Below are 71,380 nucleotides of genomic sequence, written 5' to 3' on the forward strand. Positions count from 1 at the left end.
CAATGATGATTTCATTTCTTAAGATTCCTACTATTGAGACCTCTTTGACTATTCGCACAAAGATGTGCTATTCACTAAGATTATTCTTGGGTTACCATAACCCTAGTGTAGTACTCCTCTCTAGTTAAAAGCTAATATAAGAATAGTTGAGTTATATAAGATGATTGAATGTCAGGAGGTATAATTAGTGTATGAGCCCGTTTGGATTGGCTTATAGCTTAAAGCTGTTTGCAGCTTATAAGCTGAAAAAAATAAGTTGGGGTAGTCCAACTTTTTTTTTTTGGCTTATAAGCTGTTTTCAGCTTATAAGTTGCTTTAGATAAACTAAATTAAATGGGTCCAATTATTTTTTTGAGCTTATTTTAAGCACAAAATGACTTTAAGCTGGCCAGCCAAACACTCAAAAAAAGTCGAAAAAACAACTTATAAGCCAATCCAAACGGGCTCTATATGTTGTTTATAGGCTATTATGTTGCCTTCAAGTTATTATTATATGTATATGCCTGGCCTACGGGTCATGGAGTTGTTGCCCGGCCTACGGGTCATGGAGTTATTGCCTGACCGACGGGTCACGGAGTTGCGCATACCTGACCTACGGGTCATGGAGTTGATTATACCTGACCTACGGGTCATGGAGTTGCTTATACCTGACCTACGGGTCATGGAGTTGATTATACCTGGCCTATGAGTCACGGCGTTTTATTTATGGAGTTATGTTATCTATGCCTGACCTTCGAGTCATGAAGTTATATCTATAGAGTGATGTTATCTTACCTCAGATGAGAGGCAATCTAGGTAGAGCACCTCCAGATGCTTTCATGAAATATCCAGAGTATAGTTTGTTATTTCATTTCAGTTGTTATCTTGCCTTACATATTCAGTACATTATTCGTACTGACGTCCCTTTGTCTGGGGGCGCTGCGTTCATGCCCGCAGGTTCAGGTAGTCGGACAGACGATTCAGCTCAGTAGGCCTTCCACTCAGCCGCAGTCAGTGCACTCCACTTGGTTACCATTGCTTCACGTACCTTGTGAACCAGAATATATTTGTTAAGCCATTACTTTAATGACACAAAAAAAGAATCAAAGTCCATATTACTAGTCAAATGGCTGGAAACATGATATGTAATAATACAGAATGCGTTTATACCTTTTTTTTTCGTGTGATAAATTAGAGCAAGAGTTTGTACCTTTTCATATTTTTCCAACTCATCCCTTTCTTCCTGACTACAATTCCTCCCAATTGGTGATACATTTAGCATTCCACTTCGAAACTCGATGAACGTTCCTCTGGAAAAGAGACAACGACTAAGAAGTTCGGCAGAAACAAGCTCACTATATCTTTCATTATGCTCGGCTCTTTATTGGAATATCCAAGTCAGCAATGTAGTGGAGTGTAAAGTTAATAAATTCCTGCACCATCATTTGCAGTTCATCACCATATGTCTTGGTCTTCCACGTGTACTATCACTAATTTAAGTGGGTAAGACTATGTAAACTTCCCTCCCAGCTTTACGAAATACATGTATATTGACATTTTTAATATTCAATAGTCATGGAGAAATCATTACAGGGAAGAAGCAATCACTTACTTTGAGCTTTGCATCGCCAAGAAACGACTTCAAGCTCTGCATAAAGGGAGTTGCACCACTTTAAGAAGAAAACGCTTCACAATCAAGCAATTAGAAGGAAAAAAATATAGCAATGTGTTCTGAAATGGAGCATAGGAAAATTTCTTGAAGCCATTCCTTATTTCTTGGGATTATTGTCTACATTAAAGGTCGTTTTTAGAGAGTTCCCATTTCGATGGAGAAAGATGTAAATATGAACTGGCAGCTCAGGACCAAGCTATAACTTGTGTGAAAAGTTGCAAACACTGTGCTTGTTTCTCTTAAGAAGTTTCAAACAAAGTGCTTGAGTGACAAATTGCAACTGCTTTTATTTCCTCATCTTAAGAAGTTTTAATAATAAGCTTATGTTTGGAGACAAAGGATTTGGCTAAAGTTTGAGGGAAAACACTCCTAAGAGCAAAGGGTCTGCAATGGGGCCTTCAGTCTAAATCTTTGTTTGAATATCGAACAAAGGCAGCACATGACATGGTGTTAATTCCATATCATTTTCGCTTTCATCATTAAAGCTTTTATGGTGCAGGCATAGAGAAAAAGAAGTAATAGTGCCCAAAGATAGCTTTTGTGATTTTAAACAAAACCACAGTCGAAAGGAAAATTTTAAGATTAATTTCAAACCCATTACCTGTGCTCCAATGAGCTTGCCATCCTTATGTGCTACAAGGCCATTTTCAGAGAAAACATAATCATAGTCTTGTGTAACTGAATATGAATATGGAAGAGAAGTCAACACACGGAAAAATTAGGTAACTAGCACATCAATTTGAGAGCTCTGTCTTTCAATATTTCTTATCCAAGATAATTTTGAGAAGAAGTTAGAATCCACAATATACACCCATTTTTCCGTTTTCATTTTCCAAGATTGATTGGACATGTAGCTTTACGTGTAAATCGCCAAATATATGCATATGTACGAGAGAAGTGGGTACCAAAGTGAATGTAATGGTTAATTTCTTCTTTTTTTTTTTTTTTTTTTTTTTTTTTTACATGTTTGAGATTATTTACTGGATTAAAAGTGGGCACCCTGCACAATACATTTTAAGAAGTATAAAACTGAAACTGCACAAAGTATTGAAAAGCAGATTCCATATAAATGAAATTGGACCGCATAATGTGATGACCTAAATGGGAAAGAAAAGGTTTTTAGGCCAGAATGAGTAAGCAAAAGAGACTCAGGCAATTGGGAAGGAAAGCAGCAGGAGGGGGCAAAGGTTTTATTATTTATGGCACTCCTCTTTCTGTGCGGATTAAACTTTCAGGTGTCCTTTCTGAGAGGACTGAAAGACCTCCTTAAAGAGACAGGCACATTCCTTTCAGCAGCTAACCAATTGTTCACATCATGACTGTTTCTTTTTTCTTGTCAGGGCATTTGGGGTATGGGAGAGTAGCAACTTACTACATTTTTACACTTCGTTGGAACAGTTCTGGTGTGGAGACACAAGGACCTGAACCAAATCTGAGGAGAAAATCATTTGATCAGCTTAGATGGGCATAGAACAAAAAGGATACCTAGTTGAAAAACTTTTCCAAGTCCAAATTCGTAAAATGTTCTTCCATTCGCTTTTAGGCTGATGCAACCATAGTTCTACTCTTGCACTAATGTTACTAAGAACTTTAGGTACAATTACGAAGCTCTAGTTTAATGATGCAGCACATCAAGTAGAATTCAGACCCAAATTTTCAGGTCATCAACCTTTCATCCTAGTAACTCCAATCTTATCATTGCAATATGGCTAAACTAACCTGTCTTGCCAAGCTGTTCTGATATCTTCACAAGGTCCGAGCCCCCAACAACTCCAACGGTGACAGCCTGTAGGCAGAAAAACTTGTAAGGATGTTTTCCAAATAAAAACTAAAGACTTCTCCATAATGAGAAAATAAATAAGGGAAAGAGGAATATATTACAAGATCATCTACCTTTCTGAGTTCCTGCATGAACTCCAACATTTCTGGAGTAGCTAGTGTGAGGGAAATTCCAAAGAAGAAAGTTCAACATCTTTATAAGGACGAACAAACCTGACCAGGAAGCAAATCGGTTTAAAAAGAAAAAAAGGAAGGAGAACATCTGAAACATCATGAGAAAGAGGACATCTGAAACATTATAATGAGATCTAGATAATACTTGTCCAGGCAAGCAAGAAATCTCATCTCCAATCACGAAAAGCAAACACTATAACAATCAACTATGGCCCAATGCAAACTAGTTGTGGCTGGCTATCAAAATCCTTGGAATGCACTTATTCAGGCTTTATCCTGGGGCAAAGCTCAATCATAGCTTCGGGTTAACCAGTCCTCAGCATGAAATTTGATTGGCTACTTTTTAGTGCTACGGGAAGAAGTCAGCAAAGTTGAAACCTTACTTAAACGTCGTACTGCGTCAATCTATGTAAAAGCTTCAATTCCAAAATACCGTTTTACTTACAAAACAACAAGAAGAACAACTACCACCACTACTAGCCTTGGGGTCATTCATATGAATCCTCTGTATTCATTCTACTCTATTTAGGATCATACAATTTACTTGCAATATAGTATTTTGCCATGGTTACCTTACTTTCATCAATTTTTGTCTGACATTTTTCCTTGCTTTATCTTTAGCTGAGGGTCTTTCGGAAAAACCTTCCTATTTGTAGGGATATCGTCACAGATACCCCCCAAACACTCTAGTACACTCCCCAAACCAAAAGAAGAATTTAAAAGAAAATTGACAGTGCTACCTTCCGAGGTGCTGTAAGCGTTCCATCCATATTCAAAGCAATTACAATTTACTTGCAAAAGAAGAATTTAAAAGAAAATTTAAAGTCATTTTGTGCTTAAAATAAGCTCAAAAAAATAATTGGACCCATTTAACTTAGTTTATCTAAAGCAACTATATTTTTTTATAAGCCCAAAAAAATAAGTTGGACTACCCCAACTTATTTTTTTCAGCTTATAAGCTGCAAACAGCTTAAAGCTATAAGCCAATCCAAACGGGCTCTAAGCCAGCCTGCCATTTACTCTACAATTCTCAAAAACTCTCTGCTCTCACTGCACCCAAAGATCACATATTTCTACTTCATTTTCCAAAACAAAAACACCGGGAATACGAAAACATGTGAAGATGAAATAAAACAATACAAATAACTAATCACTCGATTATCAAAACAACAAAAGTACTGCAAATGCAACACCGAGATAAGGAAGATGAAGTGAATTTTCAGAAAGGCAATGCATGCAATAGAACTATGTATATCATAGTTGGCAAATGCCAATTCGGGGGAAAATGACAAAAATGGCCCCTTATTTTTGGTAGTCGGTTCAAAATAGTCCCAGAAGTATCAACTTAGCGGTTTTGATTTTTTAAGTTAGCCAAAAGTGAGCACTTTGGATCTCTGTCAAAAATTTACCACATTCTGATTGTTAAATTTAATTGGAACCGTTATTAAGAAAATATTAAATAGAAAAAACAAAGCATAAAAAACTATATCAAACACAAAAAATAGATTGAAATAGACAAAAAAAAAATATAACATAAACTATAAAATTTGTACTTCCACATGAGTTCCCATTAAATATTTTCTATTTTCACAGTTTCAATTAAATTTAACAATCAAAATTGGGTAAATATTTTATGGAGACCAAAAGTGCTTGCTTTTGGCAAATTTAAAGAACCAGAACTGCTAAATTGATACTTACGGGACAATCTTGAATCTACTACCAATGATAAGGGATCATTTATGTCATTTTCTCCAAAATGGGCAGAATGAATCAATTTTTTGGCTTACCTCAGATCGGAAAATGACAAATTGGGAAGTTGAGCAGAAACAGAAAGTAGTTTATAGGTGAGTTGAACAGAGAGTCACTGGTTTTGTGCTATTTTGCAAAGAGTTTAAGTTTGATACACCGTCACAGTATTATTTTTTTACACAATCAGGTGACATTAACCAGCTACAGCAGGTTACCAACCTTCTCCTAATTACGTTTTCATTTTCCTAAAAGTTAGGCACTGAATTTTTTTTATTCTCTCTTTCCTTCCTTCAAATCCGCTGTCTTCATATTTCCAATTAGTTGATCGGGTTTTTCTCTCTTTGCTTTTTCTACTATGTAAGATTATATTTCTCCTTCAAACCCTGGTTTGTTCTATAATTTGATTCACAATTAACAAACTTTACAAAACACTTATTGAAAAGTGACATATTTATTCAAAGCTTTCTATTATCAAAATATCAAATGTTAATAAACTTTAATATCTAAAATTCCATTCCAACAACCTTTCAGATGCTGGTAGTCGATCGAAGCCGAAATTTGTTAACGAGTTAAACATGGAGGAGTTCCCCAAAGTTCAGAGTGCATTTATGTGTTTAAAAAATTACTTATTACGAAGTTCATAATATTTGAAGGATTAAAAAATTACTTTATGAGTGATCTTTGAGAGAGAGAAAACGTCAAAATAGTTTTTGAAAAAAATAATTGAGAAGGACATAATTTGGTTAGGAGTAAGAGTAAAATTAGGAACTAATTTTGGTTACAAGTAGGATTCAACTTTCCTTAATTTTAATTATTTTTCCGTAAATTACAATTTCATTAAGAAAAAGGTACACATATTTACTTAAGAAAGTTACTATATTTACCGTCAAATTTACCTGAAAGTGTATAAGTTTTGTACACTGACGGTGCGCAAAACTTAAACTCTTTTGCAAATAAGTTACTCCCTCCGGATCAAAAAGAGTATCCACTTAAACTTTTATTTTTTGGGGTCAAAAATAGTATCCGCTTATCAAATCAAAAAAGAATTAACCTTATTTTTTCAGATTTACCCTTATTAAGTGTTATGTGATCAAATCCCAATATTTATGTTACACCTCGGACATTTCATATTGTTGTGCTGTGAATAGACTAATGCAAGCTTGAGGTGGACATGAAGTCCTTATGACTTTAAGTAGGGCATTTGGCAGCTTTAAGGTGTATACGACAAGATTTTAAAGTTATATGAATTGGTGAAACTAAGTTCGTCGAAGGAAGTAAAGTATAAGTCGTGTTTGGGGAGGTTTTTGCAATTATCGAGGTAACGATTGCTTAGTAATGTTTTGGGAAGGAGTTATAGGGCTCCTTAAATGGTTAATGAAGTGTTAAGCCAGTGCCAAGAAGGTTCCGCAAGGATTGGAGGTTGAACGAAGCGGCTAGAGCAAGTTTCGGGAAAATTCAGATTGTACGGCCATTTGTACGGACCGTATAATTTATATGGCCCGTATAATGGTCCGTAGAATACTTCCAGAGGAGAGTGACCCCTGGTAGGATTATACGGTCCAATTGTACGGACCGTATAATTTATATAGCCCGTATAATTGGCCGTATAACCGGGTCGGGTCACTTTTTTCTCTTTCCATATATGCATGACCCTTGTTCCAAATTTTCATTTCTTCACTTCTCTCAAACTCTTGAAGGCTCTAGAACATTCCCCACACCATATCAACACAAACCCAAGAGAAATCAAGGATTAAATACCAAGAACCAAGAGAATTAAGTGCAAAGAGGCTCACTAGGGTTTGTAGAAGTCAAGAAATCCTTTGGTATTGAAGTTGGGGTTTCCCTCAAGTGAAGTATATTCATCCAAAGTTCATCCTTATATGATCAAAGGTGAGTTTTACATCCATCCCATGTTATTAAAAGTATTTGAGTGGTTGAATGACTTGGATGAGAGAAGAAATAGAATATGAGCTCAAATATGGATTTAATGATACTCTTGAATAGTAACTTGACTTGAGTCATATTTCTTGATATGCCATGAGTATAATCTTGTTGTAAATGACACTAATGATGTTGAGGAAGTATTATATGAAAGGGAATATGATGTGTGTTGTAGCTATGATTATGGATAATTTTGAAAGGGAGTCTTGAGAATTAAACAAAGCTTAATTTGAAGTATATGGAGAAGGTTGACGAAACAAAGGAAATGCTGCCCAATATTCGTTAGCTCTTAGTCACTTTAGTTTAGACTTAAGCATGTTTTAAATGATTTAATTTAGTACGAATTCTCTTGAATGTAGAGTTATGAGCTTGGAAGGAGAACGTTTAGTCGCTAAGAAGATGTAAGGTAGATGTAAGGTATTTTAAGGCTTCCTCTTTCTTTCAAAGGCATGACTCCTATATTACGATTTCCTACATACTTTTATGACCTTCTTACATTCCAAAAGTTGAGACTAAAGATTCTTAAGAACTTCTTATGAGAAAAAGAGATGAGATGTTTTCTATGATGATTATGATGATGATGATTTTAATGCTGGAAGTTTCAAAGCTTATGGTTGCAAACATATTATGAGATAAGCTGAGCTTATCCTATGATTTTCTTGATTTCACTCATTGTTATGCTCTCACCTCATGTTACTTGTTCCTTCGAGGTGAGATGTAGTGATGATGATTATGCCATAAGGTAATCGGAGGTCACCGACCTTACGTCACTCTGATAAGATTGTAGCTTTAATTGGGCTCACAGGCATGCTTATTTTTATATATGATTATACCGGGCCTAGTTGGCCGGGCAGACACCACTACGCTAGGCGTAAGTGGGCGGCTTATGGATGATGATAGTTACATTGGGCCTAATTGGCCGGGCAGTCACCACTAGTGGGCGGCGTGAGATGACTATCCCGACTGCACATATATGTGTGTGTGTTATGATGTGGTTTTAAAAGTAAAAGTTAGCATGCATGGTATCCTCCTTAAGAGGCAATCATATGTGCAAGTTATTTCTTTATCTCATGTTCCTTATCTCTTTATTATATCATTATTCATGCCTTACGTACTTAGTACATTATTCGTACTGACGTCCATTCTTTTGGGGACGCTGTGTTTATGCCCGCAGGTAGATAGGGAGACGGTCCAGATTCCTAGGAGCTTATTCAGCAGATGCACAGGAGCACTCCACTACTCCGGAGTCGCCGTTTACTGGTATATACTTTTGTGTTTATATTTGGTGCATGAAGGGGTCCTGTCCGTCCTTATGATTTCAGTACTCCAGTTAGAGGCTCGTACATACATTTGTGGGTAGTAGATATCTTATGATCTCTTTAGTGCATGATTTGTACATCATTTTGTCGCCTCGTGGGCTTATACATTGTACATATATGTATATGAAAAGGAGTGATTGAAGATCATTTCATGGTAAGCTTGTATGAGAATTGTGTTGATCTACGTTGAATATGATGATGAGTGGTGCTCTGTGGGCTAGCTCCGGGTACCCGTCATGGCCCTCTAGCTGGGTCGTGACAATTTATTTAATTAGGGACAATTTAATCAAATTACCTATTTTGTCTATAAATTAGTATTTTCTTAAGGGGTGTGCAAATGGCTAAGTGGACACATTTATTTTTTTTTATCCGGAAGGAGTACTACAATAGATTAACATTTAAGGATAAATAAAAATATATACTGTAAGGATAAGGGGTAAAATAATTGGTGCATACACAAGGATTAACATTCGGAAGGAATTCAAGAAAATTATTTTGGGGGGGGGATTAATAATGTAAATATATTAATGCAGGAATTAATTATTATACATATGGTCATGCAGGAATTAGTAATTGTAATTAAGGATTAGGAATGGATGAGTTGTTATTTTAATCAGAGGCCTAAATATAAAAATATCAACAAAAATATGTATCTTCTATTTTAATTTCATAAAAAAAAATATGTAAATTTGGCTTTTACAAATTATATTTAATATACTAATTAGTTGCAAATATTCCTCATAAGAAGAGTAATTGTAGAATTTTCGTAGTATATAAGGTGTAAGTTTTTAAATTTAAAATACAAAAGGTATATCCGAAATTGAATCATATTATAGGTGGTGTTTAGCGTAATTAACTTAGAAAAATCCCTATTAACATGTACATGAAGTAGTAGAGTATAGACGATTAAGAAGCCATATCCAAGAAAATAAACCAAATAATTAACCCCATAAAATAAGGAAGAAGGAACGCATCTTTCAATTAAGAAAAGTAGCACAACCAAACAAATACATTAGCAGCAAATTCAAAATTTAGACGTTATGGTTTCTGAGTTGATAGAGTGAGTTCTGAATATATCTCTCTATCTTTATTTTAGCACACATATAACTGCTGGAATATTTTCCTTCAATAACGCTCGTCAAAATATTGAATTCTACCGAACTCACGAACCAATAGTTGAATCAGCCAATGTTCAAAAAGAGGTGACCTCCTTTCTGTAAAAGAAGAGGCCAGAAGGGCCATCATTTGGCAACAAAGCAAGCTTCACCAAGCTTTCAGCACCTTCTCCAGCAGTTAAGCTCCCAGTATTGGCGTTTACATCTGTTTTGCAATAGCCAGGGCATACAGAATTTATCCGAAAATTCGGATATTTCATAGCTAAAACTCTTGTGTAGGCAATCAGGGCTGCTTTTGAGACTTTGTAAGCTGAGAAGTAAATTGGCCATCCTTTGGCTTCTATTGATTTCTCTGTAAAATCTTTGAGAAATTCACTCAACACTTCGTCGACCTTTGCTTCTGTTAGGTGGTTAGCATCACTTAGCACTTCTATAGCCCATTCGTTGCACAATAGCTGTAGAATAGAGGAGTAAGAAAAACCACATGGTAATTACACTTAGCAAGCAGATGTATACACAAGAATTTGTCCTAGTTTTCTATAATTGTAGCAATTTTTTTTTACTTTTAGTAATTAAGTATATAGAAATCTAATCCATGAAATATCATAAGGACACTAACAAGAAGAAAATGTCGAAAAATCAATTACCTTATTAAAATTCAGTGATGTAGCTACATAGACTGAAGGATTGACTATCCTTCATCCTTAAATTTTATTATCTACATAGAAAATGATATAGCATATATATATGTAAAAAATTACTTATATAGATACATATTAGATTTTGAACATTCTTGGTGAAATTTCTTGCTTTGCCACCTATTACATCACAAGTTCTAGTGGTTTCACGTACGCTTACCTTACTAATGAATTAGTAGATACGGCTTCTAGTGCTAATACTCGTTATTCACTTTACACACACAATATGTAATTTGTGGAAGAAGAGAGAAAAAGAAATAATACACATGGATGGAAGAACCTTTTGTTTTTCTTAACAAACAAAACAATTTGGAGTGCGAAACAATCCTTTTGAAAACCGCTTAATGCGACTGTCAAATATGACTTCCATCTTTTTCATTCCATCGACTTTCACATCTCATGCCCGATTCTTCCATGTCTTGCCTCCAACAACAGATTGTGTGAAGCTCCGGGGCTCTCCTTTGTCGTCGATAGATTGACGTTGAGCGTCCATTGGCTGAATTCGGTACTACAACTCTCCTCTGTTTTTTCTGTTTTGACCTCTCTAAGTTAACTGTTCTCTTTCTATTCTATTTACTCTTTACATGACCTGAGATTTGCTCGAATTTAAGTTTATTCCAAATGAATTTATTTGATACGTAACTGCTATTACAAGTAAAAGGGCATAGAGCCAGTAACATTTATGTATATGATGATATAGGAAAAGTAAGTAGGTGAAAAGAATTTTGAATTCCAAAAGTTATCATAATGAGATGTGTGTGTTTAACTGTACGCTGTGGTCATATTTTCATCCGTCTCCTTTTGTGATCTGATAGGTTGAAAATGAGGCTAAAGATTGATGACACAAAAAGAGAACCCATGAAGTAAAAAATGTAACATTTAAGGGTAGAAAATTAAATTTGCTGTCATTTTACTTTTGTTTTTAGATCTGCTGTATAGAACGAAATTTTGCTTTATAGTTAAAGTACACCAGTAAAGAAGAGTTGGTGCCAGTGAAGAAGTTATGGCATAAGAGATTAGTCCACCCGGCTTGAACATAAGTTTCAGATAAGTAGCCATCTTTGTAATACTATACACAGGAAGGAGATGAAAGTAGAGATAAAAAAGACAATCACAGAAATATGGTCACCACTCACCTCTCCCTACCATTGTATGATATTTTAGCTCAATGCTTTTCTCCATTCTTTTTACGAGCCTTAGTTGAAGATCTCCCTTGAAATTTAATTCTATGCGTGTGTCATACCTGGAACCTAGCAACATCTTTTGACAACATAGCATTCTAAAGTACCCTGCATTTTATACTACTTACTATTGTGATTTACTTGCAATAGAGAAAATGGAGTTCTTAGCTTTACTATTATTAACTTGGTTACTTACACTTCGGAAAATGAAGTTTTAAGATTTCACCAATTATGTATGTGGTTTTAAAATTGTGAGTTTGTATCTGCTCTCTTCATTGAGAAATATGGAAAAGATACCTGAAATAGCTGCTACGACAATCGCGGTAAGGTATCAAACAGTGACACTTTACTCGAATCACTAGCCAAACCAATTAAGATGCTGACACATTTTCTACTAATCTATTTTTTTTTTCATTTGAAGTTGTCTACAAGTTTGCAATTAACTACGAGAGTCGATCCGTTAAATTTTCTCCTAGGTGAAACATATGCGTCTTTTAATTTATACCTCTCTAATTTCTATTCTGGCACTCCTCTTCTGTAGTTGATGATCGGTCCTTACTTGATTTTTGAAGGTATTTCAATGCCTCCTTATATGTGGTTTCTGGATAGCAAAGGTTGGCTACTAAGCTGGGTGTTGTAGCTCTAGCACATTTGATATGATGAATCAAGCAACACTTTGGATTTTGAAGCTCTCAAATGGAGTTTTGTGTCATTATTGAATGTGGAGAAACTAGAAACTATTGCCTCGCGATGAGATAGAGCATGTAAATGAGCTGCCAAAGTTGGAAAGGGATTGTGAAAGGATGACAAGGCGCAAAAATTGGCTCTTTAATATTTGCTAAAACCTGTAAGCTCTTGAAATCTTTTTTATATCTTTCCTCCTGAGTAGCCGTAGTGTTACACCTTGGATTTTCGCACGTTAAAGTCGCATCATGAGTTAGTCGACGCAAGTTCAAAAGAAATTATCTTGAGGTTAAAAGGGATTGAGCTTATTAATATAAGTGGTTATAAGAGCCTATAAATAAGATTAGTAAGTGGCGGAAGGTTTGGAGGGTGAATGAATCAAAGAAGGATGAGTTTCGTCAAAAGTTGGCAAGTTGGAAATACGATAACTTGTACTTTTGGGTGAGATTATAAGTGCTTCACATGCTAATCAAGTAATGATATGAAGTATTTGAATCGTATAATGGTCTCTTGTTAAGTTTGAAAGTCAAACGAGTTGTAATACGAAAGTCAACAAAGGGTGTTGCAAGTTTGTAAATTTCACTGAAATTTGGGTCAGATGTCGCAGATATTTTCTCTCAATTTACTAGTAGTTACGGGGTGATTCACCTACCAAATCGAAGGTCTATGAGTCTTGTTTCCAGAGCATTTAACCGTTTGTCGATACAACGTCGGAGAGAGAGAAATTTGCATTTCCATCCAGGGACGCAAAATGTTGCGGGACAGAGGACCTTGGTCGGTGGCAAGATAACTTTACTTATACAAAAACACCCCAAATCGGATTGGAACCTCATTTCTCTTCAAAGACCAAACCCTAAACGCCTCTTACACTCTCTCAACCTTTCTCCATGGTTCCAGATCACATCTAAGAGCTAATCAAGTCATCTCAAAGCAAGGAATCTCGTAATAATCATAGAACCTTCGTTTCTTCATCGTTTCGCTTCTCGGAAGAATTCTTCGACTTGAAGTAATCTTTGTTTTGGAGTAATCTTCATCAATTAAGGCATTTTTCCTCATCTTAATGATTCTCTTAAGCTTCTCCAACTTAGAAATTGGGGAGAAAATCCCATGAATACCACTCTTATGAACTCATATAAATTCTTATGGATGAACTTTATTGTTTGGGCTGTTTCTTGTGGTTTAAATGCATTTCTTGGAAGTTGGATGGAATGATAATGAGGAATAAGAGTAAGGGAGAAGAAAATGGTAGTTTTGAATGGTGGAATTGAACTACAAATGACCCTACGAACTTACGCCTGCAAGTTGTTCGACGAAATGCCTCAATGAGTATTTTCATAAGTTATGAACTTGGAATTGATCCCAAATTGGTCGTATGATGTAGGTTATCGTTCGTAAGGTATTTGAGGACTCGTGAAACGTGAAAAACTTCGTCGTTAAGGTATGTAGGGCTTTTCTCTCCTTTTCTTAGCATGACTAGAATTCAAATGCATTTTTTTGAAACGTTATCTTGTTAACTTGTGTCGATCATATCTAAGAATGAACGAGATAATCTCTACTTCCTATATGACTTGTATAAAAGAACTCTCTATGCTTCCATATTCGGTTTGGTTATGACTTGAAAGGTCTTCAATTAAACAGGTATCGAGGGTGTTCCAAAATGATTAACCTTACTTCTTTTCATGAATAGTTCACATTGAAATACTCTCTCACATTCCTTATCCTTCTTGTTTACTGAGAGAAGTATAATGTTCATCATGGTACTTTCCCCGTAAAAGTTGAGTTGATTTCACTCCTAATAGTGAAGGTTGTTTCCTTGATTTATATATGGCTTGTGTTGTAGTACTTTCCCGCACCTCGTATCTTTCTTGTCGATTGGAAAAAGATTGTTCACTATGTTATTCTTCATGTTGAAGTTGAGTTAATGGTATTTTATTCAGTTGAGCCGATCTTTATCACTTATATAATCCTTATTGAAGTATATCTCCTATTCTCCACATGTGTTGTTTCTTGAATTGAAAAGATAAAGAACGTAGCGACAATAACGATAGTCGGGGGATAACGACGATAGGTCACTCCGACTCTTCTTATGATATCTCTTTTGAGGTCAGTCTTGCATTGCACTTATATATATGTATTTATTTTCATTACCGAGCCGCGCTATAGTCGGCCGGGTAGGCACGTAGATGTGCACCTAGATGGATTTCTTTCTTTACCGAGCTGTGTTGTAGGCGGCCGGGTAGGCACGTAGCTGTGCATTGCCACTGATCAGTTGCGCAGAGATGATGTTATAATGATGAGCTCACCCTACAGAGGGATTTATTATTATATGATATAATGTGCCTCCACAGTGAGGGATGATTTTACGAGCATGCATTTACATTTATGTCATGGCTATGGTCGCCCTCAATGGCCTCGTTCAGAGTAGGGGTGGGCATAAACACCGAAAACCGAAAAACCGGACCGAACCAAATTAATTCAGTTTTTCGGTTTCGGTTTTTCGATTTTTTTTTAATAACAATTTCGGTGTTCGGTGAGGTGTTCGGTTCCGGTTCACCGGTTCTTCGGTTTTTCGGTTAAACCGATTTTTTTTTTTTATTTTTTTTTTTTTGAAGATTTACTACATGAATACAATTTTTTTTTTTGGAGAAAAAAACATAAGTAGACAATAATATTATAATATTTACATACTCTTAGCAACTAAAATGTTATTAAACATTACAATCGGTTAAATGTTTTATTTAAATCGCTATATATACGAAACCCTTCGGACGTGAATAACTCCAATACTATTGTTGTTCGTAGTATAGCTGGCTTTTATACAATTTCATACTCCCTCCTTATTACGCAAGATTTTTTCAGCGTTTTTTTCTTACTTTTCTACTTCCTCCTTATTCTCAACTTCTTTCATTGTTCCATAAAAAATAAAATCTCGGTTTTTTAACACTACGGGATATTGAATACAAGTATACTAATAATTTGAGTGTTGATTTTTATTATATATAGTATAATAAAAATGTTATACATAGAATAATATTCATATAATTTATTTCACCTATTATAATAAATTAGATAACTCACATAATTTGATTATACACTATATAAAATTTTATATACCTCGTATGATTTTATTATACGTTGTATAATACATTATATTTTGTATATGTGTGGATGATCACTATGGTTGGATTCTAAAGTCATCAAACCTTCAAACATTTAGTCTAGCGTAAACCTCCGTAACTCAAAGCAATCAAGAAGGAAAAATGAAATAAATGGAGAGATGTTTAATTGCTAAAAAAAAATCGAATTAAAAAATCGAAACCGAACCGAACTTCAAAAAGACCGAATCAGACTAATTCGGTGTGTTGTGTCCACTTTCAAAAATCAAAACCAAAAAACCGAACCGAACTTGAAAAAACCGAACCGAAAAACCGAACCCCTAGTTGAGTTTCGGGTTGTCTCACATCTCTTCCCATGGTATCTCTTATGCTTATGTTATGTTTATCTTCCGTCTTACATACTCGGTACATCTTTTGTCGACACCCTTTTGTTAGTTATGATCATATATGTGTGTGTTGGGCTAGATGTTTTGGTTGTTGCACTCCATTCCTCCGGAGTTGTTGCGTAAGTCTTGATAGGAAGGCATGCATATATATCTATTATTATGACTATTCGGGGCCACGCTCTTCGTTGATACATATTATGATTCAGGCTTACGGACTATCGGTCGGTTATAACGTTGTGTTTGGCCTTGCCGGCCTTCTGACTAGTTGTCTTTCTTGGTTGCGGCCTTGTCGGCCTTAGTTATTCATATATGTGTTGTTGGGCCTTTTCTGCTTGCAGGTTGCGTAATATACTTCTTATAATTATTATTCAAGCCTATGATTCTCTTGATATTTGGTTTAAGGCTTCGAGTGCCGGCCACACCCCCCAGGTTGGGGTGTGACAAGTAGATCTCTTGATATTCGTTTAAGGCTCTTCGTTCTTGATATTGGCTGCTTAAATAAATTACTTCTATCTCAACCGCTTGCAGGTTATTTGAGTTTTATGGCACTCAATTCATATTAATATTGTCTATATGAATTACGTTTGTTCCTCTCTTTTATGATTGAAGGTATTGAGAGTGGTAAATCAAACTTGTTAGAACCTGTATGCCACTACAAGAAAGTATAGAAATGACAACAAAAAATTTAATATTTGGCAATAACTTGGTTTTATTGTTGGCAAATGAACTTTTTGTTGCCAAAAAATTTAATTTTGTTGTCATAGTATTGATTACAACAACAACAACAACAACAACAACCCGGTGAAATCCCAACGCGTGAGAGTCAGGAGGGTAGAGTGTCGCGGACCTTACTCCTACCAAGGTAGGACGGCCATTTGTTTACGAAAGACCCTCGGCTCGATAAAAGCATAAAGGAGGTTAGATAAGGCTAAAAATTCAAAGCGATATGGAAATGTAAATAATGAAAGCGACACGGATAAAATAAGATAATCAAAATAGTGAAATAACGATAATAGCGGAAATCAAAGCACAAGAAATTATCTTTGCGATAATGCGACTACTAATAAGGAAGGATAACGAGACTATCTACTAGCCTTCTACCCTAATCCGGTCCTCCAAACCCTCCTATCTAAGGCCATGTCCTTGGTAGGCAGAATCGCGCCATGTCTGTCTAATCACCTCTCCCCAATACTTCTTCGGCCTACCCCTACCTCTTCTGAAACCATCTATGGCCAACCTCTCATATTATTGATTATCGTTGCAAAAAGTACTTTTGGCAACAACAAAAAAAGTTGTTGCACGTTGTTGCAATAACAGCCGTTGGGAAAAGTCTATGCAACAATTTATTTATTTTTTGTTGCCAAAAGTACTTTTTGCAATAATAATCAATCTATGGCAACAAAAAAAAATTTGTTGCCAATTTTTTTTTTCTTGTAGTGTGCCACTAAGGCCATTGCCTTACCAAGTATATGAAGACCCAGGCTTTGAGAATAGTGGGGACACTATTGTTCCGTGGCTACAAAAATGTCGGAAAAAACATTTATGCGGAGGCGGAAGTGGGGAATCGACTTCTAGGATCGGTAATCAAACTTGAATTGATTATGTGGTACAAGGGAAGATTAATGCTTATAGTATTTCTCTTATCATTAACAGGTTGGAGAGGTCTCTCACGCAGGTTAGTTTTGCAGTTTTGGACTTTTTTTTTTTTGGTAATTAAAGATTTTATTTATCAAAGTAGGAAATATGTACACAGTTGCTCTAGGTGCGACTGGACAGAATGCCCCAGTTTGCACCACTTCAATTTTCCCAACTTCACACCTAACATACAGGGTAGGAATTTAAAGACTTTTAAGACATTTGCTAGGTGTGGATACTTGGTGCCTCTGAGATGGACTTCTTGAATCACCTGTCTGATAATAATGCAGTTTTGGACTTAAAATGCACTTTTCCATTCTAATTTTTGCAAAGATAATAAGATATCTTGTTTGGCTTCTTCCTGTAAATGACAGGTTCTAATACCTTTCTCAAGGAGTTTAGAAGGAAAATAAAGAGGAAGTTCATTATAACACATCGGGGTAAATGATCGATCTTCCAAGTGAAGGCTAATAACTTATGTAAATATACAACACATTTTAAAAGGCAAAGCTTTTAGACACTGATTTTATGTTTAGCTTAATTTAAAAAAATTTTAAAAGCTTTTAAAAAAATCTTTCAAGTGTAAAAGTATTTTTCAAAAAAATGCTTTGGAAAAAAAAAAAATTGGCTACGAAAATAGTTTGTGTTTAGCCAATTACTTTTTTTAAAAATAACCTTTTGGAAAAATAAATCTTTTAAAAAAATAAGAATTAGTGTTTGGCATGGAAGATAAACTTGATTTTCAAATAATAATACTGTTCTGAAGATTCGATAATTGGTCTCGAACCGGTAGTGTTACCATAAATTCACTCTCTTTAAGAAGACAAAGGCTGCTTTTGTTTTCACATTTTTGGCAAAAATGATTTATTTAAAAAAAAAAATGCTAGCTATGCAGTAGGAGAACGAATGTTGGAACTCCTCTACATGGAAAAAGCTATAAAAATTTCTTTTTGTAGCTTATTCCCTATAATATGTTACTTTTAACTTAACTATAATTGGTGAATATAAATATGTTTGAGCCTTTACTGTAACACCTCGTATCTTAGAACTCATGTTAGACTCGTAACGTTTTTTAGCGGAAAAATTGAAGGTTTGACGTTTTGCGAAAATGGTTGAAAAAATAACTCTTTGATTAGTTGGGGAAAAAAATGAAAGTTGTAGCACGTAAAAATAGCTTTCTAACGATATAAGGACCAGGCCAATCGAGAGAGATCGGAGCAAGGAATATGATCGTCTCAATATGGCTAATAGTGGAAGATAGAATCGGCTAAGTTTTATTTACTTCTCTTGATGGTTGGTCAAATAATAATACTGTTCTGAAGATGCCCGATAATTGGTCTCGAACCGGTAGTGTTACCATAAATTCACTCTATTTAAGAAGACATACGTGAAAGCGTAAAATAGGGCTTTTGTTTTACACTTTTCTTATAAGTTAGAACGAATTCTCTATCATCAACAACACTGAGACTCTAAATGTCAATTCTAATAAATCCTTGTAATCTAGGAGGGGGGGAAAACCATCTCAAGGTCAAATCAAGAATTCGTTGGCGTTTACACAGTTAGACTTAGGTACTAAGGAACATCATTGTTCTTTATGTTCTAATAATAATTCTTGTGAATGCATCATTGTAGATGCAAAAATGATTTATTTAATCACAAACAGTTTAGAGAATGCTAGCTATGCAGTAGGAGAACGTCTACAATGTATGAACATGACTCAAGATACATGGAAAAAGCTATAAAAATTTCTTTTTACAAGTTATTTAGTTAATTCACGAAAATATTCCCTATACTATGTTATGTTTTTTTAACTTAACTATAATTGGTGAATATAATATATGTTTCGGGCACGAGCCTTTACACTAGAGGTACGGGGGAGGATTTTACAGACCTCCACGTACCCACGTGGTTGAAAATATAAAAAAGTACCTACCATTGTACGTTTATATTATATATGTATTCATGTTCAGCTAACTGGTTTCAGTTTCACGTTCCGTTCTTATCTTTATTATACATAAAAAATAATTTTAACTTTACATACCGGTACATTCAATATCAATTTGCCGACGTCCCCTTTTATTGCCGGGGAACTTTTTTTCCGATGAAGGTACGTATTTACGACGCCGCATGCTTTGTAGGATTTGCTCGTATCGGCTCATTGGTGAGCCCCATCTCACTTAGGTTTAGTTTATCTTTATTTTACTTATATTATATGAATCAAAGAACCATAATGTCCATTGTAGTGAAAGCACTACCAATGGTGTTGAGTATTTCATTAAATTATTATAACAGCAGTTTTATAAAGCGAGATTTCATATTTCTATGTATGCCTCATTTTGGTTGGTTTGCTCGGTCACATGTAGTATTGTCGGTTAGCCATGGTTCGGGCTGTTGAAAGGAAAATGTGCTTTGCGGGGTTCAATATATAAAAAAGTTGAAGACATGTCCATAAAAAATAATATGAACATAACACAGACTATCTACATATTATTTCATGTCCACTACCAATGTGTTATATCATGTGTATTTCAATCTATGAAGCTGATTTTGGTTGGCGAGAAGCTCTGTTGAAGGAAAATGTGATAAAAATGTCAAATATGAACATAACACAGACATCTGCAATTTTCATTACTTGTGTTATATCATATTAATATTGTTAAGTTGAAGGAATAAAAATCTACAACCAACATTGATGTGTAGATCTTAGTGTTGGGCTAGTGATCCAGATAAGCAGTAATTATCCATATCAAACCATTATAACCCTTAAATCATTTAAAAGAATTGTTTTTTTCTATAAGATAATAATAATAATGATGTATAGGACCACTATTGCGTGTGATACAATTTGTTCTTTTTTCCCAACATGTATAATTGAGTTGACAATATAAATTGATTTTACAATATCAATATGTTTTAACAGGCTATATATAGCAAATTATTTACTTTATTTTCTACTATATGATCAAACTAAAATTATAATAAATAATAACCTCTTGTTGTATGTTACCTTAACCTAATGAAGTAACAAGCTATAAATTGCTAAATTTAACAAAATTAAGAGGGTTAACCATATATTTACCTTTAACTTCCCTAAGAAAGAAGCGACATTAACAATCCTTGGGGAATTAGAGAGTTGAAGGAGAGGGATAAATGCTTCACTCATTCTTTTTGCACCATAGAAGTTTGTCTCCAGACATTGTTTTGTCAACTCATAATCTGTAACAATTCCTGCAATTGATTTCTCTATACTTTCCCCTTCCTGCATAACGATTAAATTGTTATTTCACTAAATGTATATGATAAAATGACTGAAAAATTATCAAAGAGAGATCTCCCATCCATTTTCCTTAATTCTAGTTTAACATATTAGAATTGAAATCTTACTTCATTTTCAGTAGAAATGGTTACGAAATCTCCTTCTATTAAATCTTTTAGTATAACAACATCTCCTTCCACCATTAATCCACCAACTCCTGCGTTGTTAACCTGCAAAGCAATCATAATTTCTCATTTTCTTAAAGAGTATGAAAGACGTACAGAGGAAAAAGAAAGGAATCAAAAGAACTTAATTAGGCTGGGGAAGAATGTCAAACTCAAAGGCTAAAAATGCAATATTACAAATACAGAGATTTTACATCTAAGTAGAATAATATAATGACCTCTTTTTTTTTTTCTGGAAGGTGTAACTATCTAAAAAAGAGAAGGGCTGAACCTCCAATGTATTTAGGAGCATAAACACGACTTTTTTTGTTCAATCACCCACTATGATACCTACTTACTGACTAATTCTTATTCGTGTCAAGTAGCAGCCTGTTAAGGGGTAAATCGCTTTTTATCAAAAGATTATTTATTTGAAAAATTCAAAATAGAAATATCTGATTAATTAATGATAGACAAATCTCAACTTTCCATCACAATCCTCGGTAGCATATAAACCTAAGAGATTAAAACCATAATTATTTAGCATAGCATATGGTTGTTGCCTATTTTTTGTAGATCTCGAGGTTCCTTTATATTTTACAAGTGATGAGCGTCCCCACCAGGAAAAATATGTTATTAAAATTATTTTTGCATGTATGTTCACCTATTTTTGTAGTCAAGGAGCCGATACCTTTTCCAAACCTTTCTTTATTTGTTGCACCCCGCAATGGATTCTAATTTAGTAATCACTAGGTGCGGGGCCTCCCATGGTGAGGTCGCGTGATGGGTCAACAACTCATGCTGGAAATATTAGTACTGAATACAACTTTTTTAAGAATTCAAGATATTGAAAAACATGGGTACTCTACCATATCCAAATTATTAGATGCACTGCAACTTAAATTGATTGACAACGTAGTTATGAAGCTGATAGCATTGGTTTGACTGAGGGATAGAGCAAAATATCCCAAAATTCTGTATTCCCACATCCATTTACATCTTGCAGGTGGTACTTAAACTTCATTTAAAATAAGGCAAAATCAAGAACCCAGAACAAATAAAATATAGGAATGAAGCATCACCATACTAACAAGTGAATACTCCCTTTCGTCCATATTATCCCTCTTTTGAGGTCCTTATACATAAAGATACTTAATACTATTGTACTCTAAATCATAGGCATATGTGTCTAAACTACCCTTTTGTTTCTTCTTAAACATCAGACTTTTGTTAACTCTCCAGTAATAATTGAAAATCTAAGAGTAGATTTGGAGGAAACATTAAATGACTTTTTTTTTTCCCCTAAAACGTCAAATATTCTGAAACAAATTCAATTTATTAAAATGACTAATATTTGAGATCGAGATAGTATCATATACTGAAAACATATCCCCTTATCCCCCACTCGTACATTCGTAATTACCAGAATATCGAGCCTTCCAAATTTAGTTTTGATGAAGTTAACAAGAGAAGAAATACTAGCTGGATCCATAACATTAAGTTGATGAAACAAAATCTGATCATCAGTAAAGCTTGACTCCTCTTTGAGCCTTCCAATAGCTTCAAGGCCTCTCTTTTCATCCCTTGCTGTCAACACTACCACTACTCCTTTACTTGCTAGTTGCCTGCATGTTTCATATCCTATTCCTTTGTTTCCCCCACTCACCACTGCATACCTGTACGTCCATACCATATACTAGTATTTATAAGATATACCAAAGAGAATTTAAGTCATATATACTGACTGCATAGACGATTTTATACGTTATTAGAAATAATTTAACATATTATAGCACGTTAGTTTTCTTTTTTTCCCAAAAATTATACATACGTAAACCAAAGGAAAACTACTACACGTTACCTTGTGCTCTCGAGGCTGGTTATTTTCTCTGCCATTTTTGGAATAGAGTTGAAAGGATAAGTAGATCTAGGACTGTTGCTCTATTCAGCTTTTTGGTCTAAGTAGGTTTATCGAAAACAGTGTATGGCGTTTGGTAAAAATAGTCAGAAGAGAGAATTATATAATACTGGAGATTGGAGAGAAACAAGGCGGCCAATGGCTATTGTTTTCTTTATTTCTGATGCCTTGTCCTGTTTCTAGTGCCAGTCAAACCAAAAAAAGTATGCTTTGACTATTATTCATAATTATTTGTGTTAGTCTTATACACTTGTGTTGTTAGTGTTTTTAGTGCTAGTTGAACCATATATGTTGATGAAAAAGCAAGTTACTAGCTCATTATGCTTTCTTGACCTTTATTCAACTTGCTAAGTTAACGAATTTCAAAATGTATGCGGACGCATTTTTGGAAAATCTGCTGAGGATCTACTTCTTGTTTTGTTTTTTTAAGTCAAATTATGCGCACTTACACGCAAAGATTATTTTAGATGCTAAGTGCTTACATGAAACTGCAGAAACTTACCCAGACCCGCATGTGCCATCAATACACATAATTATATCTATAATCTACATTAATCTTTAACTTCTAAAGTTAAATTAATTGATATAATATAAACACCATGTGGGGATAATTTTTTGCTGGAAACTGTTCTTGAAGAACTTGAAAGTTGTAGGAGAAGTTCAAATTCTCAATGTACATCTTTTTAATCCCGAAAAAGTTGTAGCATTTAGAAGCACAATTTGATAAGTTGCTGAAATTAAGGCTTAATTATCATCATTAAGCTTATATTATGTCTTTTGTCTGCCAGGAAAGTTGTGTATGTTTACAGACTGAGTAGAGCAGAATGGTCAGATGATTCATATAGCCAATCCTCATTTTTTTCTTTTTATCATTGCCATATTCCAATTTTCAAGTTCAGCACATCATTAGAAAAGAACATATCCCTCAAAGTATAAGGTACAACACACAATTGCATGTCATTGAATATTATTAGTGCATGCTATTCCAGCCGCTATATCATTAGCTCCGCGTTTACAATGAACAACATGCTCTCATTCGAATGATGAGACTTCTTTCCGATCAAAGAACAAACCAGAAGGGCCGTCATCAGGCTGCAGAGCTAGCCTTACAGGACTTTCCGCGCCTTCTTCAATAGACAATATCCCACGGTTGAAATTGATATCTGTTTTCACAAAACCAGGGCAGACGCAATTGATCTGTACAGATGGATGCTTCTTTGCCATGACCCTCGAGTAAGCGTTCATTGCGGCTTTAGAAAGAATGTAAGCTGACATGAAAGAAGGCCAGCCCTTGGCTTGAACGGAATCTTCTTTAAAGTCCTTCAGGTATTGACCTATCACCTCTTCTATTTTCTCTTCTGTCAGGTTTTCGCTGTCACTTAATATTCCTTTAGCCCATTCATGTTTCAGGTTCTGCAAGTGCAGTAAGAAAACTTCAGTCAGCTAATCATGGATTATCAACCTTGTTTAACTGATACATAGGATGTCCCTTGAATATCGAACTCTCAACACTTATGGAAGCATGACAAACTTGTTACCACATGGAGAGTAGGATTGAAATTATCAATTTTTCGATAAACATCCTAGCTTAATCGTTTACATTATATGCATTAAATTTCCAGAGACAAAGATCCTCTCAACGTTTTGAAGAGAGCGCGAAAATTGAGAAGTCTAAAACCAGATCGTGTTTTGTACTCCCTCTGTTCACTTTTACCCGTCCAGTATTCTAAAAATAGATTTTCACTTTTAGTTGTCACTTTTAGCATATCAAGAAAAGACAATTTATTTTTTCCTGTTTTACCCATAGTATTAATTACTCACTTCAAATCATTTTTCAAATTCAATAAAAATATGCACCAATTAATATGGGTACATTGATAAATTATACACTTCATTTATTATTTTTTAAACAGCGGGAAAAGTTCAAAGTGGACAAGTAAAAGTGAACGGAGAGAGTATGCAATAAATCAGTCTTACACTACTAAATTTTGGACTTCCTCGGGATCTGTTTTTTTTATTTTGATTGCTAGGAAAGTAAAAGAGGAAGTCTTTAAGTTAAAGGTTGAAGAGCATTGTGTAGAAAATCATAAATCGATGGGAACAAAGGTGTTTTTAACGGCATATTTTTAGTAAGCAAATGCAGATTCAAGTAGTTTCAAACTTTTACTTTTTCTTACAGAATTTATCAGTTGTACCGGCCAGGCATGTATAACCCTAAATATTTGAAAGTTAAATCACAGTAAACTGAAAAATGCAGCTACATGGATTGTGGTAAATTGGCAAAAAAGGTCTGAAAGATAGAACTTCCATTGCCGGGTTAATACCTTCAGCTTTCCCATGGAGGAAGAAACGTTCACGATCCTTGGTGACTTAGATAATTGGAGGAGGGGAATGAACGTTTCTGTCAGTCTTTTCACACCATAATAGTTTGTTTCAAGACACTCCTTTGCCAACTCATATGACTGAGTCAATATGTCATTCCAATTGACTTGAGATCCTCCTGTCTATAGCAGAGAGAATGATAAATAATTAGAGAGTACAAAAGATGAAGCCTAAAGCCAAGGGTTTCATGATTACATGTGAATAGTTAAATTTTCCGCAAAGAGAGTGTTATGGCTACTGATCATATTGCTTGATTGCAGAATCTATTAGATTTCAAGACAACACAGGACTTGTTCTGGTTTCTTGACTACAGCAGAAACCTCAAGCTAGGCATTTTCATGGTTAACTCTATATCCAAATCAAGTTGCACATATCATTAAGGCCTAGTAGTTAATTTGAGGGCCGCCTAATTATGATAAATTATCGGGTTTTGTGAATTATCTTAGACATGTAACAGAACACACATTATGATACGAGTATTAAGTTCTGTGCATGACGGTAATTATAATCACAGCTAAGTTAAATTATAACATAATTACAAGTAAATCTCTATAAAAAGCATCAATTGGTAACCTTACACAATCGAGTCACTTAGTTATAAGGCATTTTAACATCAACCGGTAATCTGATAAAATGATAACAAACTTGCTCTACACTGACTATCGGTGTATATAACTTAATTACTTGTTATATGGTGACCAACTAGTCTGGTATTGAGACATAATTAATTGAAAGATCGATTGATTCTAGTTAAAAGGACTTACCCCACTGGACTCTTGTTTAGCTTTTAAGGCATCAGTATCTGCATTTACTCCAGCTATTCCTGCATTGTTCACCTGTCAAAAAGAACAAAATGTCCACAGCTCACCTACCAAATTGTCTTGGTCATAAAACAAGAAAGTTAACCTAGCTGTGATTCTACCAAGATATCAAGCCTGCCAAATCGGGTCTTAATGAATTCTGCCAAAGAAGCAATACTGGAAGGATCCACAACATCATGCTGCTTAAACACCACATTTTCATCCAAACCAAACCCTTTGAGTTTCTCCACAGCTTCAAGCCCTCTCTTCTCATTTCTAGCAGTCAAAATCACCATGACCCCATGAGAAGCTAGCTGCCTGCATATTTCAAATCCAATACCTTTGTTTGCCCCTGTAACTACTGCATACCTGCACCATGAATTATAGATACAGAGTAAAAGCAAATTAAATAGGACTACTTTTTACTAGTAATGTTTCAAATGCTTGAAGAAGAAGAAAAAACAAATCTTTCCGATGAAGAAATTAAGTACTTTGTGGCTCTGCCTTTGGTTACTTCCGCCATTGAGAATAGTTTTGGTTGTGGTTGAAGAGAGCTACAGTTTGTTTTTCTTTTAGCTCGTTGATTCTTGCTCTAGTGAGCTTATATATATGGCTTTTCAGCAGTAATGCATGGAAAAATATGGCAAACCGGCTATCCACGTGTATGCATTTATCACTTCACAAGATACCTAGGGGACAAAAGAAAGTACTGTTGGAAATTTGATTAATAAGTATTTTATTTAAAGTGAAACTTGTTATCAGTAGTCTAGAAATATCTAATTTGAAGTGTAACAAGATTCTTATAGAACATTTACATTTAATTTAGGTTTAAACTGTAAATTTTCATAACAGAATTCAATCTTCCAGAACAGATACGTTCCTTTATGATTTTTTTTTTAAAAACGAAAAATAAACAAAACAAGTAAAGAGTCTTGGTATTCAAGTACTTTCTAATAGGAAAATGATGGATATGTATTTAAAGTTACTTTTCAATTCTAGTTTCAATGTTGGAGGCTGTCATTTTAAATAAGATCACAAGAGTTAGTTTATAATCATGCTTTTAATGTGGGACTCATAAAGTTCCTCCCTATTACCGTTTTAATTTATTTTTTTTTTTTAAAAAAAAAAAAAAAAAAACTACTCCACCATGGTGCAACCAAATCCCAACTACATGCAGATTGACATAAAGTCATTAACAAATGAATGAATGTGGACACTGCCTTGAACACTGGTTACAGATCTTACTCCAGACCAAAAGGGAAAGAGACAACACTGTGCCCTGAGCGCCAACATTTTTATGTACAAGTCAAAACGTTTATTATGATTATAAAAGAAGCATCTTTTGCAGCTTGTTAACAACAACAGGTTCCTACAAATACAATAAATGCAAAACTCAGCTTCCAAGGGATAGAATAATCACTGGTAGAGGTGCCCTAACAAGCAAGGGGCTATGACCTTAGGCAATATGCTCTGCAAGACTAAGAATCTTAACATGCTTCTTTTTTCTCAACTCATGAGGAACTGGACCAAAAACTCTGGTTCCGATTGGTTCACCATGCTTGTTGATAAGTACCACAGCGTTGTCGTCAAACTTTACTTCGCTCCCATCACAGCGGCCCCTTGGCATAGCAGCACGAACGACAACACCATAATGCACTTCTCCTTTCTTCACTTTCCCACCTGGCTGAGCTTCCTTCACTGAGCAGACTATTGTGTCTCCTAATCTTGCTCCTTTCTTGCCCTTCAGTGCTTGGATGCACGCCACTCTTTTTGCACCTGAATTGTCTACCACTTTCAGACTCGTCCTCATTTGTATGAAGGTTCTTTGTTGCTGAAAGGACCAAAAAACAAAAAAAACAAGAACTCTATAATCGTTGTAACATGAAAGGGTTAAATCTAACTCACATAGCAGAGTTAGCATAAGATACAAGACCTTTTCCATAGAAACTTATAGCCACGTGATGTTATTAAGGTGATTTCTTCAAGTTTCAAATTTGTTATTAGTAAGAAGGGTTTATCTTAATGTGAAGAATGAATGCTGTGGCTTGCACTATTATAATAAATCATGCATTGACAAAATGCATGCAACATCCAAAGTTCATGCTTAATGACTGATGAACATTGCAAATGGACTGGAAAGAGAATCGGGTGTTGGGGTTAGTAATTTAAACAGCATCGCAGACTAACCTGGAATAACAAATTATTGCACATCGTCTCGTGTGTTGATCTCATTAAACCTTCAGTATTGTTGCACAGGCCACTGAACAATGAACGACCCACTACTGCAGTTTCATCACACATGTTTAAAGCTAATGCATATGGACAAGGAAGAGCTAATGATTAGGCAATGCGGATTTATGGCACAGGAAGGCAGTGAATGCAATAAGCTAGTACAGAGCATAATATCCGGTTACAGTTGCTAATGGGCTTCCTAATGCACATAAAACCATCAATATTGGACAACCATTTTGCAAGGTTGTCTTTGTGCAAAATATGTTAATGACTCAATGGCTGATAAAAAATCATATTTCTTCCTTCTTTTTTTTTTTTTTTTTGAGAAGGTAACATGTAAATCATATTTCTTCCTTCTTCCAAATTGAATTATCATGTTTGACTTCAAACTGATTAAGTAAGTTGATAGGCGTAAATGTGTCATATTAACTTTATGAGACTAAGGAGTCTTGCATAAGCATCATTAAAAAGAGCATTAAAAGGAAATACAAAGAAAATTTGTATCAAGTAGAAAAACGAGTCTTGCATAAGCATCATTTTGGACAATGAAAAAGAGTGAGAGTCACGAGTTCCATCTCATACAAATGTATATAGTACTGCTCCATATTAGCAGTAAAAGCAAGTAAAGCCCCTTACCACGAATCAACCGAGAAGAAGAAGAAGATGCAGCCATCTTTGGAGAAGATTCTGTGATAGGAAAGAAAAGTCAAATACGATATCATCCACAAATAGATTTTTTTTTTTTTTTTGAACAGTCAAATACGATATCATCCACGAATAGACAATAGCACAAGCATTACATGTTTAAAACACCAATTCTTCCAATAGGTGTAAACAGGAGAGGAAACCAGCAGAATTTTTATAAAACTGGAAAAAGAGAACCGGCAACCCGCCCCGCATTAGATTTTCAAAACAATTGTTTAAAACCGCCCCGCTGTCATCCCTATAAATAGCATTCAAATATATTTAATGTAAATAATAATCAAATTATGTGGAGTACAGTCGTAAGCCAGCAACTCTACATGTGGGACAGTGATCAGTGGAAGAAAAATTCAAGCATCAAAAGCCTCGATAACTTGAAGATTTCCTCCTTTTTTGCTGAATATGGTAAAACCCCACCCCCCCCACCGCACCCAACCAAGACTACCTTATTGAGGAGCCCGACAGTGGCCGTTCTTCACTTTGCACTTTTGGTGACTTGAGCCTTCAATCTTATGGTTAGAGAGGGAAGATCCCTGCCACCAAGGCATTCCTCCCTTGTCTCTTTTCCTTCAGAACTCTCATCACAGAATACACATTGAATTTGTCTCTACTAACAAAACTTGTCAGATACACGCAACGATACGCATCTCAATCTATTGTCTTCCATTTATTTTGGTTGGCAAACAAAAGTATTTTTGAGAATAAACAGAATGTATTGTCACCCATACTTCTGTGCACAAAGACTTGTTAATCCTGCAGCTGAATTACGTAACTCACTACCAGGGGCGGAGCCACCTTGGCTTGAGGGGAGTCAAGCGACACCGACACCCCTTCGCCGGAAAATTACAGTGTATATATAGGTGAAATTTTAATTTTATAGGTATGTATACTAGTGTTGACACCCCTTAACACATGTTGAAGGCTTAGCGTAGCGGTTAAGGGGTTGCAAAAACTCTGTAAGATCACGGGTTCAAACCTAGGTCACGACATTTCTACATTTTTTGACACCCCTTAATATGAATCCTGGCTCCGCCACTGCTCACTACCATCAACACATCATGACGGACTTAGCTACCAATAAAACCATTTTTTCCAGCACTAAGTCTACCCCTTATTTTCACCATTTCAGAGAAAGATCACTGCAAATTGAATCATGAATGCTGCAAGTCAAGTAACTAATGCTACATTCAGTGTGGTTGCAATCAGTTAATTAATGGAGGAGAAAATAAGGATGGCTCTCAAAATTTCATCAAGAATTAATTTGAAGTGCAACTGGACGAAGAACTGTGCCCATTGATTATCCAGAAAAGCAATTGCAGGCTTTAATCAAGATTCAGAATCCTAAATACACTAGTATTAAGGAAGGATGCAACTTTCAAAAACTATCTACATTCAAAAAAGGCCCTTTTTCGAATAGCATTCAGAGTTGACGGCCATTTAAACAGGGAAAAAAAGTACTCTCTTTTGTTCATTAAGGTATCCCAAATTCAACGAAAAACTAGAAGAATAAGTCATCGTGATTAAAGAAGCTAAGTCCCAATAATGAATTCCCTTAGCTCACCAGCAGTGTATCAGATAAGCTATCTAGTAGTTATATAGAATGTTATGATTTTCAAAATCGTTACATTTTTATCAATGCAATGAACTATACAATGTGTCAAAACTCACGCTACAGAGTTTCATTTAACTGAATCAATTAGCCACTGGGGTTACAAAAATAATAAAATTTCACCAATCTACACCACACATAAGTACTATCTAGCCCAGAAATAAACAAAAAATCAACAAGAACAAAATTAACCCAAAGCAAATATAAAAGATATAACCCCTCAAAAGGTACAAAATGTTCACCAATTTGCAGTACCAACCAATACAACTAAAACCCAGAAAGAAAAACAGCAAACTTAACCCAAAACACATATAAAATTTTCTTGACAGACTATAATCTTGAAAGTTAACAGACTGATGTGTCAAGTGTGAAGACTTTATACTTACAGCTTTAAGAAATAATAGAAAAGATGAAGTGAAAAATGAGGATCTGATATTGTCAAATGCTTTGATCTCTGCTTTCTTTTGGCTGCTTGGGTGCTTCTGGTTTACTAGGGTTTATGGTTTTTCTTTCTTTTTTTCTTTTTCTTTTTTTTTTTCACCTTTTTCCCCTCTTTAAAAAAAACAAAAAAAATTCTCTGCCATTTTTTTTTTTTGATTTATGACTCATTAGAAATACTTTCTTTTTTAAAATTCTGTCACGGAAGCAGACTTTCTACCTAAACAGGGATATGATCTACTACACTCTATTTTTTGGGTTTCACTTTCGCGAGATTTATTTAGGTAATCCACTATGTTGTTGTTGGTGTAGATAAATCTTTTTTTAGTTATGCGATTTTGTTCATAAGAGGATGATAAAAGTTGCACATGATATTAATAAATAAAATGCAAGATATTTTTATAAAATTAGTTTTTTCTATTTAACTTGTATCTAGTCATAAAAATTGTATAATCATATGTGCAAAGTTTATAACAAAGAAGTTGCATTTCAATTTCTTTCACATTATTTCTTGCTTTTCTTTTTATATTTTGGTCTTTTTAGATGAAATACAAAGAAATATGAAAAAAAAAAAAAAAGTAGTATCTCCGCGACCGTGAGTAGGTAATATCGTACTCTAAGAAGAACCATACATTGTTCATTGCATTTAATTATCACAAAAAAATTAAGATGAAAAAGAAAAAAGCATCGTAATAACTTGCATAAGAAGAAAATAACTCTAGTTTTTTTCTTTGAAGATAATTACGTTTGTTTACCTATAGAGAAAAAGAGAGAATACAGAGTTACAATGAGATCGTCTGATTGTCGGGATTAAAATATAATTCCATATATGATTCAGAATTATTTTATATTGAATTTGATTGATATTTTTTTCCGAAGTAAACCATAACAGTATAATTTTATATCGCAACTTTGATACTCCATGATTTATACCAGATCCAGATGTGAAATAACTTACACGTTGATTAGCTTTAAAAGAATAAAATACCTAAAAGACCAAAATAACCTCGATTTCTTTTTATTTACTTTAAAATGAGAGTAACATTATTAAATTTTATATTATACAACATTCCTGGAGAGTAGGAGACAATGAAAACAAAACATATGCAATAAACAAATTAATACTCCCTGTGTATCTTTCACTGGCCCTATATCTTGCATTACTAAAAAGTCACTATTCTCCCATTGAAAAATATTCAGTGGTCATTTCCATTCAAAGTCGGTGGTAAAAATCTAAATAGTAGTGTTTTCACACGGAAGTTTTCTAACGTTTCAATGAGAGCCTATTTCCCACCATTTGTTCTTCTAGTGAGCTTGTTCGGTGGAAAAATTATATTTTATAACACAAATTTCCCATTAAATGTCGATGGAAATTCTAGTGTTGACACTCCACTCAAGAAATCATTTATTAAAGGTTTATATTACTAAAATCACCTATATTAACTATATTTCGGAAATCTAAATTTAACAAGTAGTACTTTACGTCACAATTGCTGCAATATAGCCTAAATTTGTCTCTAATATAGCTACAAGAGAGTCAATTTGTGACAAAATATTCTGTCACAATTTATTTGTGACAAAATATTCCGTCACAATTGTTGTGACTAGATTTATAAATTTGTCACGGAATCTGTGTTGTCACTATTTTGTGACGAAAGAATCCGTCACAAATCTGTCTCAATGTTGTGACGGAATTAAACCCAAATACAAGGCTCTATTTTGTCATAAACACGTCCATCACAATTCTGTCACAAAAGTTTGTGACGGAATTTAAAATTCGTCATAATAAGTTTACGACCAAGGAATTTGGGATGTCCCTGTTTGGAATCACAATCGATGATTTGTGAGGGACCTGTCCGTCACAATTTTGCCATTTCTTGTTGTGATAATGAAGAAAAAATAATTATTTCTTGATTTACTCAACGTTAACTGGACAAGTAAAAGAAAAAAATTTATTTTTAGCAAAAGTGACAAGTAAAAGATGATCGAGGGAGTAATTATTAATTCATGTATTACAATTTTTATATTATAATATGGTCCAACATAACTTTGTACGCAAACTAAACTAATAGCCTGTTTGACCAAGCTTCTAAAATCAGCTTATTTTAAAAAGTATCTTTTTTAAAAGTACTTTTCAAAAAAGCACTTTTGGCAAAAAACAGTTTGTATTTGGCCAATTAATTAAAAAAGCACTTTTGAGCAGTCATTAGTGTTTGGCCAAGCTTTTAAAAAGTGCTTTTACTTGTATTTTTCTCAAAAAAACTTTTCAAAAAAGTGTTTTTGGTAGAAAACATTTTTTAGTTTATAAAAAGCATTCGCTATAATTAAAAACACTAATTTTCTCCCAAAGCTCGCCAAACACCTCACTTTTTTTTTTTTTTTCAAATAAAGACTTATTGAAAAAATAAATCTTTTAAAATAAAAACTGGTAAATATAACTCGTGGAATTCCCATTTCATTAGAAAAGTGAGATATCTTTCCGTATTTTCCTGATGGGCCTCCATGATGTAAAAGAGAAAGCCTGACAGGGCTCTCAGCACCTTCTTCAGCGCCTAATTTGCTAGAATTGAAACTCATATCAGTTTTCACAGAGCCTGGACAAACACAGTTGATGAGAAAATTTGGATATTTCTTGGCCAATATTCTTGTGTAGGCATTCAGGGCTGCTTTTGAAAGTTCATAAGCAGATAAAATCAGTGGCCAATTTCTGTTTTCCAACAAATCCTCCTTGAAATCTTTGAGAAAAGCATTCCAAACCTCATCAGAAAAGCATTCCAAACCTCATCCACTTTGTCTTCTGTTAGATTCTCATAATCATTTAACACTCCTATAGCCCATTCATTGTGAACATTCTGGGGAAACAAAAACAATCAGAAAATTTGTCTAAATCCTGGAGTGCTAAGAATAAATGTGGTGCATAATATTGTAACTCACTATAACATTATGCATATAAAACTACGAAATCTCCGTTACAGATTCAAAAATTGTGGCTAGTATCTTCCAATATTAAAATTTCGTGGGAATTAACTTACAAATTCAAAAAAATTCTTACCACAAAAGGTTTAATTATACATTACGTTTTATGTACTAACAATAAAGGTACACTATGTAATAAGCTAGCGTGATTGGTTACACAAAATAAATGGTAAGTAACTCAGAATAAGATATTAAATTTCATTAATAATGTAAAAGTTATTTTTTTATACAATCAGTGTAGGTAGCTTAAATCTATACTATTGCTTAAGGAGTGATCGACAAAATTACAGGGATAGTTCAATCTGGAAGAAAGTAATGTTTTCTTTTTTCTTTTTTCTTTAGGCATTTTGCCCTCAGTTAGTAAAATTCTTATGTAATTAGTTGAAATACCTTCAATTCTCCAGCCATGGAAGAGACATTGACAATACGTGGTGAATCAGATAATTCAAGTAGAGGTAATAATTCTTGAATCATCCATTTTGCCCCATAGTAATTTGTTTTTATACACTCATCAGCTAGATCACAAGTTTGAGTTGCTACCCTAAGCTTCTCAAGGAATAGGTCTTGCTGCAGACCAATAAAATAAGATTAATCATTTCAAATGGACAAAAAAGATGTACTGAAGAAAGTTACTGGACCAAAAATATGAAGTAGAAGAAACTGTTTTTTTTAGGGGGAGGGTGGAAGAGAAAATAGATGATATAAGCAAATGAAGAATTGATGTGATACAGACACTTACTTCTGGACTTATAATAACATCTTTTCCCATAAGCAAACAACTACTCCAGCGTTATTCACCTGTTTAGCTTATTCAGAAATGATTGTTATATTTGCATTACGAATTTACGATTTAGTAAAATCATGTTACTAACATCTACTTGTTGTTACAGCTTGCAGCACACCTTATAACTTGATGGCATAAACTCGTATATTCTTTTGTTTCTTTTTTATTATAAAAAGTGAAACCAATTTTCTAGAAATCGAAGGGAACTAACTACGAAAAAGCAGGAATTAACGATAAATCCCGTAGCTAACAAATTTTTTTTTTTTTAATAATCCATCACTATTCTATCTGTAAATAAGATTAGCGACGAATTTTTGATGTCTAATTATAATGATGAACTCATTTATTTGGAAGATACCAAAAAAAAAAAAAAAAGGAGTGGAAGGGGAAATACCAAGATATCAAGCTTGCCAAACCCGGCCTTGATGAAATCTTTGAGTTTTGCAATACTAGAAATGTCGGTCACATCAAGCTGATGAAAAATGACATTATTTGAGAGGCCAGACTCCTTCAGCATATCAATAGCTTCAGCCCCTTGTTTCTCATTTCTAGCTGTTAAAATCACCACTATCCCCTTTGAAGCTAGTTGTTTACATATGTCTAATCCTATTCCTTTGTTGGCCCCAGTCACAACTGCAATCCTGATATAACAAATTGAAACCATAACAAATTCAAATAATATCTGATCATTAGCAAGTCTAGAATTTGGAGTCAGTAAGTTCTGCTCTATTTGTATGTGGCAATTCTTTTTACACACACATAGATATCGAGTCCGAGCTAGAGCCTAGACACAGTGAATTCGGTCGAATTTGATGCTTTAATTTAGATCTGCTATTGTTCATTAGAGGAGGAAGAAATTAAACAAAAGAGATAAGTGTAAAAAATACACCTCTAGACTCAAGTATCACTTTATTTTTAGTTTCCTACCTGAACTAGCTAATTGAAACACACCTTAACTATCAGTTGTTCACTTTTTCTACCTGTGTTTTGTTAGCTAGTTGGTGATAGTTTAGGTGAAAAATTTTCATACCTGATTGTTAAGTTAGAAAACTAAAAAAAAAAAAAAATGATACTTGAGGTGTATTTTTGACCCTAACTCTAAACAAAAAGAGAAGAAGTAGTGAATGTTATTATGTACCGTTCAGTTGCGAGGAAGTTGGAAGCTTCTGCCATAATATGAATTTTTTGCGTATTCGAATGTGTAAAAGGAAGACGATATATAGTGCTTATTAATAAAAAAAAAAAAGTATAGGTGAAAGTTCATATGTTGAAATAAAGTTTGGCATATGTCATGCTCATGTGCCAAACTGAATGGCTATGGCCTACGGGGGATACACAGTGTGGTTTTGAATTACAAACATATGCAATAGTTTCTTGAACCACAGAAATTATATTAAGCTATTATATTGGCCACGGTTAGCAATCATTGTCTTCATTTACTACTCGTTTGTTTTGTTTTGTTTTGTTTTTTCTGGTTCTTGTTTTTTGTTTTTTAATCTGAATTTCCTTCGTTTTTCTACTCCCTCTGATCTTAGATATCAATCCTGCTATTTATGCGAAATTCATAGCAATATCATTAAGTTTAAAAAAGGAAGATTTTAAACTTATAATCTTAAATATGTCGCAACATTTTATGGCAACAGACTTATATTATAAAAGGTAAAATGAAGAAAAAAATAGTTCACACTTCATCATCATCATATTATATTATAAGTGGAAAGCTCCAAATGTGAAAGTTGGATTACCAAAGTACCCTTCAAAAGTTGAACAATTACTTTCATCTACAAACACTATCTTTATCAATGTAAAAAAATACAATTACGAAATATAAATATAGAAAATTGCAGTTACTAAAAAATTAATTTGTATTGGATCTTTAAAGTTTCCCATGAAATTATCTTGAATTTATTATGGTTCATGTTTAAAATACAAAAGAGTAAAATGATTCCTTGAACGCAAGAAAATGTATTATTTAGGAGCAACTCAAGAGTTTGTTGATATATCCTTAGACTTCTGAACCAAATTTAGGTATAACTACAGCCAAAGGCATCAGTTTCTTCAACTTTTAATGATCTACGAGAAGAATCTTATTTACTACTCCATTCAACTTCCAAAATCTTAAGTTTAAATCCATGAATGCATGCATAACAACAACAGAGATTTAGATAGATTAAACAATGTGCAACTATTTGCAGTAAGAGAACTTCCTACCAAGATTTAAAATCATTGTTCCCAACATTGCGGTAAAAGAACGTCCACCTTTCTGGTCTGCTTATCGGATTCGTCATCGCACACTAACCGGCTTTCGGTGATTCAATTGATAGTAATTACTCCTTAGTACTTAATATTTAAATTGTGCGGATAGGTTTCCCCTTTTTCTTTATCTTGTTTAAGAAATTTGCTATTAAATTTGTTCATTTTCAGTTATACCAAATTTATTCAAACTTTTGGAAAGATTAGAATTTCATTTTCATTTATCTAATTCCGCTTGTATTATTTTGTTGTGCTATGTTTGCTGATATGACATCTCAATTGCATTTCGTGATGGTTTATTTGTTAATTAATAAAGCTAATTGAGGTGTATCATATATCTGTGCCTTCGGTTGTCCTTATGATGATGACTGCTACAATATTTACTGATGAAACCAGAATAATGACTATTAGACTATCAATAAGTAGGAAACTAGGATTTACTAGTATTGCTATTATTTGTAGAATTGGTGACTTTGTCTCTACAACTTCCAGGGAATTTTCCTACTTATGGTAAACGATAAACCAGTTGGTTCTTTCATTACAAAATATTGCTTTATGTTTTCTCGCAATGTGCGATGAAAGAGGGGAGACATTAGGGCTGATCGAGAATAGTTACCATACATTTTTTATATGGTAAGAATGATTACATAAATTGTTGTGTTTATGTTTTTGTACATTGAATTCGATTATGATGCTTGATTTATCTTGTGTTGGTATTTCAAAATAGAATCATGCATAACGAGTCAAAGCCAAACATCACATGTATATGCTTCATGGGATTCCGTGCTTCATACCATCAAAATTAATATTATTACAAATTTTATAACTTAAAAACTTTTTATGTAGAAATTTTATAATAACCAGGGGACTAACGTGCAACGCACATTCCCAAAGACTAGTAAATTGAAATAGAGGAAGTGTAAGCTTTCTTTCTTCCTTTCTTGTAATTTTATATTATCATTATATTAGCATTCTCATTTGTAATATCATCAGAAAGTGTGTTTTAAACATTGTGATGACCATAGAGTATTTGGTTCTTTCAAGTTCTTATTTCTTACATGCTTACTATAGTAATAGAGGTATTTGACCTTATTAAGATTTGTAAGCTAATTAAGGCCTAGCTCCCCTTATTTATACTTATTCCTTTTGGGATTCTTTTATTATCAATGAAAAAGATCACTTAGGAAAAATACAGAGTGGTCCGATATTAGCTTAAAAAAATAATTAAAAAAGAACACTATGGAGGATCTTAAAACTGAATCGTTTTTAAGATCTTTGAAGGTTTAGAAAAATCAAAAGAAAACTATGGAGGAATGCTTTCTTTTTTTCAAATTCATCTTTACGCCTCCAATTACTGAAATCTTTATTAAGTAAGACATTATGATTAAGACTATTAAATGTGTTTCTTAAATTAAAAAAAAAAAAAAAAAAGGTGTTTCTTAAAGAGTATAAAAACTTTAAAAGATAAGACACTATGGGTGTGTTCGGTATGAAGGGAAATGTTTTCCAAGGAAAATATTTTCCTCGAAAATGTGTTCTTAGAAAATAAGTGAATTTCTACTTATTTTCTCGTGTTCATTTGGGTAGCGAAAAATAAGTGAATTTCTTACTTATTTTCTAATGTTCGTTTTGTTGGTAGAAAACATTTCCAGGAAAATACCCACCCAAGCCCCATAACTCCACCCAACCCACCCCCCACGCCAAATCCAACCCACCCCCAATTTTTGTTTGAAGTATTTAATTTTTTTCTGGATTTTCTAAACCACTACATACCCCCTCTCCCCCCCCCCACCCCCCCGGTGTGGACCCATACCACACCAACCCCCAACACCACCCACCCCCACCCTCTATCCTCAATTTTTTTGGAGGGGGTGGTGGGGTGTCGGGAAAGAGGGTGGGGCAAAAAAAAAAAAAAAAATTCAAAACTTTTTTTTCAAAAAAAAAAATTTATTTTTTTTGAGGGGGGGGGGGGGGGGGGTGGTGCAAAAAAAAAAAAAAAAAAAAACTTTTTTTTAAAACAAAATTAATTTTTTTAGGGGGGTGGGGGGGTGGGGGTGAGGCAGGGGTGGGTGGGGTGGTGCAAAAAACCAAAAAAAAAAAAAAATTCAAAACTTTTTTTTCAAAACAAAAATTAATGTTTTTTTGGGAGGGGGGTTGGGGACAGGGGTAGGGTGGTGCAAAAAACCAAAAGAAAAAAAAATTTAAAACTTTTTTTTCGAAACAAAATTAATTTTTTTTGGGGGGTTGGGGGTGATGGTGCAAAAAACAAACAAAAAAATCAAAACTTTTTTTTCGAAACAAAATTAATTTTTTTTTGGGGGTTGGGGGTGATGGTGCAAAAAACAAACAAAAAAATTCAAAACTTTTTTTTCAAAACAAAATTAATTTTTTTTTTGGAGGTGGGGCGGGGGTGGGGCAAGGGTGGGGTTTGATTGCGGGTGGGGGTGGGGTGGGGTGGTGCAAAAAACCAAAAAAAATTCAAAAAAAAAATTTCAAAACAAAATTAATTTTTTTTGCCAGGGGGTGGGGTAGGCGTGGGGTGGGGTGGTGGGCGTGGTTGGGGGGTTGGTTGAGTGGTTAGTGAAATGCACTTATAGACTTATTTTCCCTACTTTTATTAGGGAAATCATTTTCCTCATTTTTGAGGAACTTGTTTTTCTAAACAAAATATTTTTTAAAATTTTTGACCAAACGAACATGGGAAAATTGAAAAACATTTTCCGAAAACTGTTTTCCTCCACACCGAACACACCCTATAGACAAAATTAGGTACGCACGTCAAAGGGCGCACGAAAGACCATTTGCTGTTGGTGACTACTGATTTAAGGCAGCAAACATTCAGACTGGTTGTTAGCTCATGAGTAAAATGCTTTATTTAGCTGCCTCCAACCAAAATGCACTCCATTCATCTCAATTTATATTAGTACAATCTGTTATGGTCCAGTGTTTGAGACTATTCCACTAATAGCTCTATCCTATGTTACTGTCATAACTTTCAAGAACTCAGGTTCACAACTGCATAATTTTAAACTTTAATGCCAGGTTCCCGGTATGAAACTATTGATTCAACATTCTCATCCAGCTACCATCTTAAATGTCGTGTATAGACTGCCATATGAAGTGGAGCAGTACTTAAAAACGTTGCAAAGGTTACATATGCTTCATCTGATCAACAAGAATGGCTTACAACAAAAATGAATTCAAAAATGAAATATTAACCCTTGTCTCTACCTTGGTTCAGCAACATTGTCCTTGTAATTGTATACCAAAAACAATCAAGTTCACGAACAATATGACCTTAACAGGCAATTTGGAGCATCAGACCTTACTCCACTTCTCGTGGACATATGATTTCAAACCAGGAAGCATTTCACTTTTAACTCAATGAACCAAACATTCGCAATAACAAAAAAAAATATAAATATGCAATAAATAATCCAACAATTATTAACTTATGTACTACAATTTACAAATTAAAATATGTCCAGCATAACTTTGTTTTTGAACCTATATATGTTGCATAGATAGTTAGATTGTTCAAAATTTCGAGGGACATGAGTCGGATCTTTCAAAATTTATGTATTTTGAAAGGTCCAAGCAACATATATAGGCGCAAACCAAACTATCTCATGAGATTCCCAATTTCATTAGAAAGGTGAGCTCTTTTCTATTAAAGAAGTTTCCTGATGGGCCTCCTTGAGGTAAAAGAGCAAGCCTAACAGGACTTTCAGCACCCTCTTCAACACTTAATGTGCCACAATTTAAACATATATCAGTTTTCACATAACCTGGACAAACACAGTTGATGAGAAAATTTGGGTGTTTCTTGGCCAATATTCTTGTGTAGGCATTTATGGCTGCTTTTGATAGGATATAAGCAGATGAATTTGGAGGCCAATTTTTGTTCTCCAACAAACCCTCCTTGAAATCTTTGAGAAAAGCATTCCAAACCTCATCCACTTTGTCTTCCGTTAGATTCTCAGAATCATTCAACACTCCTATAGCCCATTCATTGCGAACATTCTGAAACAACATTATGCCAAAATGAAAACAATCAGAAGATTACTTTGTCTATTCCTTAAAATGTAACAGTACCATGATATCAAATACACCCATTGTACGGATGGATTCTGTTAGCAACCCTCTTTAGCAACGGACGGATTCTGTTAGCAAACCTATTAGCGACGGATTTGCATCCATCGCTAATATGTCGTAGCTAACCTCTTTCCGATTAAAAATCTGTTGAGTTTAAAGTCCACAAATGCATTAAGTGAGGGACTTTAAAGGTGAAGTATGAATTGGGAAATGGAAGGAAACTTAAGTGGAGGGAAATGAAAGTTTGAAAAATAACCTTTTAAGTGAGCACTTCTCCCACATTGGTGGTTGAAAGTGTTATGTGTGTGCTTATATTAAGCAACACATTCTCTAGCTCATAAAGGGTTGAGAAGAGGACCACCCCTCGGGCCGTCGTCGTCGCTCGGCTCGGATTCGATCAAATGATCTGATTGATTGATAATCTTTGTGGACCAAATTTACTTTATTTCCATTTTCGTTACTTAATATTTCCAATCCGGATATTAATTAATTCACGCGAAATTTAACTTAATTAATTAAATTCGCGGAATTATTTTTTCTTTCCAACGGACATAACGATCCTTCACCGAACAGGCACTTCCACACCTATTCAGATCAAAATAACAGGCTATAAATTTTCAGAGGCTTCGCCTCATTTTTTACGCACTGAAAACGAAAAATTGCAAAATTGTTTGCTTTCTGAAAAACGCATTTTTTCCCCTCATACTGCATTCTTTTCAAACACCAAAAAATAGTAAGTGTCGTGTGATTGCTACCATTCGTTGAGTTCGCTGAAATTCTGCAATTTCCATTGCCGGTATTGCAGAATAGAATTTCGTTCTATCCTGGGAAGAATTAATCCAAACCTTTGGCAACTGTGAAGGGATTAAATTCTTTAAGGAAACACAGTTTTTCTGTGCCCCGAAATAAACATATTGTTCTTTAGTTTATGTAAACAGATTACTATTTGAATAACAGGAATCACAAACTTAAAGAATTTAATAATTATACTTCTGTTTCATCTAATATTCTGTTCTGTTTGGAGACTAAAATCCTCGGATTTTCTACTCCAGTAATCTACTCGATTTGAAGATATAAAAACTTCATCGAGATTATTACTTTGTGTGTTCAATTAGAAGAATATAAAAACTTCATCGACATTATTACTTTGTACGTTCTATTTATTGATTCTGGTTCTGTTTTGTTGTCAAACAAAAAAATGGCTGATATCACTGTCGAGAATGTGCGGATTCAGTGCAAAAGATCGCCTCTTCCGATCCAACACTGACTATCTCGCGACGGCAATTTTGGGAGCAGAAGCCGGAAAGTTTTCGGCATAGACTTTCGGCGACGTAAAAATGTTCCTCTATTTAACAACCCTCGCCTGCAAAAATTTATTGCGAGGAAGTTCTGTTCTTGTAAGAGACTCGGACAACGAACGTTTCATCATAATGGAGGCATGGAATCATTCTGATTTTCTATGTAAAAATTATTTTCTCAATGGGCTGGATGATGGTCTTTATAATGTCTATAGCGGCTGTAAGCCGTCTAAGGAATTATGGAATGCATTGGACAAGAAATATAAGACCAAGGATCTTTGGGTTGAAAAAGTTTGTTCTTTGCGAAGTTCTTGGACTTTAAAATGGTAGATAATAAATACGCGTATGTCGCAAGTCCAGGAACTTCAAGTGATTACACATGATCTGCTTGCGTAAGGAATGGCAGTCAATGGAGCTTTCCAGGTTGCGGCCTTTATTAAAAAATTGCCGCCTTTGTGGGAGGATTTTAAAAACTACTTAAAGCACAAACGTAAGGAAATGACATTAGAAGATCTAATCGTCCGGCTTAGAATTGAGGAAGACAACAGATCTACTAAGAAGAAGGCCAATGGCAAACAAGCAATAATAGGGGCAAACATCGTTGAAACTGCCCCTACAATTTCAAAGAAAAGGAAGCGGACTTCTGAAGAGAAGAATGTTCCAAGCAAGAAGAAATTCAAAGGAAGTTGTTACAATTGTGGTAAATTTGGACACATGGCTTCAGACTGTCGTGCTCCGAAAAAGGATAAGGAGAAGAAGAAAGGTCAAGCCAATATGGCTGAAATGAATAATGAAGTGGATAATCTATGTGCCATGTTGTCCGAATACAACTTGGTAGGTAACCCGCGAGAATGGTGGATAGACTCGGGCGCTACTCGCCACGTGTGTTCTAACAAGGAATTCTTTTCTTTCTTGATGCGAGTTGGCCCCAACGAGACGATCTTCATGGCCGGTCTACGCGCCAAAATCGAGGAACAGCAACATTGCACCGGAAGATAACGTCTGGAAAGATTGTGACGCTCAAGAATGTCCTTCATGTTCCAGAAATGAGGAAGAACTTAGTCTCAACTTCACTAGTAGTCAAGAATGGATTTAAATGTGTTTTTGTTTCTGACAAGTTTGTTGTTAGTAAAAACGATATGTATGTTGGAAAGGGCTACCTCACTGAGGGCCTTTTCAAACTCAATGTAATCTCAGTTGATATGAATAAAATTTCTCCTTCATCTTATTTACTTGAGTCAAATAGTTTATGGCATGCACGTTTGGGACATGTTAATTATAAAACATTGCAAAAAATGATTAACTTGGAAATACTTCCTAAGTTTGAATGCAATAAGTCCAAATGTCAAGTATGTGTTGAATCCAAGTATGCTAAGCATCCTTATAAGCCTATTGAAAGGAATTCCAATCCTTTAGACTTAACTCATACCGACATTTGTGATATGAAGTCAACACCATCACGCGGTGGGAAAAAGTACTTTATAACTTTTATTGACGATAGCACTCGATATTGCTATGTGTATTTACTTAATAGCAAAGATGAAGCTATTAATGCATTTAAACAATACAAAAATGAAGTCGAAACACAACTGAACAAGAAAAATCAAAATGATTAGAAGTGATAGGGGTGGAGAGTATGAATCTCCCTTTGAAGAAATATGCTTAGAATATGGAATTATTCATCAAACTACTGCCCCATACACCCCACAATCCAATGGAATTGCGGAAAGAAAGAATCGAACATTGAAGGAAATGATGAATGCCTTATTGATAAGTTCTGGTTTACCGCAAAACTTGTGGGGCGAAGCTATCCTTACAGCAAGACGAATACTCAACCGAGTGCCCCATAGCAAAACAAAGTCCATTCCATATGAACAACGGAAAGGTAGAAAGCCTAGCTTAAAATATTTCAAAGTGTGGGGGTGTTTAGCCAAGATACAAATTCCTAAACCCAAAAGGGTAAAAATTGGACCAAAAACCATTGATTGTGTTTTTATAGGATACGCCACCAATAGTAAAGCGTATCGTTTTCTGATTCATAAATCAGAAAATCCCGACATTCATGTTAATACGGTAATGGAATCTGATAATGCTGAATTTTTTGAGAATATTTATCTGTATAAAATAGAATGTGAGTCATCTGGTGAAAGACCTAAACGACCTCGGGAAGAAACAAAGGAAAATATGCCTAACGAAGAGAATCCAAGACATAGCAAACGTCAAAGAACATCGACTTCCTATGGTCCAGATTTTTTGACATTCTTAGTAGAGAATGAGCCTCAAACTTTCAAGGAAGCAATGTCTTCCTCCGAAGGACAATATTGGAAACAAAATCAATAGTGAAATAGAATCCATATTAAACAATCATACTTGGGAATTGGTTGATCTTCCTCCGGAAAACAAACCTTTAGGCTCCAAATGGACTTTCAAGAAGAAAATGAAAGATGATGGCACTATTGATAAATATAAGGCAAGACTCATTGTCAAAGAATTCAGACAACGAGAAGGTCTTGATTATTTTGATACATACTCACCAGTAACAAGGATAACATCCATTCGGTGTTGATAGCGTTGGTTGCGGTGTGCGGACTCCATATCCATCAAATGGACCTGAAAATAGCCTTCTTGAATGGATAGTTAGAGGAAGAAATCTATATGGATCAACCCGAAGGGTTCATAACTCCCAGGAAAGAGAAGAAGGTGTGTCGACTCGTTAAGTCACTTTATGGACTTAAACAAGCACCCAAACAATGGCATGCAAAATTTGACCAAACAATGTTGGCAAATGGATTTAAAATTAATGAATGTGATAAATGTGTTTACGTTAAGAACGTTCCAAATCACTTAGTCATTGTTTGCCTGTATGTTGATGATATGTTAATAATGAGCAAAGAGATTGCCGACATAAATGCCACTAAGTGTATGCTTACTAGCAAGTTTGATATGAAAGACTTGGGAGTTGCTGATTTAATTCTAGGAATTAAGATCCATAGAATTCCACAAGGTCTAGCATTGTCACAAACTCACTATGTTAAGATGGTACTTGAAAAATTCAAGTATCTGGAGTTTAACGTTGCAAAGACTCCGATTGACGCGTGAACCTTGCTCTTACAAAGAACCAAGGTCAAAGCAAGTCTCGCTTAGATTATGCTCGAGTATTGGGAAGTTTGATGTACATTATGAATCGTACACGACTGTGATATAGCTTCGAATAAGTAAATTGAGTCGTTACACAAGTAACCATCGACCAAACTCATTGGATGGCAATGAAAAGAGTTTTGGGGTATTTACAATACACCCAAGACTATGCTTTGCACTATAATAAATATCTATGGTAATTGAAGTATATAGTGATGCAAATTGGATCATGGATCATCGAAGTTAAATCCACAAGCGGATACGTTTTCACCATTGGAGGAGGAGCAGTTTCTTGGAAATCATCCAAGCAGACATGTATCGCTCGCTCTAAAATGGAGTCAGAATTTATAGCTTTGGATAAAGCTGGTGAAGAAGCTGAATAGCTATGGAATTTCTTGGAAGACATTCCGTTTTGGCCTAAACTGGCACCTATATGTCATGCATCATTGTGATAGTCAAGTCGCAATAGGAAGGGTACGGAAGTATCATGTATAACGAAAAATCTGTCACATACGACGAAGACATAATACCGTTAGACAATTACTCAGTGGAATTATCACAATTGACTATGTAAAGTCAAAAGATAATGTGTCGGATCCACTTACAAAAGGCCTAACTAGAGAGGCGGTTGATAAATCATCAAAGGAAGTCATAATAATGGTAACTCCACCTAGCTGACTGGAAATCCCAAGATCTAGGTTCAAGGAGATCAAACAAAGTTATGAATGACGGTTCAACATTGTCGTCAAACTCAATCCATTCTCATGATAAGACAATGTTCAGGAATAAGGATAAAGCACAAAGGCTTTTTAATGGTTTCTAAGTTTGATACGAAGTATATCAAATTGTGTATCTACAGGATGACACGTTTAGGAATCACCTATGTGAGCGTGAAGTGGAAGCCACTTCAAGGAGAATTAGGTAAGGCCGCCTTCTCACACACTCATGAAACCAGGCGATGTTCAAGGCTGAAACGAACACAACAATGAGAACCAAGAATGGTTAAGGGTTAAGTGTGTGACATATGTTGTCTAGATATATATTAAAAATTGACGGTTCAAAGATATCAAATCTATCGATTGATCGAGTATATCCGATGTATGTTCACTACGGAAAGTTCAAAGGGAAACCTACTTACCCAAAAGGGAAACCTACTTACCCAGATGCGGTTAATCCTTACCTGTAATCACACAAGTTTTTTTTTTTTTTAGGCATGTTGCATATATAGCCATTCCCCATTCATGTGGGGGATTGTTGAGTTTAAAGTCCATAAATGCATTAAGTGAGGGACTTTAAAGGTGAAGTATGAATTGGGAAATAGAGGGAAACAAAAGTGGAGGAAATAAAAGTTTGAAAAACAACCTTTCAAGTGAGCACTTCTCCCATATTGGTGGTTGAAAGTGTTATGTGTGTGCTTATATTAAGCAACACATTCTCTAGCTCATAAAGGGTTGAGAAGAGGACCACCCCTCGCGCCGTCGTCGTCGCTCGGCTTGGCTTCGGATTCGGTCAAATGATCTGATTGATTGATAATCTTTTTGGACCAAATTTACTTTATTTCCATTTTCGTTACCTAATATTTCCAATCCAGATATTAATTAATTCACGCGAAATTTAACTTAATTAATTAAATTCAATTCGCGGAATTATTTTTTCTTTCCAACGGAATTAATTCCCACCTGTTCAGATTAAAATAACAGGCTATAAATTTTTAGAGGCTTCGCCTCATTTTTTACGCACTGAAAATGAAAAACTGCAAAATTGTTTGCTTTCTAAAAAACGCATTTTTTCCCCTCATACTGCATTCTTTTCAAACACCAAAAAACAGTAAGTGTCGTGTGATTGCTACCATTCGTTGAGTTATTTGAAATTACGCAATTTCCATTCGTATTGCGAGAATAAATTTCGTTCTATCCTGGGAAGAATTAATCCAAACCTTTGACAACTGTAAAGGGATTAAATTCTTTAAGGAAACACAGTTTTTCTGTGGCTCGAAATAAACATATTGTTCTTTAGTTTATGTAAACAGATTACTATTTGAATAACAAGAATCACAAAATCAAATCAAATCTGTCACTAATATGCTCATAGCTAACCTCTTACCGATGAAAAAAATCAAATCTGTTGCGGATAATTAGCAGGCGATTATATCCATTGCTAAGTTTAGCGACAAAAAATCCGTCACTATTTTCATTGATTTTGTTGCTAAATTCATAAATTTATGCATTAAAAATATATGTAACCCCTATGTAATAAGCCGTTTTGTGTTAGTCAGTTAACTAAAATATATGGTAAGTAATTTTATTATAACAAGTTAAATTATAGTTCTTTACACTAGAAGTGTGTACAATTTACATCCATATTAGTATTGAAAGAGTACTAATCTACAAAAGTTCTGTGGATTTATATTCAACTTAAAAAGACGAAAGTATGCTCTCTTTTCTAAAAGGCATTTTTTTCCCTGTTGGACCTTGCATGTTTTGATGATTGACAAAATGAATGAACCAGGTCGACTGGTACATGTTCTATCTCAGAGTCCAGATGCGGCAAAACTCTTGGATTAAAGCGATTTTGAGATACAGACTTAGCGGACAGGATCTAGGATCCATGCAAAAAGTATCTAGGATAAACTTGGGACTCTCATGAAGCAAATCAAGCTGTGTGACAGCAAAGAGGTTGCCTCCATCTCAAACACTATCTCTCCTCATGGACCTTACCAAGTAAGGTGTTTGTGACCGACTGGATTGCTACCTACAAGTCGCTATATATATGCAAGTCTTCTACCGAAGAAGGCTATGCACTCACATAGAGGGAAAGGCAGAAATCGAGCAAATAAACAATAGCAATATTTGAAAGACTTCTGATTGGCTACTGAAGTGCGCCCTGATACGAAGGACCAGATTGAAGAACCTGTTTCGTGATGTAATGTTTTACAGTCTTCAAGTCTAGTATTTTGTATTAGGATTGTTTATCGAGTTGTACCTTTTCAACTTTCTTAGAAGCATTGTAATAGGTATAAACAATTGTCAAATTCAGCTTCAAATTGAGGGCAACTCAGAGGTGACTCAATAATCTAGGTAGAATGTTGAGTAGGGGATTAAAGTTAGTTCCCAGGTTGCAAGCGTTATAATCTGAATTGGTTGAGACTCACAATTTTAGTGAAGTTTTGGGACAAATCCTGCAAATGTGTAGGTCAAGATTTTTTACCCTTGTAAGCCAGGTGTTTTCCACGTAAAAATGCAGTGTTATTACTTTTCTTTTTATCATTATTCCGCAAACTGAAGTTATGAACATATAAAGTAACCAGGTCCATCATCTAGGCTAAAGTCAGGCAAAATCCAATTCACCCCCTCTTGTGTTATTAACCCTCAATTAGTAAAATTGTTATGTAATTAGTTGAAATACCTTCAACTGTCCAGCCATGGAAGAGACATTGACAATACGTGGTGAATCAGATAATTGAAGTAGAGGTAATAATTCTTGAATCATCCATTTTGCCCCATAATAATTTGTTTTTATGCATTCTTCAGCTAGATCACAAGTTTGAGTTGCTACCTTTAGCTTCTCAAAGAATAAGTCTTGCTGCATGAACAATTCAATATTAAATCATTCAAATCAATTTAAAAAAAAAAAATGCACTGAAGATATTCACAGGACCATAAAATTGAAGTAGAAGAATCTTTTAAATTGATAATATAAGCAAATGAAGAATTAATGATGATACAGTCACTTACTTCTGGACTTATAATAACATCTTTATCCATAAGCACTCCAAGAACTCCTGCATTATTCACCTGTTTTGGTTGTTCAGAAATGATTGTATTACATCTACATGATGTTTAAGCAAAATCTATAGGCTTTACGCTTAGCTAGTTTAAACTCTTAGGGCTCGTTTGGTTGGAAACAAGTTATCCCGGGATAACTAATTCCGGGATAAGTTATCCCGGGATCAGTTATTCCACCCTCAAAGTGGGATAAAAAAACATTCTAATCCCAGGATAACTAATCCCAGGATTAGTTATCCCAAGTTTTTTTTTTCCAACCAAACGTTGGATAAAGCGGTATTAATTTTTATCCCAAGACTATTTTTCTCTATCCATCATACCAAACGAGCCCTTATCCTATTATGCAAGGAATCGAGTCTAGATGAGCAGTAGATAAAGGGTCATATTTGCCCCTCTATTATTGAAAGATTTAATATTATCCTCCATTATACTTCAGTTCATAAATGCCCCTAAAATTATAAAAGTGTCTCAAATTTGTCCTTCCTCCATTAACTCCATCTATTTTAGCCACATGGCATGCCAACTTACCACACCAACCCTTCTTCCACCACCACCCAAAGTCACCAACACTTTCACCGTAATTCATTGCTACTTCATCGTTAAATAGGATTAACAACAGACCTTTTTTTGTTTGATGGTGTTGGATTCAGTTCTTTGGAAGATACAAAGAAAATTTGAAAAGTAGTGGAAAGAGGAAATACCAAGATATCAAGCTTGCCAAACCTGGCCTTGATGAAATCTTTGAGTTTTGCAATAGTTGAAGTGTCAGTCACATCAAGCTGATGAAAAATGACATTATTTGAGAGGCCACACTCCTTTAGCATATCAATAGCTTCATCCCCTTTTTTCTCATCTCTAGCTGTTAAGATAACCACTATCCCCTTTAAAGCTAGCTGTCTACATATTTCTAATCCTATCCCTTTGTTGGCTCCAGTCACAACTGCAACCCTGATAATAAATTCAAACCATAAGAAATTAAAATAATCTTATCTTTAGCAGGTCCAAGATTTGGAGTTAGTAGGTTCTGATCGTTACATATGTTGCAATTTTTTTTCTATATGCACCTGAATATTAAGTTTGAGCTAGACACAGTGAATTTTGTTCAATCAGATGAGTCTAGTCTAGATCTACTAAGGCTAATACTGTTATTGAGCACGTACCTTTCAGTTGTTAGGAAGTTGGAAGCTTCCGCCATAGTATGAAGTATGAACTATGAAGCTAAAAGCTATTGCGTGTTCGAATGTGCAAAAGAGAGACTCGACGTAGTATTCATTAACGAGTGTACCATATTGATCTAAAGTTTTGGCTTATCGTCAAAACAAAAAAGAGGGTAAATACTTATCAGTAGTATAGGGTATTTATACCAAATCAACTGATCAATTTACTATTGTTAAGTGACTTTTAATATAGTAAAAATATACATTAACTAAATGATAGAAGTATACATATAAACACATATTATGTATCTATTAATTTGGTAAATCATGTTTGTGCTTTTCTTAAAAGGGCCAAATATACCCCTGCATTATTGAAAAAGATCAAATATACCCTTCGTTATACTTTAAGTTCAATTATACCTTTGCCGTTATACTATTGACTCAAAAATATCCTTCCTTTGTTAAAGTTATCCATCTTGAAATATCCTATCCAACGTGAAATTGACATTTGATGAGGTGAATGTCACGTGACATTTCCACCTCATCACCCCTAACCCATTTTACTCCTCTCTCTTCCACCACAAAAATTTCCACCCCTCTAACACCATTGTCGCCATATAATTATAGCTCCAGAAAAAGTTGTCCTCTCCGGTAACTTTTCAACCAATTCTCAGCTTGAACTCTTAAACTTGTCATTTAACCAGTTTTCCGGTGAGATTCCGGGGAGTATAGTAGCTTTAACGAACTTACAGTATCTCTGGCTTGATTCTAACCAAATTTATGGAACTATCCCTTCAGCAATTTCCAATATTTCTTCATTAATACATTTGAGTATTAGTGATAATCATTTACAAGGACTAATCCCATCAACAATCGGTTCACTTTCTAGTTTATAGGTAATTTGATTATCAAGAAATCAACTATTTGATATTCGGATCATTGATTGGGTTTTAATGAACTCATGGGTTTAACTAAACCCTGAAACGAAACGTGTTTAAGTGTTTTACAGGTTTTAAGCCTTCACGGGAATCACATAAATGATGTTTTCCTGTTTGGTTGACGAATTTTTCGTCATTGAAGGTTCTTGATATGTTTGGGAATGGAATTTCGGGAACTCTACCTAATGCTATGGGGAATTTAAGGTTAATCGAGGAGCTTAGACTAAGTAACAAATTAATTAACTGGTGAAATTCCTGCTAGTATTTCTACTAGTGCCGGTGGTGGAGGGCTGGAAATTTTAGTGGCAGAAGAGAAGAGGGGAAAAATGTGTTAGAGGATGATGAGGTTGCAATGTCACGTAGGATAGAATATCCTGAATAATTTTAACGAAGGAGGATATATTTGAACCAATAGTATAACGATAAGTAAAAAGATAATTAAGCACCTAAAATATAACGAAGAGTATATTTGGTCCTTTTCCGTTTATTAAATGGCCTATGGGGATAAACTGTGCGGTGAGAATTGCGACAAATAGAAGCCATCAGTTGTCGGACCACAGAAAGCAAAGCTATTGGTCACGGATAGCAATCATTATGTTCACACTTTTGTTTTCTTTTACATCTTCTGATTTTCGTTTTTATGCTCCCTCCGTACTTAAATATTCATCCCCCCATTTCATTTTTTGTGAATATTTAACGACAGATTTCAAGAAAAGAAAAAAAAGAATATGTTGAGACTTGTAATTTTAAACATGTTACACCATTTACTATATATTTATAAAATTATGCTATTAAGGGTAAAATAGAAATTAAAATATTTTCATACATAAAAATGTTATTCTAAATGTAACTTTGACGAACTGAGCTTATTTTAAAATATTTGAAGCTTTAGAAAACCAAAAAAAGCCTTGCATGTTTTTTAACAAATCCCCACTTACTGCTCCAATTAGTAAAATATTAATTGAGACATTTATAAAGAGAAAAAAGAGTATCTTAAACAAAGATTATAAGCTTAAGGCTATTATATAGGCTTATGCCCAGAAAACACCAATTGCTACGAAGCATCACTTGTCGGGTGATACTGTTTAAAGCAGCAAATATTCAGGCTGGATATGCTTAACTTAGCTGCCACCAACGAAGAAGTACTCCATTCATCTCAATTTATATTACAATCTGTTGTGGTCCAGAATATTAGAAATAATTACAGTAACGATTCAGTTCTATGTTATTGTCATAGGTTTCGAGATCTCAAATTCAGAACTACTTATTCAATTTTATAACTTCAATGTCTAGGTTTTCTGTATGGAACTACTCATGCTACGTTCTCTTCCAACTATGAAGTGGGACAAGAGTATTTAAAAACATTGAATTGCAATCCTTTCAAGCCCAAATCAAATTGTTTCAAATGCCATTTCATTTCAGCAAAAATCACAAAAATGAATAAAGTTCAATCAGTAGGGATTGGGGGAGAGGAATAAGAAAGACTGTTTTGGCTGCTGAGAGAAGGTATCAGCTTTTATTCTCAGATAACAAATACATCTCCTAGCCAAAATCAAAGGTTAAATGTGCTTCATCAGATCAACAAGAATGGCTACAACAGAAGTGCATTCAAAAATGAAATCTTTGAAGAGCCCTCGTCTCTTCCTTGGTTCAGCAACATTTGTCCTAGTAATTGTACACCTAAAACAATCAAGTTCGCGAAAAATTTGACCTTAACAGGCAATTTAGAGCAGCAGAACTTACTCCACTTCTAGTCGACATGTAATTTCAACCCAGGAAGTGCGTCTCTAATCGTGAACAAGAGGGCCATAGACAGGATACCACATATTTTGTCTCACATGTTCAATGGTCTCTTCCTGCATCCAACAAATGAAGCTCTTGAAAAAAAAGGCGGAAAAACATTTCTTTACTCCATACCATTATGAGTATTTATAACTGTTATCTTCATTTCATTTAGGAAATTCTAGTAATCTTTTTGTACCTTTGACATATGCTGCAACTCTCTTGCCCCAACATCACCGTGACCTTCTGCCAGGTCTTCAGCCACAGCAGCCCGTAAAACAGCAGCTCCAACCTGTGCTGTAATATCCCGAATTCTGCACAAAAAAAGAAATATTGGATACACAGTAGCTTTGGAAGCAATTTCACCTTTGCTACCTCTAAGTGAATGCATTCTGCAAGTGCAAATGATTAGGTCCAAAATACAAGTTTCCCGAAACTTCATCAAACAATCTCATGATTAGTAATCTCCCTCACAAAGGTTATCACTACTTTAGTCTCAAAATTGGTGAAGCGTGGAAAAAGAAAAAGAAAATGTTCGGCAACATTAGCACCACAATCTATAAGATTAACTAGCCCCCATTCATTGCTTTCAAAGTTTAGATCTCTGAATGCATGTTCAGAATAAATAAATATACAAAAGAGCAAATAAGAATTGGGGCGGGGGGTGGGGGGGGGGGGGGTGCCTGAGTGATTAAGTGTTTCCGATGTGAACTAACAAGATTGAAGTGTAGTAGCATTCACCCAGAGTGACTATAGGCACTTTACTACTGTCACTTTCGCATGATAGTAGCAAAGTAAGTGGGTTCATTCCTTGTGTCAGCATGTAATAGAAAGAATCAAAATCAGGAGAGATAAACATAGACATTTAAGCTTTACAAAGCACGTTGAACTTGAAGCATCGCTATCATCAGCATTTTGTGCATTGTCAATTTTGACTCCCTCAAATATGCATACTATAGTTAAATGACACAGTAAGAGGGGAGATAGGAATAAACCTGTGATCCAGAAATCCTATTTTAGGCCAAAACCAGTCACTAACATGTTCAACTAGCAGAATAAAAATATGATATTAAATTTATTAGTTGCAACAATCAATCAGTCATATCTAGTCAATGAAGGGCAGGGTGGGGAATATTTAGTACGTAAGATTTCACGTGTCCAAAATAAAAGCTCCATGAGCAAAGAATACTTTTCCCAGGACCAAGAGCTTACTCGTTAATGGATGGATACAAGATTCCTCTTTTGATTTCGTCATCTGACATGTAGGAAGCGAGGCTGCACGATCAAAACAAATATACAAATGTGTAAATGTATAGATAAGAGAAGGTTTTACTGCACCACACTTTTTAAACTAAACACAATACAAATTAAAAAGCTCACACCACCAATGGTCTAATCAAGTATAAGGAAACAGGATTGTCAGATCGTACCATTCCGCAGCAGCTTCTAACATTGTATCACTTATGTTTCGAGCACCAGAAAGAAGAGCTCCCAGACCAATGCTGAATTGCCAACAATAATCTTAGATGAGTGTGACGTTCAAAACAGTTAACATTGGTTTACAATCAGCACCTACCCAGGGAAGAGATACATGTTATTCGCTTGATTTACATGGCCCATCTTACCATTCCCTGAGAACATATTAGAATAGGATTCATAAGGTAATACAACATCAATAAGCGCAAAAGAGACTTAGACTGGGAAGTAGAGATGAATAAATAAAGAGTTGTTCAGTGACTGCAACAAGTATACATTAGGGATATGAAGAAAACAGGCATTCAAGAAACAAGAAACTACCTAGATCAACATTTTCAAAGGGACTCCCACTAGCAAAAACAATATCTTCTCCAGCATGCTTGAAAGCATCAACAGGACAGCATTCAGCTGTTGAACAGAATATACAATATGAAATCCAAGATCAAGACAAACAGCCGATAGAGGAAGCAAAAGATGGATGACAAGACAAACCATTGTTTGTAGGATTTGACATGGCAAAAATTGCAGGTCTAACAGAATCCGACTCTCTCATGGCCTTCAACACCTGAACGTCACACCAAAATTAGACAAGCACAAGTTGATAACAGACAACTGCAAAAATCTTTCAAGTGATTTAACTGATCAAAAATGAGAGTTCAAGTGATTTAATCTAAAGAATGAATAAACCCTCACATACTTCAACAAATTATGGAAAATAAAAGATCACTTAGGATGTTTTTGATATGGAGGAAAACATTTTCAGAAAATATTTTCCAATTTTCCCATGTTTGGTTGGTCAAAATGTTTTGGAAAACATTTTCTCTAGGAAAACAACTTCCTTAAAAATAAGGAAATGACTTCCCTAATAGAAGTAGGAAAACAAGTTCCATATGACATTCCAAGTTCATTGTCCTCTCCCCACACAACCAACACCCCAACCCCCACCTCTTGACCATCTCATCCCCTGCCACCCCCAAACCCCCACTCCCCACCTCATAGTGTTTTGCTAGATTACATATAAATGCTCTTGGGATAATATTGTTTTTGTTTACTTACGGAACACTAGAAAATAAGTAAGAAACCCATTTATTTTCCAAAAGAATATTTTCCTTCCTACCAAACGCACCCTTAAACTTTCACATTTATTTCTTTCTTATGATTTATCATAGAAAATCCTGAAGTACAACTTTGTTGATATGGGATGAAAAGGAATAAAAATAAATGTCTGAAAGGAATCTGCAAAAAGGTGAGGCAATGGAATAGGAAGAAAATCGGTAGATGAGATTAGATACGACTGTCAATGGCATAAGCTTCACAAGAATGTAGTGAATCAAACGAGTTGACCAAAAATAAGGTTTAGTTATGTTATCCATGATATCGTTTAAGAGCGACCAAAGGAGTCCAGGTGTGGATATATGACAAGAAAATTCAAATAACATATTATCCTACACTTGTTAAAGATCAATTAAAATGGTTAAATGTGCCAAATTAGCAACTTTGGTGCAGAGCAGCTAGAGAATAAAGATCCAATCGTTTCCATAAAGCATGACGAGAAGCTATGATGTCACACAATTAAATATGGCTGCTCCATGGCACAGTTCTAAGCTCCAAGCGTCACAAATAAGTGCTAAAGAAGAAAAAGAGCAAAGTGCACCTCCTCATGAAATATGCCTCCAACTCCTGACAAACCAAGAAGCACATGAGGCTTCACCTTTTTGACCTGAAGAACATTTAATCCCAGCATTACTGTCTTGGATAGCATAAAAGGCACTTAAATGAAAATATCAATTATTATTCCCTATGGCCTAATAATCAACAAGGTCAACAATTTTTAACAATGCAGAGACATCCTTCTACTAAGAGCAACTTAGTTTTGTACGCGCAGAGGTTCTATTAACATTACCACTTCAGCGAGACCTGCTCCCTCATGTAGTCCTAGCCCATCAATCTCATGATGGGCTTTAGCAAATGGTAATGCTGCTGGATCAATATCTTTCCTATCTTTCGTGATAAGACCCTGCATCAATAACAAATGACTATTACTCATCACATTGGAAGGAAGCAAATCTTAAATACCAACTGATTTCATGGACAGAAAACATGTGGTACTTGTCATGAAGCCCTGAGGCCCGTTGATGTGATTGGCGTATGAAACCTTGTTTTCATATATAATACATATTTTTATATATATTTAATGGTTATGTTGATCCCCAGTCTATAATGCAAGTATGGTTTGACACATTTGATAAAACACACATGCAAAAACAGGGAGCACATTTACATGTTCTGAATCAATATGGACTATAAACAATCTGTATCAACTATACAAAACCTCACATTTTTATCCAGAAGAAAAAAGTGGGGTTCTGCTGATGGTCCACCCATTCTTGAAACGGCTTGTAATGCCATCTTAAGAACACCAAGCCCCGCACTGAAATCCAGAAACCAATAAAGAAGAGAATACAAAATTAAGCCACCTCAAACAGGTATCTAAATAAGACAGAATTTCTTAGTAACAAAGGATAGGTTGTCAAAATTAATTTCGCCACTACCTTCCAGCTCCGACTACCACTATCTTTTGATTGGCAAAATCAGTCAATGGCCGGCCCTGTGCCCTAACTGTTCCTAATAGTCCAGCAAGAGCAACACCAGCTGTTCCCTATTGAACAAGAAGAGCAGAAGATAATTCTTTGTGCCAGTGGTGGCTGCAGAAAGGAGAACAAGGGCCAACAAGCAACCTCCAGCAAAGATCCAGGACCAAGAAAACTACCTGTATATCATCATTGAACATGCAAAACTTTTTGCGATAGCGATCCAGTGTCTCAAAAGCCCACTTTGCTTGAAAATCCTCAAACTAATAGCATTATTCAGATATATCAGTGCAATAGAAATAAATTAATATAAGATATCTATCTTTGAAAATAAATGGACCTGCACGACAGCCTTTGGCCAACGAGCATGAACAGCTTCCACAAATTCATCAACTATTGACAAATATTCATCTCCTTCCAACCTAGGTTGTCGCAGACCAAGATCTGTAAAATTAAAATCATATAAGAAGCACTAAGCCTTGCACTCAACTTAAAGAGCAGAATGAGGGGTGAAAAGGGCTAATTGTCAAAACTAGACCTGTATAATATCTGATAATTGCATCCTCACTCATCACAAATTGAATAGAGCTACTATGTTACTTTGCTATGTGGTGTTAAGGAAATGGACATTCGGCCTAACTGAAGTATTAGAAAATGGACCTTTGGCCTAACTCAATCCAAAAAGCTAGCTCATAGGATGAGAATTTCCCAAGACCATAAGGGGATATAGCAACCCATTCCCTCAACCAATGTGGAACACTTAACACCCTCTTACACGCCCTAGACTAGACATTTGGAGCATGGACGATATAACAAGGGACCCAACATTGGGCAAACCAAGCACAGGGATGGGCCAGCTCGGAAAACATGTTTAGAAATGGACCTTAGCCTGACTTAATCACAAGATATAACTCATGAGGTGAGTATTGACAAAGATCCTATATGCAAAAGTATCCCCAGAGAGGAGGAGGAGGAGAAGGAAAGGTGAAGCAACTTTTAGGAGTTCAGAACTTTAAGCCAAGTGGGGTCTACCAGAAACAGCCTCTACCCATCATAAGGTAGGAGTAAGGTCTGCATATACTCTACCTTCTCCAAACCCCACCTGGTGAGATTGTACTGGTATATTGTTGTTGTTGTTAAGCTAAGTATTAGGAGTTTACCCGGCTTCGATTCCCAGCAACAGAACATTTTAAATCACCTAAGATATGTAATAGCAATCTGGCTAGGATATCTAATCACATTTAGAGTTTCTGTTTCATAACTAATACTTACTAAAGAATGATTTCCTTCTATTTTTTAATAAGGTAAGGTAAAATTTCATTAAATAAGTACTAAGAAGGTAGTAAAAGCATTTTTTATTTTAAGATTATTAACAGTTAGATGTTGAAACTATTGCATTTGGCGTTTGGAACGACCTTGGTAATTGAAATTCCATTAGTCATAGAATGTAAACTTATAAAATTCTAATTATTAGAGATTCAACAGTATGTGCAGCTTGAAGACAGGTACCAACAAGAAGATGATCATCTTTTAGGATTAACCGCAAGGACCAGAAAATCCTCCAGCATGGAAGAAGCCAAAATCAAATGAGGTGTGAGAATATTAGATTACTAATACTTTTTTTGGATGGAGTACTACACATTAAAAACTTCTTACTCACAAAGAGGGTCTTCTAGAAGCTTCTGATTGTTGGTACCAACGTCAAGCATAACTGGGAGCACCTGTTAAGCATAGGCATAGGCATAGGTAAGACTGGCAGACAACATATTTTTGCCAACCTGAAGACACACCATTAACACAAGTGTTAATTTTTTATTTTTTATTTTTTTGAAATACAAGTGTTAATTTTTTTTTTTTTATTTTTTTTTTTTTTTTTTTTGAAATACAACAATCACCAGTTCTACTATTCAAGGAGCAAATTGTGTGTTCATCAATTTTGATTAAATTGTACTGTACAAGACACTGATAATTACAAATGAGATAGGCCGACTTGCCAAACATCAGCATTAGCAGTCATTACTTAACACTAGAACAAAGCCTCACTGTAAGTCTGGAATCATTTCCTTTGCTTAATTTTATTTACGACTTTTTGGATAGGCTAGTTAGACAGATTGATATCCTTGACAAATCCATATCAGATGTCTATGTTTCATAGCACTTCGGATTTAAAGCGGGATATGCAAAAGATACTAAGCATCTGCAACAAATAAACTGATAATGGTGTAGCACATGAAAGTGAAATTGCAGAGCAAATAGTAACTTCCATACATACTCTTTGTGGGTTGATACCAGCAGCTGCTACGTACATGTCAAGTTTGCCAATTGGTATGCCTATCCCCTGAACTCCAAGATCACCAAGGCCAAGAATACGGCTTCCATCAGTCAGAACGATCATGTCTACCTGCAAAGAAAAGACCAGAATGCATTGGGTGATTCTATTTGATCAAAGCTGTGAGCTTTTGTTCTAAAAAGATGATCCGTATCAAAAAGGTTAAAGTTTGGAAGATTTTTTCAGCTGCACTTCATTTGTGTTTTGCATAATTCTGAAACATCTACTATTTAACTTTCTATACCCAAGTTCTGAAAAAGGGAAAGGAACAATATAACATGGGCTGAAATTGTCACTGTACTTAAAAAAATAAACCAATAACCAGTAACTTAGCTCCTCGCCATCCAAACAAACACCACAAATTCCTGCATCAGTCAATAAGAGGCAGGAGAAGCTAATGAGAGATTTCCTGTGAAGGCAGCACGTTTCGGCAGATTGGGTATCTGTAAATTCAAAATATACAACCGTGTTTTGATGGGAAAATGGCTCTGGAGATTCACATACGAGAAGAATGTTATTTGAAGGGTAATTGAGTAAAGTATGGTCTGCGTCAATATGGATAGTTCTCCAAGTAAGTGAAGCTTCACATGGTGTCTTGTAGAGAGGATTTTAGGGAAAAAAGAGATTTCTGAAAGTTCATGAGATTCTCGTGGGGACCCTATCTGCTTTTGGCTTGACTTGCTGAGTGATACTTCTTTAAAAGGAAACTACCCCAGTTAATTCTTTGTTACATAACAAGATTGTACCGTAGCTGATATTCTTAAAACAGATGATACAGAAGTGTCTTAGGACATATCTTTTAGGAGAACTTTACATTACCGGAAACTGAAGAGGTGGAATCATTTCCCCATAGGTTATAAATACACAGATCAGGGAGATCAGTGGCCAGATTTTGAAAGGGTCAGCCTCAAAATGCTTCACGGTGAAGTCACATTATAGTCAATTCATATACTAGGGGTGAGTAAATGCCTGTACAAAAATCACCCAGAGCTCCAGTGTACCAAGGAAGATGGCAATTTTTGTATGGAGGGAGGCGTCAAATGCTATTTTGACAGCATACAATATAAGAAAAAGAAGATGTATTATTGTCAGATTTTGTGTCAGTAAATGGCACGGAGAGGAGAATGATCTTCTCTTACGTTATAGCTTTACTTCGGAATTATGGGCATCGGAATTTTCCATGTCCAATTTTTTATTTTATTAGGTAAAGGTTACACTTTCCATGTTCAATATCCACTGGGTTCTGGCCAGGACATGATTGAAACGATCAAGTTTCTAGATTAACAGATTGGGAGCACGAAGGTTCTAGATGACAGCACTTTTTTTTTTTTTTTTTTTTTTTAAGAAACAGAACAACTTTTCTTGCACATCAGGAGTTCTCTTTTGTCTACATTGTAACTTTGGAGAAAACAGGAAACCAACTTGTATAGATGATTGGTTAGAATATTTTAAGCTTAACGCATACTTGTATCATATAACTTTTGTACAAACGACATAGAAAATCATAGAGTTAGAAAGTTAGAAACTACACAAAATTGGGCCCAACAACTATTTACACTGTCTCGACACATCAAAAACTGATGCACTGGTGAAAGCAGCAGAAAGTAAGGACAACAACCCCAGAGTATTTGCAGACTCTGAATTAAAGAAGATCAAGCTTCAGTAAAATTTACACCAAAAACGAAAAACACAAAGGAGGAATGACATCTTTCAAGCTTAGGTGAATGCAGAAGACAAAAAAGAGCTCCATCTATCTGGAACTTCAAGATAATTGAAATGACAGAAGGGGAAGCTGAAAAATCAGAAAGTCGTGAAATCACATAGTACCTGAGTAGAAGGCCAGTTGAAGATCATTGACATCATCTCTCCCTTATCTTTGGCACTGAAATACATGCCACGTGGACGTCTAAACAAGCCAGAGTAGTTTTGGCAAACCAATCCTACTGTTGGAGTGTATATTATGGGAGCAAAATCTTTGATATTGTCAATTAGAACCTGAGAAGAAAGGTTAGGGATTAACTTCAGCTAGAAATAGTTTATTTGTACTTAGCATTAGCAAGCATGATTTGCAACCACCAGACTTACTCGGTAGTACAATGTCTCATTCCTATCATGCAGCCTATTTAAGATCCTCCATTTTGCTAATGAGACAACACTGTCTGGTTGACCTTCAGTATTTTTCTCAAGTGATCGAAATGACTCCACTAGCAGTACAACAAAAGAAAGAATATGGTATTAGCCAACACAACTTAAGAAGAATATCTTAACAATAATACTTATTAAACAGAAAGACATAACAGTACACTGATGGATATGCATTAACATCACTGCCAACATGAGTGAAATTGGAGATAGTGTGCCTGAGTATGATACATAAGACAGTTGAATAGACCAAAAAAGTTTACATGAAATAGATGCTTCAGTGATAATTCCATATTTCCATTAGAATAAAGTTTGTATGGTCAACAGTCAATGCCATTACAAACTTTAAGTTTTCGCAATCAAATCTATTAAATGGGATGCATTTTACATTGGTAATCTGGAAACAACTGTTGATAACTTCTTCCACATTTGTTGGCTGTAGATAGCTCCAGTGCCAAAAGTACTTTTGAAATGCTGGCAGGAAAATAAAAACAGGTTCCATCTTTTTGAGAAGGTAAAAGTTTTATTACTAAACAGTACACCAAGACAGTACTGCAGCAAATACAAAAGTCAGGACTTGTTTTACATAACATATTCAGGGATTCTAACAAGTCCAGCATATCATGCAAATTCAAAACTAACTACCCTTTCATCCAGAAGTACAAAATTCTGCATACATCTATACTTAACAACAGAGATCGTCTCCTTTTTATCTTCAAAACATAAAGCCCTAAGCCAGGTTCTATCAAAGTTAGAAACCACCAACAACGGAAGCGAGAGTGATCAGGAAGTTTCTTCTAAATATATTGAGCGTAGACCCCTCTTTTTCTATAAAGAACTGAATATTAACTTGCGTGCAAGCAACAAGGGCTTAGTATAAAACAGCCAACTTACTGAAGCGGTCATATTGCTGTTCAAACGATATTACGCGAGGTGGGAGGAGACCACGCAGCCCCAATCGATCTCTTTCCGTCATTGGGAATCCTGTGTCCTATTTTTTGTTTATTGCAGACAATAACATCAAGTTACATCAATTTCATTCAACTATTACAAATTTTGAAAGAATACATAAGTAAATAAAAGCTTGCTCTCTCTAACAGCTTAAACTTTTATATGAGAAGGTTCACACAATTTAACATGGTATCATATCAGAATAGACAGAGGTCCTGCATAGTCAACACTACCCATTGTCAACAAGAATTTCTACATATTTAGCCTTTGAAAAAGAATCGGGACCACATGTGAAGGGGTGTGTTGGAAGGCATGATAAAGTAAGTAAAATGTGCCCTCTCTAACATTTTAAGCTTTTAGATGAGATGGTTCACACAATTTAACAAGAATCATACATGTTGTAATCTCTTTTTCTTCATACATATCGTCATCAAAATATCTTTTTTTGATAACCGTGGTGTCCGAGCCAGCTTGCACACACCTCAACTAATTCCACGGTATACCTGCCACCTCCCACCATTAATAGGTACCAAGTAACTCTATCCACAAGTCTAGGACAGATAGGGAAGAAATCACCTAGTTTTTTTGTCTCTGCTAGGATTTGAACCTGAGACCTCATGATTCTTAACCCACTTCATTGACCACTAGGCCACACGCTTGGGTGCAAAATTTTGTGACGTGGGCCAAAATCGAACCAAAATATTGTATTCTTAAGGTTGTGCCAATCCTGGTCTCTTGACTAAGCTTGTGAGGATGTATAAATCATGGTCTCTAGAGAAACATAAAGCTTAATTCTGAACTCTTGAAGATATAATGTGTATTATTTGTTTATCTTCTTATTAATTTATTACTACATTTTTCTTATAAGGGTTGATGCTCAGAAGAATATAGAACCATATGCCTTCTTGGACAGCCTAAACTCCGTGACATTGTGGAGATATCTCTGCATAATGTTTTACTTATGAAATTTCTAGTAAGAAACACAGAAGATTATAAATCCCAACGAGGTCATCACGGTATTGTTCTATTTGCTTCGACATTTGGCTTATGAATTTTCAGTATAGTTCCTTTCAGTTTCTGGAATCACATAGACAGAGCACCACATGTGAGCCTGTTTATGAGTAACCTAATAGGACAATTTGGTCCACCTACCATTCCTTCACATATTATACAAGCATAATTTAACTCATTATATACCCAAAACTACAACACCAGTAACAAAACAAGTACACCTCAATACAAAAATAGTTCGGTTGGCTATATGAATCCTCTATATCCATTTCCTCAATAAAATTCCAACTCTCTAGGGAATGAAGCAAAGATCAAAATTTAGGTGTAAAAACTTAGTCTGTGGACACATTACTTCAAAAGTAGCATCTCATAACTCATATCACATAACCCAATTTAATTAATACATCAAGACAAACCAAATTCAATGCGTATTACTATCTGTTGCCTCATTTGCTTTTATCTATGCTATTTTATTACTCCCTCCGGATCAAAAAAAGAGTCCACTTAGCCTTATTTTCTTGGATTAAAAAAAAGAGTATAGCAAATCAAGAAAGAATTAACCTTGTTTTTCCATATTTGTCCCTATTAAATGTTATATGATCAAATCCCAATGCCTATTTAATTAGGGGTAGTTTAGTCAAATTACTTATTTTAGTCTAGGAGTTAGTATTTTCTTAAAGGGTGTGCAAATGGCTAAGTGGACTCTTTTTTTGATCCGCAGGGAGTATCATATTTTCTTGATAACATGCTTCACATCCTTGTCTTTTCCTTCGGCAGTCTAGTTAAACAAGCTCTCTACCCCCCCACAAAGGTAGGGGAGTAAGGTCTGACGTATCCTACTCCTCCTCTCAGGCACCGCTTGTGGGGCTACCTGGCTGGGTATGTTGTTGTTATTGTTGTATCAAGATAAACCAAAAAAGTTACCACTATTTGGCAAATCCAGTTTAAAAATGGGTCCCTCCAGATTAAACCAAAAACCTTATTTTTCACTGCAAGAATTTCAACTAATAACTTACTAAACAAAATCTCCAAAAAGAAAAATCCAAATAAACCAGATCATGCTCTTCCAATCCTAATTAAGCAAAAAGTTGAAAAATACTAAAAAACAAAAAAAATCAAACCTTATTGAACCAGGGATCATGAAGAATATCAGCACCACGTTTGTGAACAATAGATGGAGCTGCTATAGCCGTCGATAATAACCGCCGTGTACGGCGGAAAGTCGACGTGGCAGATCGAGCGGCTCTCCACATTGTATACGCTCCTTAAAACAAAACACAAACACAAACACAAACAACAATAGTAGCAGCGAATCAATACAACTTTGAATTCAACTTATGTTGTTCGTTGTGTCAATGTGAAGAAAAAAAAACAAGAACATCAAGAGCAATACTAATCCATGAATATGTGAAGAGTCAAGAAGTGATATATTTATACTGTCCTTCAACGCTACTTACAGGCTGCTGCCCCAGTGAGTTGTGACTATATATATATTCCTTTTACTTTTCTTTCCTTTTTAGACTCTCCCTTTTTTGGAGTTATTTTTTCACTCCCTTTATCTTAATCTTTATAACATTCTTTATGGTAGAATTTTAAAACATTATTATAAGAATTTAGATTCATTTAAAAATCTGTATTTAAAATTTCTTAATCAAACTGGCCTTTTTCTTGTTATTTTATATTTTCTGTCGTAATTACTAACGTAATTCATAAGTTATGTTAGCATATTAAACTTGGTCTAATAAAATAGAGTATATAATATTAAATGAAATTTGAAATAGTACATTTTAATACTTTTCTTCTTCACTTTTTTTTTTTTGGTTGTTGCTTTCACTTATGTGTGAATTCTACCTGGTCAATTGTCAATCATACAAAGAAGGAGGGTCGCATAGTTGATGTTTGACTAATCCTCTAAATATTAAATTAGTAGTGACATATTCATAACTCTACATCATATATGGGGCCAAAATAAAGTGAAATGAATATAAAGGTTTTCTAAACCCAACTTTGTGTGGCATGGTGGAAAGATCAACAACTAACAAACACAGCGTTATCAACCTCATATACGGGTTTGGAGAAGATAGAGTGTACGTAAATTTTATTCATACTTTGAAAGAACAGAGAGAGGTTGTTTTCTATAGACTCTCGGCTCAAAGAACGATGAAAAACAGAATAACAATAAGATAATTAGATGATCGATGCTAAAGAAACAACAAGTAATAAAAGAAATCTAAAAATAAGAAAATACAAAAATAATACTAATACTCCTGGAATGGGAAAGAAATATGTTCGACAACCTACTAACCTTCTATCCTAATTCTTGACCTCCACACCCTCCTATTAAGGGTCATGTTCTCGATGAGCTGAAATTGTGTTATATCATGCCTAATCTCCTACCTCTACCCCTTCTCAAGCCCACTACGGCCAATTTCTCACACCTCCTAACCGAGACATCTGCACATCTCCTCTTCATATGCCCGAACCATCTCAGCCGCCACTTCTCGCATCTTGTTCTCCATGGAGGCCACTCCCACCTTATCTCGATATCTTCATTTTATCTCTTCTAATGTGCCCACACATCCATCTCAACATCCCCATCTCTCACTCTCATCTTCTGAACATGAAGAATTCTTGACTTACCAACACTCCGTCCCATATAATATCACAGTGAAAAAGATCTTGGTCTAAATATCTATTCACAGTATAGGTTTTAAAAAAATTATCTAACAAAAAATTGATAAATAGAGTTACTTTAATTATACCTTTTTTTTTTTGGTGAAAGTCCGAAAGTGTAATTAATAACTTTTTATTTTCAATTTATTTATGTGAAAATAGTTTAACTCGATGCCAAAAATAAGAAAAAATTTAGAAATATATTTTTTAAAAACAAATTAATAAGAAAATAGTTTAAGGAGTACTGCTTATATATATACACATTATGTGTGCTGTAGAATCTTGAAAAGTAAAAGAGCAGTAGAAACTTGAAGCCGTTGAGTTGAAAGTAGGGGCTGGCCAATATTGGGGCTTCTAGTGAACGGTCAGCATACTGTCCGGTTAGAAACACGGGCAATAAAAGGGTAAAATGGGAATTTTGGGTAAGCCAATAATAGAACGTGGGGTCACTAGCATCATCATTAGAAGTAATAAGTGGTAGAGTGGCAGCACCTGGAAGTTTCTTATAAGGGATTTTTACAGTACTCTGTATCTATGTGTATGTAGTTGTATTTGGATAGTGATAATATTATATATATTTTATATTGCTAATAAATATACATACGTTTGCACTATTTTTATGCATATATATATATATATATACTATGTTCAAAACACGATAATATAACGTTGTAGTTTGGGCTCCATATCTAAAAATTTATTATATTAGTGTTTGTTACGAATCTGAAAGTTGACAAAAATTTATTAATACTTTTTAAAAGAGAAGACTTGTTTAAAGGAAACTATTTTCCTCTTTTTTAGATAAAACAATAGCAATATTTAAGCATCAGTTGATACTTTGAATTTTAATTTAATTAATTTAAAGGTGTAAAATATTCTATTGTTAATGTATGTAGATTAGACCTAAACAATACTTATTATCTTTTATCAAATTTTAATTTGGATAATTCTAATTCAAATTATTAAATTAATTTTACACGTTTAAAACGAAACAAAGTAGAAATTTAATTTTCTATTTAAACGAAGAACTACTATTTTTTAATTTTTGGTAAATATTCTTGGTTTAGCTCATTTTACTTGTCATGTTGTCTTTTGCATGATTTTTTAAGGAAACGTCAATTAGAAATATAATTTGACTAATTTACCTTATTAATTATTTGATCTCCATTTAATATTATTTTTTCTTTTATGACGTTAATCTCTTTTCACATTTATTAGAGTAAGAATAAAAATGAAAAAGTAATTAAATTCTATCTTATTTTAAAATATAAATATTTTAAGTATATTTATTTAGTAAACATAACAAATAAATGACATGGCGGAATAGCAAATACAACAGTTAAATATCTAGATTAGATCTCAAGTTAATATAAGAAAAGAAAGGAAATTGTATGGTTTGGCTACTTAACCTTTTGAAGAAATAATTTCATTTGCTCCCACTAATGAGTTGATACGCATGTGGCAATGGATCCACCATTATTGACTTAATGGGATACTTTGGAAATTACATGAATATTGTTTGATTTTTTAATATGGGGTGCACGTTTTTTTTTTTTTTGACATTGTTTTTTTTTTAATAGGGGGTCTACTTTTTTTTTTTTTTTTTTTTTTTTTTGATATTGCTTGATTTTTTTAATATGGGATTCACTTTTTTTCCCGTGAGTTTGAAGATGGTGAGGTCCACTTTTTTTTTTTTTTTTTTTAATATTGCTTGGTGTTTTTAGTATAGGGCCCCACCTTTTTTTTTAAGTAGAAAATACGGCTCGAAATTTTAAAGCTAATTTAATTTAGGATAAGGGATCAAATTTATTCCTAAACTAAGTGATATAGAATAGATTTGCCCTCCATTAATAGCTAGGGTTAAATATGCCATCGTCATTGTTAGTTGGGATCAAATTTGCTCCAAAACTATGCAAAATGAAGTTATGAAACAAATTTGCTCTTGTTTTTAACTTTTTTGTGCATTTGAAACATGTAAATTAGATTTGCATATTAAGTAATTACTCTCTCCGTTCACTTTTACTTGTCCACTTTAGCATATCAAAGAAATACAAACTTTTTTTTTCTTATTTGACCATTAACATTAATTACTCATTTCCAAATCATTTTTCAAGTTCAATGAGATTATACACCAATTAATATGGGTATTATAGTAAAATATATATTTTATTTATTAATTTTTAAGGAACGTGCAAAGTCAAAAGTGGACACGTAAAAGTAAACCGAGGGAGTAGTTAAAAAGTAGGAGTATTATCATTTCATCGGATCTTCTTACAAGTAAAATATTTTGAGGTTGAGTTTTAAAGCAATGAATTAGATTAATATCGAAGATCTCAATTTGTGTGAGACAAAAGCATATTATGAAACGTCTAAGAATTTATGATCAAAGGAAAATTATCCGACTGCCCAAAAATAATTAACTCATCATTTTTTTGGAGTGGAGGGAGCAGTTTGTTTATTTTTTGTAGTTTCTAGACTAGAAGATGGTACTAACAAAATGGGGTTATTTGTGCAAATTAAATGCTTGAGTCCAACATTTTATTTCCTTTTTCAGAATACCTTTTTTTTTTTTTTTTTTCTTCTTCTTTTGAGGACAAGTGTGCTATGAGCCTATGACATTGTCGAATCATCCTACCATTACCTTGAAAAACATCACGTGACCACAATATTTTCTATAGCAAAAGGAAATCTGCTATTTGCTACTCAAGGAGACATTCATTAATTGATTTAATTTTATCTATAGTCAAGTCATCATTCTTAGAATACTTCAAATGTAGTTATTTCATGGAAGACCACGAAACTTTCATATGATCAGTCAAATTTTCTCTAACTTAGTGATCAAACTAACAACAACTATAATAACCAGCCAACATAAAACTTTGAACAAAATTTGGAAGAAATATATATAACTTCAAGTTAATGAATTCAGAATGGACGTTATTTATTTTATATAAATTTAATATTTCTCTCGCATATATTAGTTTGAACGAACGGTAGTCAGTGACAAATGCACCTTGGAATTGATGGTTTAATTGAAGTTGCTTCTAAAATCTGTTTTTTTTGAAAAATGTTATTTTTTGTCAAAAGTACTTTTGGCTAATATCAGTTTGTATTTAGTTAATCAATTTGAAAAACACTTTTATTAATATTAGAGCAGCAATTTGTGCTTGGCCAAAGTTCTAAAAGTATTTATGCAGAAAAGCTACTATTCAGCTTATGAAAAATAATTTTTTCTATTAATCAAAACACTTTTTTATTTTCTAAAAGGCTGGACTATAAATATTGAATTTGCTTGTAACAATGTAGGATATTGTTTCATTCACTGTTATAATACTTAATTAAGTAGCTTCGTGACTCTTGTTTCGATCTTTTACGATCGGTCATTATTAGGATTAAAAAATACACTACTTTTGATGAATCCAACACACACCCGTTGACATTTTTAAAGAGTCCGAGCAACATAGCTTAATAGTGCTTGCGCAGGTCTGATGTGCCCATGTTTAAAGATTCTTCTTTGAAAGTGTTAAGCTCAACTTGTAACTTTATTTCTTAGAATAATCACCACGTTTAAGGAGATTTTGATTCTGAAGGCTAAATTTGCTATACTTGGTGGAGGTAATACCTTTTTAGTACCAGATACCTGCTTTGTATGTTCCAGCATGATATTTGTCTTGTCACCAAGAATTTATTCTCTAGATATGCTTTGCATAGGTCATAAATAACCTTAAATTATTAAAATGATACTTTCTTACACTTCATTCTTTATGGGGTACTGTTTTGAAATAAACGAATGTTAACATCTTTGAGAAAAATTAGTCATTTACCTATCGAACTTTAATGATTCATAAATTCAACTTGATACTGTGAAATCGTTTTAAAGCTTGCTATTAATAAACATAAACTAGATAATTACTTTATACATGCACTGGCTGAAGGTAGTATATATCCAGTGCATTAGTCAAGATGCGCTTAAATTGGTCCAGCCATTACTGTTATTAGAAGTTACTTTATCATATCTTTGACCCCTTTGAAATTAGATATAAATTTTAATGCAAGATTACTTTTATATCTGGTACAGTTAATCTCTTCAAGATTACAGTGGCATACTAGTCAAAGTGGAGCTAGCATTGTTTATCATGGCAAATAAAGTTTTCTACCCCATATGGAATAATTCTATTTTGTCAGGCAGCTACTCTATTTTTCTTTTTATTATTTACTGAAAAGAATAAAGCAGCACAAAGATTATGAATGGTGGGCATGCAAATGCAACCAATTCAGTGAAAATTTTGGAATTGATTCTAAAAGCAAAATGACCATTAGTTACAATGTTCTCAGCGTAAACTGTTGACTGGAATATGTCTACATCAGTTGTATTGCATCTTCATGTTTTGTGGTAAAATTGTGTAGTCAAATCATATTTCTGAGAAAATGAACATAATTTGCCACCATCTCACCTAAGTGCATAACTGTGTACATAATATTAACAATAAAAGGAATTATATATTTTTTAAAATACATAAATTTGGAAATAAAGTGCACACCAAAGATGAGCATTCCGAAAACTGCAAGAAACAAAGTACTACTTATGATGTAGAAGCAAATTCAGCTTCAAGCGTCAATTTAACACCATCCCTAAATGCAGTTGGTGACATATTGAGTGTCTGAATCAATCTGGTGATATCCATGGATATATCTGCCGGAGATTTAACGCCGCGGTTAACCTAGAAAGTTCAGATAATAACACACACATGTTAGGTCTGTTGTTTTCAAGAGAAATCAAAAAGTAGTGATGATATTATCTTTGACTGTGAGTGTAACACAAGAGAGAGGTAACAATAGTGAAAGCAGATTGAAATCTCATGTATTTAACCATAGAGGCAGCTTGATACAACAGAAGCTTGAAGGAAAATGAGAAAAGTAAGAATCTACTTATGAAATTTTTTTCCTGGTAACGTTAAATCGATGTTACTCACAGTTGATGAGGAGACTGACTTGATCAATGACAAATTATAACCTCTAACATGTGCAACAGCTTCAGCCATCTGAACCCTGGAGACCCGATCTGGTCCACC

General features: G+C 34.6%; 5 protein-coding genes and 2 pseudogenes across 11 annotated transcripts in view; all 7 read right to left on the reverse strand.

Moving 5' to 3' along the window:
- Positions 1–1,050: 1,050 nt before the first annotated feature.
- Positions 1,051–3,574, reverse strand: LOC132062039 (phosphomannomutase-like). The gene is made up of 4 exons (XM_059454692.1): positions 3,545–3,574; positions 3,371–3,479; positions 2,253–2,329; positions 1,051–1,627 (listed from the first exon to the last, which is right to left on the reverse strand). The coding sequence occupies exons 1-4, from the start codon at positions 3,572–3,574 to the stop codon at positions 1,553–1,555; spliced, it is 291 nt and encodes a 96-aa protein (XP_059310675.1). The 3' UTR covers positions 1,051–1,552.
- Positions 3,575–9,568: 5,994 nt separating this feature from the next.
- LOC132062040 (uncharacterized) lies at positions 9,569–26,589 on the reverse strand (annotated as a pseudogene).
- Positions 26,590–27,225: 636 nt separating this feature from the next.
- On the reverse strand, positions 27,226–31,016 carry LOC132063941 (large ribosomal subunit protein uL14mz). 2 transcript variants are annotated; one of them, XM_059456719.1, is made up of 4 exons: positions 30,878–31,016; positions 28,817–28,867; positions 28,136–28,230; positions 27,226–27,779 (listed from the first exon to the last, which is right to left on the reverse strand). In XM_059456719.1, the coding sequence occupies exons 2-4, from the start codon at positions 28,851–28,853 to the stop codon at positions 27,405–27,407; spliced, it is 507 nt and encodes a 168-aa protein (XP_059312702.1). In that variant the 5' UTR covers positions 28,854–28,867; positions 30,878–31,016; the 3' UTR covers positions 27,226–27,404. The 2 variants fall into 2 exon arrangements, with proteins under 2 accessions (XP_059312702.1, XP_059312704.1); XM_059456721.1 differs by lacking the exon at positions 30,878–31,016 and adding an exon at positions 29,328–30,350.
- A 2,371-nt stretch (positions 31,017–33,387) lies between these two features.
- LOC132063940 ((+)-neomenthol dehydrogenase-like) lies at positions 33,388–35,921 on the reverse strand (annotated as a pseudogene).
- A 4,395-nt stretch (positions 35,922–40,316) lies between these two features.
- On the reverse strand, positions 40,317–50,500 carry LOC132063939 ((+)-neomenthol dehydrogenase-like). Of its 2 annotated transcripts, none has more exons than XM_059456717.1 (5): positions 50,419–50,500; positions 49,960–50,206; positions 49,208–49,267; positions 48,879–49,055; positions 40,317–40,965 (listed from the first exon to the last, which is right to left on the reverse strand). In XM_059456717.1, exons 1-5 carry the CDS (start codon positions 50,451–50,453, stop codon positions 40,570–40,572), a joined length of 915 nt encoding a protein of 304 aa, XP_059312700.1. In that variant the 5' UTR covers positions 50,454–50,500; the 3' UTR covers positions 40,317–40,569. The 2 variants fall into 2 exon arrangements, with proteins under 2 accessions (XP_059312700.1, XP_059312701.1); XM_059456718.1 differs by lacking the exon at positions 50,419–50,500 and adding an exon at positions 50,323–50,376.
- A 2,249-nt stretch (positions 50,501–52,749) lies between these two features.
- On the reverse strand, positions 52,750–65,196 carry LOC132063942 (NAD-dependent malic enzyme 59 kDa isoform, mitochondrial). 4 transcript variants are annotated; one of them, XM_059456723.1, is made up of 20 exons: positions 65,093–65,196; positions 64,757–64,899; positions 62,568–62,664; positions 61,617–61,735; positions 61,359–61,526; positions 59,475–59,603; positions 58,863–58,923; positions 57,543–57,646; positions 57,382–57,465; positions 57,164–57,270; positions 56,949–57,042; positions 56,515–56,628; positions 56,266–56,331; positions 55,104–55,176; positions 54,933–55,019; positions 54,712–54,766; positions 54,566–54,637; positions 54,348–54,410; positions 53,335–53,449; positions 52,750–53,209 (listed from the first exon to the last, which is right to left on the reverse strand). In XM_059456723.1, the coding sequence occupies exons 2-20, from the start codon at positions 64,886–64,888 to the stop codon at positions 53,141–53,143; spliced, it is 1,809 nt and encodes a 602-aa protein (XP_059312706.1). In that variant the 5' UTR covers positions 64,889–64,899; positions 65,093–65,196; the 3' UTR covers positions 52,750–53,140. The 4 variants fall into 4 exon arrangements, with proteins under 4 accessions (XP_059312706.1, XP_059312705.1, XP_059312708.1 ...); XM_059456722.1 differs by having other exon boundaries at positions 65,029–65,166; XM_059456725.1 differs by lacking the exon at positions 65,093–65,196 and having other exon boundaries at positions 52,750–53,018; positions 53,097–53,209; positions 64,757–65,022.
- A 5,529-nt stretch (positions 65,197–70,725) lies between these two features.
- The window catches only part of LOC132063943 (uncharacterized), a 4,489-nt gene continuing 3,834 nt past the window's right edge, over positions 70,726–71,380 (reverse strand). The window contains exons 5-6 of one of the 2 annotated variants that reach the window (XM_059456726.1): positions 71,282–71,380; positions 70,726–71,029 (exon numbers count right to left, since the gene is read on the reverse strand). The exon at positions 71,282–71,380 is cut by the window's right edge and continues 32 nt beyond it. In XM_059456726.1, coding sequence (XP_059312709.1) covers positions 70,892–71,029; positions 71,282–71,380 — 237 coding nt within the window. In that variant the 3' untranslated portion in view covers positions 70,726–70,891. The remainder of the gene's footprint in view (positions 71,030–71,281) is intronic. The other variant, XM_059456727.1, reaches the window with a different exon arrangement.

This window comes from Lycium ferocissimum, chromosome 7, assembly GCF_029784015.1.
Source record: "Lycium ferocissimum isolate CSIRO_LF1 chromosome 7, AGI_CSIRO_Lferr_CH_V1, whole genome shotgun sequence".
In the NCBI taxonomy this organism is placed as follows: Eukaryota; Viridiplantae; Streptophyta; class Magnoliopsida; order Solanales; family Solanaceae; genus Lycium; species Lycium ferocissimum.

What these genes read in the sequence shown, in the direction of transcription:
- LOC132063939 (XM_059456717.1), bottom strand. Translation starts at nt 50,453, where the DNA reads ATGGCGGAAGCTTCCAACTTCCTAACAACTGAAAG. An exon ending in AACTTCCTAACAACTGAAAG is followed by an intron (nt 50,207 to 50,418) that starts GTACGTGCTCAA and finishes ATTTATTATCAG; the next exon opens with GGTTGCAGTTGTGACTGGAG. An exon ending in TTGGCAAGCTTGATATCTTG is followed by an intron (nt 49,268 to 49,959) that starts GTATTTCCTCTT and finishes CAACCAAAACAG; the next exon opens with GTGAATAATGCAGGAGTTCT.
- LOC132063942 (XM_059456723.1), bottom strand. Translation starts at nt 64,888, where the DNA reads ATGTGGAGAGCCGCTCGATCTGCCACGTCGACTTTCCGCCGTACACGG. An exon ending in ATGATCCCTGGTTCAATAAG is followed by an intron (nt 62,665 to 64,756) that starts GTTTGATTTTTT and finishes AACAAAAAATAG; the next exon opens with GACACAGGATTCCCAATGAC. An exon ending in TCAACTGGCCTTCTACTCAG is followed by an intron (nt 59,604 to 61,358) that starts GTACTATGTGAT and finishes TTTTCTTTGCAG; the next exon opens with GTAGACATGATCGTTCTGAC.
- LOC132063941 (XM_059456719.1), bottom strand. Translation starts at nt 28,853, where the DNA reads ATGGCTGCATCTTCTTCTTCTTCTCGGTTGATTCGTG. An exon ending in TTCTTCTCGGTTGATTCGTG is followed by an intron (nt 28,231 to 28,816) that starts GTAAGGGGCTTT and finishes ATGAAACTGCAG; the next exon opens with TAGTGGGTCGTTCATTGTTC. An exon ending in GCAATAATTTGTTATTCCAG is followed by an intron (nt 27,780 to 28,135) that starts GTTAGTCTGCGA and finishes TGGTCCTTTCAG; the next exon opens with CAACAAAGAACCTTCATACA.
- LOC132062039 (XM_059454692.1), bottom strand. Translation starts at nt 3,574, where the DNA reads ATGTTGGAGTTCATGCAGGAACTCAGAAAG. An exon ending in TCATGCAGGAACTCAGAAAG is followed by an intron (nt 3,480 to 3,544) that starts GTAGATGATCTT and finishes AGAAGTCTTTAG; the next exon opens with TTTTTATTTGGAAAACATCC. An exon ending in GCAAGCTCATTGGAGCACAG is followed by an intron (nt 1,628 to 2,252) that starts GTAATGGGTTTG and finishes CCCTTTATGCAG; the next exon opens with AGCTTGAAGTCGTTTCTTGG.